Source organism: Chiloscyllium plagiosum, unplaced genomic scaffold (assembly GCF_037043375.1).
Source record: "Chiloscyllium plagiosum isolate Xiang-an unplaced genomic scaffold, Cpla_swu_hap1 HiC_scaffold_46, whole genome shotgun sequence".
NCBI classification, from domain to species: Eukaryota; Metazoa; Chordata; class Chondrichthyes; order Orectolobiformes; family Hemiscylliidae; genus Chiloscyllium; species Chiloscyllium plagiosum.
In genome coordinates this window covers 17,490,238-17,560,442 of record NW_028270184.1, presented here as the reverse complement: position 1 = coordinate 17,560,442, position 70,205 = coordinate 17,490,238, and the positions used below count along the sequence as shown (strand labels likewise).

General features: G+C 44.6%; 19 non-coding genes across 19 annotated transcripts; all 19 read left to right on the top strand.

Annotated features, from left to right (window-relative positions):
- The first annotated feature begins 51 nt into the window (after positions 1 to 51).
- Positions 52 to 133, top strand: trnal-uaa (transfer RNA leucine (anticodon UAA)). Its single transcript has one exon. It is a non-coding gene; the product is annotated as a tRNA-Leu (tRNA).
- Positions 134 to 3,358: 3,225 nt separating this feature from the next.
- trnal-uaa (transfer RNA leucine (anticodon UAA)) lies at positions 3,359 to 3,440 on the top strand. The gene has a single exon. It is a non-coding gene; the product is annotated as a tRNA-Leu (tRNA).
- Positions 3,441 to 6,671: 3,231 nt separating this feature from the next.
- On the top strand, positions 6,672 to 6,753 carry trnal-uaa (transfer RNA leucine (anticodon UAA)). Its single transcript has one exon. It is a non-coding gene; the product is annotated as a tRNA-Leu (tRNA).
- A 3,231-nt stretch (positions 6,754 to 9,984) lies between these two features.
- On the top strand, positions 9,985 to 10,066 carry trnal-uaa (transfer RNA leucine (anticodon UAA)). Its single transcript has one exon. It is a non-coding gene; the product is annotated as a tRNA-Leu (tRNA).
- A 3,230-nt stretch (positions 10,067 to 13,296) lies between these two features.
- trnal-uaa (transfer RNA leucine (anticodon UAA)) lies at positions 13,297 to 13,378 on the top strand. The gene has a single exon. It is a non-coding gene; the product is annotated as a tRNA-Leu (tRNA).
- Positions 13,379 to 16,591: 3,213 nt separating this feature from the next.
- trnal-uaa (transfer RNA leucine (anticodon UAA)) lies at positions 16,592 to 16,673 on the top strand. Its single transcript has one exon. It is a non-coding gene; the product is annotated as a tRNA-Leu (tRNA).
- A 3,227-nt stretch (positions 16,674 to 19,900) lies between these two features.
- Positions 19,901 to 19,982, top strand: trnal-uaa (transfer RNA leucine (anticodon UAA)). The gene has a single exon. It is a non-coding gene; the product is annotated as a tRNA-Leu (tRNA).
- Positions 19,983 to 23,212: 3,230 nt separating this feature from the next.
- On the top strand, positions 23,213 to 23,294 carry trnal-uaa (transfer RNA leucine (anticodon UAA)). The gene has a single exon. It is a non-coding gene; the product is annotated as a tRNA-Leu (tRNA).
- A 3,229-nt stretch (positions 23,295 to 26,523) lies between these two features.
- Positions 26,524 to 26,605, top strand: trnal-uaa (transfer RNA leucine (anticodon UAA)). The gene has a single exon. It is a non-coding gene; the product is annotated as a tRNA-Leu (tRNA).
- A 3,231-nt stretch (positions 26,606 to 29,836) lies between these two features.
- Positions 29,837 to 29,918, top strand: trnal-uaa (transfer RNA leucine (anticodon UAA)). The gene has a single exon. It is a non-coding gene; the product is annotated as a tRNA-Leu (tRNA).
- A 3,230-nt stretch (positions 29,919 to 33,148) lies between these two features.
- Positions 33,149 to 33,230, top strand: trnal-uaa (transfer RNA leucine (anticodon UAA)). Its single transcript has one exon. It is a non-coding gene; the product is annotated as a tRNA-Leu (tRNA).
- Positions 33,231 to 36,454: 3,224 nt separating this feature from the next.
- Positions 36,455 to 36,536, top strand: trnal-uaa (transfer RNA leucine (anticodon UAA)). The gene has a single exon. It is a non-coding gene; the product is annotated as a tRNA-Leu (tRNA).
- A 3,224-nt stretch (positions 36,537 to 39,760) lies between these two features.
- trnal-uaa (transfer RNA leucine (anticodon UAA)) lies at positions 39,761 to 39,842 on the top strand. Its single transcript has one exon. It is a non-coding gene; the product is annotated as a tRNA-Leu (tRNA).
- Positions 39,843 to 43,072: 3,230 nt separating this feature from the next.
- Positions 43,073 to 43,154, top strand: trnal-uaa (transfer RNA leucine (anticodon UAA)). The gene has a single exon. It is a non-coding gene; the product is annotated as a tRNA-Leu (tRNA).
- A 3,224-nt stretch (positions 43,155 to 46,378) lies between these two features.
- trnal-uaa (transfer RNA leucine (anticodon UAA)) lies at positions 46,379 to 46,460 on the top strand. The gene has a single exon. It is a non-coding gene; the product is annotated as a tRNA-Leu (tRNA).
- Positions 46,461 to 49,685: 3,225 nt separating this feature from the next.
- On the top strand, positions 49,686 to 49,767 carry trnal-uaa (transfer RNA leucine (anticodon UAA)). The gene has a single exon. It is a non-coding gene; the product is annotated as a tRNA-Leu (tRNA).
- Positions 49,768 to 52,989: 3,222 nt separating this feature from the next.
- trnal-uaa (transfer RNA leucine (anticodon UAA)) lies at positions 52,990 to 53,071 on the top strand. The gene has a single exon. It is a non-coding gene; the product is annotated as a tRNA-Leu (tRNA).
- Positions 53,072 to 56,269: 3,198 nt separating this feature from the next.
- On the top strand, positions 56,270 to 56,351 carry trnal-uaa (transfer RNA leucine (anticodon UAA)). The gene has a single exon. It is a non-coding gene; the product is annotated as a tRNA-Leu (tRNA).
- A 3,224-nt stretch (positions 56,352 to 59,575) lies between these two features.
- On the top strand, positions 59,576 to 59,657 carry trnal-uaa (transfer RNA leucine (anticodon UAA)). The gene has a single exon. It is a non-coding gene; the product is annotated as a tRNA-Leu (tRNA).
- The last annotated feature ends 10,548 nt before the right edge of the window (positions 59,658 to 70,205 follow it).

Here is a 70,205-nt window from a genome sequence, read left to right as displayed (position 1 = left end):
ATACGCAGGAGGACAATTGGAAATGTAAGAAAATGAGCGACGCCCTCCGGTGGTAGTGTGGCCGAGCGGTCGAAGGCGCTGGGTTTAAGCTCCAGTCTCGAACGAGGCGTGGGTTCGAATCCCACCACTGCCACTTCTGTCGGTACATTCGGTCGCTGCTGTTCCGCGTCATTTATGTTCAAAACAAAAAAAAAGAATTGTGTTTGCTTCCTGGAGAATTAACTGTGGTGTGGGAGACTGCAGAATTTCTCATAGGGGTATGTGGTGTCATAATCGTGTTCGCCTCCCGCACGGAAAATCCCAAGCAGCTCTCCTGCCGCTTTTTCTTCCAGGCAAGTTGAGCTGTTACTGGAACCGAATAGAGGCTGTTTTTTCATTGCTGTTGCGAGACAAAGTCCTGCGGTGACTCGATTCGTCTTTATTTGGTATCTGGCGAATGGGAAAATAATTCCAATAATTTTTTTTATGTCATATGTTCTTAAATTTCTCCCATTTCTTTCATTTCAGTCCTGGAGACATTGGAAGGGAAAGGTAATCTAATCGAGACTGTGATTGGTGAAATTCACTTTTTATGGCCCATTCTTATTATGTTCTTTCTTTCTCTCTGTTCAGCACTTTCTTCGAAGTGGTTGTGCACTAATGCTCCAGTATGTTTGAAACAGTCGTTTGGAATTGTTGTGAGATTAGTTTATGGCTCCTGCCCTCACATTCAGCATTCAGCTTTGCTGTGTCTGAAAATGCATTTGGTTTGCCAGTTTAGTTTGCGTTCCGTGTTAAATGGGTTCTGTTTTGCGATTCGCTCAATACCTTACGAATTAACAGGGTTTCTGAGGTAACTTCCAGCTGCAAAAATCCTCAACTGAGGATCTGGGAATATTTCACGGGCTATGTTGAGTCGGTGCAAAAGTAAGGAAGTCGTTCGTTTCTGCAGTGTTTCACAATATTACCTTTCCCGTGTGCAGTCCGACAGACTAAATAACCGTGCCACAGAAAGCGACGGCAAACTCCGTTAAAAGTATTCCTTTAAAGCCGGTGTAAACAGTACAACGTTATTAGGGTACACAGCGTGAAAACAGAGTCTTCGGTGTATCTCCTCCATGCTGACCACATACCCCAACTTAAACAAGTCCCATTTCCCAGCATTTCACCCCTATCCCGCTTAACCCTTCCTATACAGAAACTCATCCGGCTGCCTTTGCAATCTTCTGAGTGTAATAGCCTCCTCCACTTCCTTTTGTAGTTCATTCCATACACGCATAATGTGCCTCAGGTCCTTTTTCAATTTTATCCCTCTCACTTTAAAACTGTGCTCTCGAGTTTTCAACTCGCCCCAGTTTGGTCAAAAATAATACTCAGTTTACAACCCTTCCATAAGATCATGTCGCAGCCGTTACACTGCATGTAAAGTCGTCCCAGCCTATTCCTCCTCGCCCGACGTTCCAAACATTGGCGACATCCTCGTCTATATTTTGTCATCTACTTCACGTGTCTTTTTTTTTACTTTTGCAAGATGTGAATTACGCTGGACAACAACGAGCTATTGGAAACGGAAAGGTGAAGCGTAGAACGGCTGTAAATTTCAGTGCGGGACACCAGTCAGCCGCAGCCGCACCGGCCGCGACTTGGTCATGTAGTGCAGTGGTCTTCACGTTCGCCTTCCGTGCGAATCGTCCCCAGTTGGAAACTGGGCAGAAAATACTTAGTTGTCAAACGGCTGCCTTTTACATGGACGAGAACGGAGCTTTCTTGCTTGCTTTCCCATCTGCAAACCTGCCTTCGAATTTGCTCGAACAACTCTGCTCTCGTAGTGAAATGTAAAGCAATTCCATTTAATGACTGCGGAAAACATTGTTAAGTTTATCTCCAACCTGCTTCTGATCGTATGCCATTCTGTTCGAGAGTGTAGTTACCGCGTTCTGATCCTTCCACGAAAGCAGCAACGCATTTGCATTCCCTGCGCAGGCGGCCCGGTTCAAAGCCAAGGGAAAAAGCTGATGCGCTGGAGTCACAGTGCACGACGGATTCCTGAACTCGTCTGTCTGTCATATGTATCCCGAAGTCGTCTCTGAAAGGCCTCATTTGGAAGCTGTCTGTCGTTATTCAACGTGCGAGAATTGGCACCAGAGGTCCTGAATCACGTTGTGGAGCAGTTCGCACGTTAGTGACTCATTCAATCAGTAACAGCAATGAATGATTTTACACTCTCAGAGGAACCTCTGGATTTGTGCTTTCATAGCGTCAACTGGTATTAAGGTGCGCCCCGAGATCTAAGCCATGTTGGAACTGATACTGATGAATCGACAAAGAGGCTACAGAATGACATCGCATCCATTCGGTTTTCTTTAAATCACTGATGAGCAGGAAAATGTAAACGGGGAGTGCGAGTGGGGAAGTGAGGCAGCTGCAGCTCTGGTGAAACCCCTTCTTTGTGATTCACTCAGCAACAAGAGACGTGAAGGTGACTCAGGCGTGAAAGCTCTTCATATGAGAACAAAAAGCACTCAAGTGCAGTTAGCACCTCTTTGACACCTTGCGGAGTGGGGATAGGGTGGGGTAATTACCTTTTGACTTCTGTTATTATGTTCAGAGATTGTCTTTTAGACTGACGTGAACAGAAACTGCATTTCTACTAAGAAGCATGGAATTTAGCAAAATTCATTGAGTCGCTTCTCGTCGATACCCACACAGGTTTCCAACTAAGTTGGTATCCATGTGGCTCATGTCCAGGTGTGAACATCTGTGCAGCAAATTCCACGGTTCCGGTAAAAGACAAGGAAAGTGGCATCTCCAACTGGCCCCGAGGTCAGAGCATCCTCACAATGTGATCTGTCGTTCTCGGATTGTAATGCTACCTCCGCTTTCAGGATTAGAGAGCATTCTTTGGGACGCTTATTCTGCAAAACAGACGCAGTGATTGAAACTATGCTGCACCGTATGATGTGGACACGGCCTGCTCAGCTTTATGCATTTTCCCTGTAGTACGTTGTGTTTCGTGTTCCGTGTAAACCTGAAAGTTGTTCTGCTTCGGGCAACTGGTAAAATCATTGAGCAAAGCAAGATTCGAAATTTCAGACATGCCATGTTATTTTACCAAATTATAACCGAACAGAAATTCTGAGCACTGGCATATACATTAGTAGCTGAAAAGAGTCTGAGATTGATAGACGCGGCTTACCACTGATTTTTGTCTGGATTGATGGGCTATCATTATCTGCTGCGAAATTGATATTGTAGCCGGGCATACCCCAGCAGCTGTGCGACTCGGAGAGGGATCATGGAACCTTTACATGTGACTTTGCATGTGCAGATACGCAGGAGGACAATTGGAAATGTAAGAAAATGAGCGACGCCCTCCGGTGGTAGTGTGGCCGAGCGGTCGAAGGCGCTGGGTTTAAGCTCCAGTCTCGAACGAGGCGTGGGTTCGAATCCCACCACTGCCACTTCTGTCGGTACATTCGGTCGCTGCTGTTCCGCGTCATTTATGTTCAAAACAAAAAAAAAGAATTGTGTTTGCTTCCTGGAGAATTAACTGTGGTGTGGGAGACTGCAGAATTTCTCATAGGGGTATGTGGTGTCATAATCGTGTTCGCCTCCCGCACGGAAAATCGCAAGCAGCTCTCCTGCCGCTTTTTCTTCCAGGCAAGTTGAGCTGTTACTGGAACCGAATAGAGGCTGTTTTTTCATTGCTGTTGCGAGACAAAGTCCTGCGGTGACTCGATTCGTCTTTATTTGGTATCTGGCGAATGGGAAAATAATTCCAATAATTTTTTTTATGTCATATGTTCTTAAATTTCTCCCATTTCTTTCATTTCAGTCCTGGAGACATTGGAAGGGAAAGGTAATCTAATCGAGACTGTGATTGGTGAAATTCACTTTTTATGGCCCATTCTTATTATGTTCTTTCTTTCTCTCTGTTCAGCACTTTCTTCGAAGTGGTTGTGCACTAATGCTCCAGTATGTTTGAAACAGTCGTTTGGAATTGTTGTGAGATTAGTTTATGGCTCCTGCCCTCACATTCAGCATTCAGCTTTGCTGTGTCTGAAAATGCATTTGGTTTGCCAGTTTAGTTTGCGTTCCGTGTTAAATGGGTTCTGTTTTGCGATTCGCTCAATACCTTACGAATTAACAGGGTTTCTGAGGTAACTTCCAGCTGCAAAAATCCTCAACTGAGGATCTGGGAATATTTCACGGGCTATGTTGAGTCGGTGCAAAAGTAAGGAAGTCGTTCGTTTCTGCAGTGTTTCACAATATTACCTTTCCCGTGTGCAGTCCGACAGACTAAATAACCGTGCCACAGAAAGCGACGGCAAACTCCGTTAAAAGTATTCCTTTAAAGCCGGTGTAAACAGTACAACGTTATTAGGGTACACAGCGTGAAAACAGAGTCTTCGGTGTATCTCCTCCATGCTGACCACATACCCCAACTTAAACAAGTCCCATTTCCCAGCATTTCACCCCTATCCCGCTTAACCCTTCCTATACAGAAACTCATCCGGCTGCCTTTGCAATCTTCTGAGTGTAATAGCCTCCTCCACTTCCTTTTGTAGTTCATTCCATACACGCATAATGTGCCTCAGGTCCTTTTTCAATTTTATCCCTCTCACTTTAAAACTGTGCTCTCGAGTTTTCAACTCGCCCCAGTTTGGGCAAAAATAATACTCAGTTTACAACCCTTCCATAAGATCATGTCGCAGCCGTTACACTGCATGTAAAGTCGTCCCAGCGTATTCCTCCTCGCCCGACGTTCCAAACATTGGCGACATCCTCGTCTATATTTTGTCATCTACTTCACGTGTCTTTTTTTTTACTTTTGCAAGATGTGAATTACGCTGGACAACAACGAGCTATTGGAAACGGAAAGGTGAAGCGTAGAACGGCTGTAAATTTCAGTGCGGGACACCAGTCAGCCGCAGCCGCAGCCGCACCGGCAGCGACTTGGTCATGTAGTGTAGTGGTCTTCACGTTCGCCTTCCGTGCGAATCGTCCCCAGTTGGAAACTGGGCAGAAAATACTTAGTTCTCAAACGGCTGCCTTTTACATGGACGAGAACGGAGCTTTCTTGCTTGCTTTCCCATCTGCAAACCTGCCTTCGAATTTGCTCGAACAACTCTGCTCTCGTAGTGAAATGTAAAGCAATTCCATTTAATGACTGCGGAAAACATTGTTAAGTTTATCTCCAACCTGCTTCTGATCGTATGCCATTCTGTTCGAGAGTGTAGTTACCGCGTTCTGATCCTTCCACGAAAGCAGCAACGCATTTGCATTCCCTGCGCAGGCGGCCCGGTTCAAAGCCAAGGGAAAAAGCTGATGCGCTGGAGTCACAGTGCACGACGGATTCCTGAACTCGTCTGTCTGTCATATGTATCCCGAAGTCGGCTCCGAAAGGCCTCATTTGGAAGCTGTCTGTCGTTATTCAACGTGCGAGAATTGGCACCAGAGGTCCTGAATCACGTTGTGGAGCAGTTCGCACGTTAGTGACTCATTCAATCAGTAACAGCAATGAATGATTTTACACTCTCAGAGGAACCTCTGGATTTGTGCTTTCATCGCGTCATCTGGTATTAAGGTGCGCCCCGAGATCTAAGCCATGTTGGAACTGATACTGAGGAATCGACAAAAAGGCTACAGAATGACATCGCATCCATTCGGTTTTCTTTAAATCACTGATGAGCAGGAAAATGTAAACGGGGAGTGCGAGTGGGGAAGTGAGGCAGCTGCAGCTCTGGTGAAACCCCTTCTTTGTGATTCACTCAGCAACAAGAGACGTGAAGGTGACTCAGGCGTGAAAGCTCTTCATATGAGAACAAAAAGCACTCAAGTGCAGTTAGCACCTCTTTGACACCTTGCGGAGTGGGGATAGGGTGGGGTAATTACCTTTTGACTTCTGTTATTATGTTCAGAGATTGCCTTTTAGACTGACGTGAACAGAAACTGCATTTCTACTAAGAAGCATGGAATTTAGCAAAATTCATTGAGTCGCTTCTCGTCGATACCCACACAGGTTTCCAACTAAGTTGGTATCCATGTGGCTCATGTCCAGGTGTGAACATCTGTGCAGCAAATTCCACGGTTCCGGTAAAAGACAAGGAAAGTGGCATCTCCAACTGGCCCCGAGGTCAGAGCATCCTCACAATGTGATCTGTCGTTCTCGGATTGTAATGCTACCTCCGCTTTCAGGATTAGAGAGCATTCTTTGGGACGCTTATTCTGCAAAACAGACGCAGTGATTGAAACTATGCTGCACCGTATGATGTGGACACGGCCTGCTCAGCTTTATGCATTTTCCCTGTAGTACGTTGTGTTTCGTGTTCCGTGTAAACCTGAAAGTTGTTCTGCTTCGGGCAACTGGTAAAATCATTGAGCAAAGCAAGATTCGAAATTTCAGACATGCCATGTTATTTTACCAAATTATAACCGAACAGAAATTCTGAGCACTGGCATATACATTAGTAGCTGAAAAGAGTCTGAGATTGATAGACGCGGCTTACCACTGATTTTTGTCTGGATTGATGGGCTATCATTATCTGCTGCGAAATTGATATTGTAGCCGGGCATACCCCAGCAGCTGTGCGACTCGGAGAGGGATCATGGAACCTTTACATGTGACTTTGCATGTGCAGATACGCAGGAGGACAATTGGAAATGTAAGAAAATGAGCGATGCCCTCCGGTGGTAGTGTGGCCGAGCGGTCGAAGGCGCTGGGTTTAAGCTCCAGTCTCGAACGAGGCGTGGGTTCGAATCCCACCACTGCCACTTCTGTCGGTACATTCGGTCGCTGCTGTTCCGCGTCATTTATGTTCAAAACAAAAAAAAAGAATTGTGTTTGCTTCCTGGAGAATTAACTGTGGTGTGGGAGACTGCAGAATTTCTCATAGGGGTATGTGGTGTCATAATCGTGTTCGCCTCCCGCACGGAAAATCCCAAGCAGCTCTCCTGCCGCTTTTTCTTCCAGGCAAGTTGAGCTGTTACTGGAACCGAATAGAGGCTGTTTTTTCATTGCTGTTGCGAGACAAAGTCCTGCGGTGACTCGATTCGTCTTTATTTGGTATCTGGCGAATGGGAAAATAATTCCAATAATTTTTTTTATGTCATATGTTCTTAAATTTCTCCCATTTCTTTCATTTCAGTCCTGGAGACATTGGAAGGGAAAGGTAATCTAATCGAGACTGTGATTGGTGAAATTCACTTTTTATGGCCCATTCTTATTATGTTCTTTCTTTCTCTCTGTTCAGCACTTTCTTCGAAGTGGTTGTGCACTAATGCTCCAGTATGTTTGAAACAGTTGTTTGGAATTGTTGTGAGATTAGTTTATGGCTCCTGCCCTCACATTCAGCATTCAGCTTTGCTGTGTCTGAAAATGCATTTGGTTTGCCAGTTTAGTTTGCGTTCCGTGTTAAATGGGTTCTGTTTTGCGATTCGCTCAATACCTTACGAATTAACAGGGTTTCTGAGGTAACTTCCAGCTGCAAAAATCCTCAACTGAGGATCTGGGAATATTTCACGGGCTATGTTGAGTCGGTGCAAAAGTAAGGAAGTCGTTCGTTTCTGCAGTGTTTCACAATATTACCTTTCCCGTGTGCAGTCCGACAGACTAAATAACCGTGCCACAGAAAGCGACGGCAAACTCCGTTAAAAGTATTCCTTTAAAGCCGGTGTAAACAGTACAACGTTATTAGGGTACACAGCGTGAAAACAGAGTCTTCGGTGTATCTCCTCCATGCTGACCACATACCCCAACTTAAACAAGTCCCATTGCCCAGCATTTGACCCCTATCCCGCTTAACCCTTCCTATACAGAAACTCATCCGGCTGCCTTTGCAATCTTCTGAGTGTAATAGCCTCCTCCACTTCCTTTTGTAGTTCATTCCATACACGCATAATGTGCCTCAGGTCCTTTTTCAATTTTATCCCTCTCACTTTAAAACTATGCTCTCGAGTTTTCAACTCGCCCCAGTTTGGGCAAAAATAATACTCAGTTTACAACCCTTCCATAAGATCATGTCGCAGCCGTTACACTGCATGTAAAGTCGTCCCAGCCTATTCCTCCTCGCCCGACGTTCCAAACATTGGCGACATCCTCGTCTATATTTTGTCATCTACTTCACGTGTCTTTTTTTTTACTTTTGCAAGATGTGAATTACGCTGGACAACAACGAGCTATTGGAAACGGAAAGGTGAAGCGTAGAACGGCTGTAAATTTCAGTGCGGGACACCAGTCAGCCGCAGCCGCAGCCGCACCGGCCGCGACTTGGTCATGTAGTGTAGTGGTCTTCACGTTCGCCTTCCGTGCGAATCGTCCCCAGTTGGAAACTGGGCAGAAAATACTTAGTTCTCAAACGGCTGCCTTTTACATGGACGAGAACGGAGCTTTCTTGCTTGCTTTCCCATCTGCAAACCTGCCTTCGAATTTGCTCGAACAACTCTGCTCTCGTAGTGAAATGTAAAGCAATTCCATTTAATGACTGCGGAAAACATTGTTAAGTTTATCTCCAACCTGCTTCTGATCGTATGCCATTCTGTTCGAGAGTGTAGTTACCGCGTTCTGATCCTTCCACGAAAGCAGCAACGCATTTGCATTCCCTGCGCAGGCGGCCCGGTTCAAAGCCAAGGGAAAAAGCTGATGCGCTGGAGTCACAGTGCACGACGGATTCCTGAACTCGTCTGTCTGTCATATGTATCCCGAAGTCGTCTCTGAAAGGCCTCATTTGGAAGCTGTCTGTCGTTATTCAACGTGCGAGAATTGGCACCAGAGGTCCTGAATCACGTTGTGGAGCAGTTCGCACGTTAGTGACTCATTCAATCAGTAACAGCAATGAATGATTTTACACTCTCAGAGGAACCTCTGGATTTGTGCTTTCATAGCGTCAACTGGTATTAAGGTGCGCCCCGAGATCTAAGCCATGTTGGAACTGATACTGATGAATCGACAAAGAGGCTACAGAATGACATCGCATCCATTCGGTTTTCTTTAAATCACTGATGAGCAGGAAAATGTAAACGGGGAGTGCGAGTGGGGAAGTGAGGCAGCTGCAGCTCTGGTGAAACCCCTTCTTTGTGATTCACTCAGCAACAAGAGACGTGAAGGTGACTCAGGCGTGAAAGCTCTTCATATGAGAACAAAAAGCACTCAAGTGCAGTTAGCACCTCTTTGACACCTTGCGGAGTGGGGATAGGGTGGGGTAATTACCTTTTGACTTCTGTTATTATGTTCAGAGATTGTCTTTTAGACTGACGTGAACAGAAACTGCATTTCTACTAAGAAGCATGGAATTTAGCAAAATTCATTGAGTCGCTTCTCGTCGATACCCACACAGGTTTCCAACTAAGTTGGTATCCATGTGGCTCATGTCCAGGTGTGAACATCTGTGCAGCAAATTCCACGGTTCCGGTAAAAGACAAGGAAAGTGGCATCTCCAACTGGCCCCGAGGTCAGAGCATCCTCACAATGTGATCTGTCGTTCTCGGATTGTAATGCTACCTCCGCTTTCAGGATTAGAGAGCATTCTTTGGGACGCTTATTCTGCAAAACAGACGCAGTGATTGAAACTATGCTGCACCGTATGATGTGGACACGGCCTGCTCAGCTTTATGCATTTTCCCTGTAGTACGTTGTGTTTCGTGTTCCGTGTAAACCTGAAAGTTGTTCTGCTTCGGGCAACTGGTAAAATCATTGAGCAAAGCAAGATTCGAAATTTCAGACATGCCATGTTATTTTACCAAATTATAACCGAACAGAAATTCTGAGCACTGGCATATACATTAGTAGCTGAAAAGAGTCTGAGATTGATAGACGCGGCTTACCACTGATTTTTGTCTGGATTGATGGGCTATCATTATCTGCTGCGAAATTGATATTGTAGCCGGGCATACCCCAGCAGCTGTGCGACTCGGAGAGGGATCATGGAACCTTTACATGTGACTTTGCATGTGCAGATACGCAGGAGGACAATTGGAAATGTAAGAAAATGAGCGACGCCCTCCGGTGGTAGTGTGGCCGAGCGGTCGAAGGCGCTGGGTTTAAGCTCCAGTCTCGAACGAGGCGTGGGTTCGAATCCCACCACTGCCACTTCTGTCGGTACATTCGGTCGCTGCTGTTCCGCGTCATTTATGTTCAAAACAAAAAAAAAGAATTGTGTTTGCTTCCTGGAGAATTAACTGTGGTGTGGGAGACTGCAGAATTTCTCATAGGGGTATGTGGTGTCATAATCGTGTTCGCCTCCCGCACGGAAAATCCCAAGCAGCTCTCCTGCCGCTTTTTCTTCCAGGCAAGTTGAGCTGTTACTGGAACCGAATAGAGGCTGTTTTTTCATTGCTGTTGCGAGACAAAGTCCTGCGGTGACTCGATTCGTCTTTATTTGGTATCTGGCGAATGGGAAAATAATTCCAATAATTTTTTTTATGTCATATGTTCTTAAATTTCTCCCATTTCTTTCATTTCAGTCCTGGAGACATTGGAAGGGAAAGGTAATCTAATCGAGACTGTGATTGGTGAAATTCACTTTTTATGGCCCATTCTTATTATGTTCTTTCTTTCTCTCTGTTCAGCACTTTCTTCGAAGTGGTTGTGCACTAATGCTCCAGTATGTTTGAAACAGTCGTTTGGAATTGTTGTGAGATTAGTTTATGGCTCCTGCCCTCACATTCAGCATTCAGCTTTGCTGTGTCTGAAAATGCATTTGGTTTGCCAGTTTAGTTTGCGTTCCGTGTTAAATGGGTTCTGTTTTGCGATTCGCTCAATACCTTACGAATTAACAGGGTTTCTGAGGTAACTTCCAGCTGCAAAAATCCTCAACTGAGGATCTGGGAATATTTCACGGGCTATGTTGAGTCGGTGCAAAAGTAAGGAAGTCGTTCGTTTCTGCAGTGTTTCACAATATTACCTTTCCCGTGTGCAGTCCGACAGACTAAATAACCGTGCCACAGAAAGCGACGGCAAACTCCGTTAAAAGTATTCCTTTAAAGCCGGTGTAAACAGTACAACGTTATTAGGGTACACAGCGTGAAAACAGAGTCTTCGGTGTATCTCCTCCATGCTGACCACATACCCCAACTTAAACAAGTCCCATTGCCCAGCATTTGACCCCTATCCCGCTTAACCCTTCCTATACAGAAACTCATCCGGCTGCCTTTGCAATCTTCTGAGTGTAATAGCCTCCTCCACTTCCTTTTGTAGTTCATTCCATACACGCATAATGTGCCTCAGGTCCTTTTTCAATTTTATCCCTCTCACTTTAAAACTATGCTCTCGAGTTTTCAACTCGCCCCAGTTTGGGCAAAAATAATACTTAGTTTACAACCCTTCCATAAGATCATGTCGCAGCCGTTACACTGCATGTAAAGTCGTCCCAGCGTATTCCTCCTCGCCCGACGTTCCAAACATTGGCGACATCCTCGTCTATATTTTGTCATCTACTTCACGTGTCTTTTTTTTTACTTTTGCAAGATGTGAATTACGCTGGACAACAACGAGCTATTGGAAACGGAAAGGTGAAGCGTAGAACGGCTGTAAATTTCAGTGCGGGACACCAGTCAGCCGCAGCCGCAGCCGCACCGGCAGCGACTTGGTCATGTAGTGTAGTGGTCTTCACGTTCGCCTTCCGTGCGAATCGTCCCCAGTTGGAAACTGGGCAGAAAATACTTAGTTCTCAAACGGCTGCCTTTTACATGGACGAGAACGGAGCTTTCTTGCTTGCTTTCCCATCTGCAAACCTGCCTTCGAATTTGCTCGAACAACTCTGCTCTCGTAGTGAAATGTAAAGCAATTCCATTTAATGACTGCGGAAAACATTGTTAAGTTTATCTCCAACCTGCTTCTGATCGTATGCCATTCTGTTCGAGAGTGTAGTTACCGCGTTCTGATCCTTCCACGAAAGCAGCAACGCATTTGCATTCCCTGCGCAGGCGGCCCGGTTCAAAGCCAAGGGAAAAAGCTGATGCGCTGGAGTCACAGTGCACGACGGATTCCTGAACTCGTCTGTCTGTCATATGTATCCCGAAGTCGGCTCCGAAAGGCCTCATTTGGAAGCTGTCTGTCGTTATTCAACGTGCGAGAATTGGCACCAGAGGTCCTGAATCACGTTGTGGAGCAGTTCGCACGTTAGTGACTCATTCAATCAGTAACAGCAATGAATGATTTTACACTCTCAGAGGAACCTCTGGATTTGTGCTTTCATCGCGTCATCTGGTATTAAGGTGCGCCCCGAGATCTAAGCCATGTTGGAACTGATACTGAGGAATCGACAAAAAGGCTACAGAATGACATCGCATCCATTCGGTTTTCTTTAAATCACTGATGAGCAGGAAAATGTAAACGGGGAGTGCGAGTGGGGAAGTGAGGCAGCTGCAGCTCTGGTGAAACCCCTTCTTTGTGATTCACTCAGCAACAAGAGACGTGAAGGTGACTCAGGCGTGAAAGCTCTTCATATGAGAACAAAAAGCACTCAAGTGCAGTTAGCACCTCTTTGACACCTTGCGGAGTGGGGATAGGGTGGGGTAATTACCTTTTGACTTCTGTTATTATGTTCAGAGATTGCCTTTTAGACTGACGTGAACAGAAACTGCATTTCTACTAAGAAGCATGGAATTTAGCAAAATTCATTGAGTCGCTTCTCGTCGATACCCACACAGGTTTCCAACTAAGTTGGTATCCATGTGGCTCATGTCCAGGTGTGAACATCTGTGCAGCAAATTCCACGGTTCCGGTAAAAGACAAGGAAAGTGGCATCTCCAACTGGCCCCGAGGTCAGAGCATCCTCACAATATGATCTGTCGTTCTCGGATTGTAATGCTACCTCCGCTTTCAGGATTAGAGAGCATTCTTTGGGACGCTTATTCTGCAAAACAGACGCAGTGATTGAAACTATGCTGCACCGTATGATGTGGACACGGCCTGCTCAGCTTTATGCATTTTCCCTGTAGTACGTTGTGTTTCGTGTTCCGTGTAAACCTGAAAGTTGTTCTGCTTCGGGCAACTGGTAAAATCATTGAGCAAAGCAAGATTCGAAATTTCAGACATGCCATGTTATTTTACCAAATTATAACCGAACAGAAATTCTGAGCACTGGCATATACATTAGTAGCTGAAAAGAGTCTGAGATGATAGACGCGGCTTACCACTGATTTTTGTCTGGATTGATGGGCTTTCATTATGTGCTGCGAAATTGATATTGTAGCCGGGCATATCCCAGCAGGTGTGCGACTCGGAGAGGGATCATGGAACCTTTACATGTGACTTTGCATGTGCAGATACGCAGGAGGACAATTGGAAATGTAAGAAAATGAGCGATGCCCTCCGGTGGTAGTGTGGCCGAACGGTCGAAGGCGCTGGGTTTAAGCTCCAGTCTCGAACGAGGCGTGGGTTCAAATCCCACCACTGCCACTTCTGTCGGTACATTCGGTCGCTGCTGTTCCGCGTCATTTATGTTCAAAACAAAAAAAAAGAATTGTGTTTGCTTCCTGGAGAATTAACTGTGGTGTGGGAGACTGCAGAATTTCTCATAGGGGTATGTGGTGTCATAATCGTGTTCGCCTCCCGCACGGAAAATCCCAAGCAGCTCTCCTGCCGCTTTTTCTTCCAGGCAAGTTGAGCTGTTACTGGAACCGAACAGAGGCTGTTTTTTCATTGCTGTTGCGAGACAAAGTCCTGCGGTGACTCGATTCGTCTTTATTTGGTATCTGGCGAATGGGAAAATAATTCCAATAATTTTTTTTATGTCATATGTTCTTAAATTTCTCCCATTTCTTTCATTTCAGTCCTGGAGACATTGGAAGGGAAAGGTAATCTAATCGAGACTGTGATTGGTGAAATTCACTTTTTATGGCCCATTCTTATTATGTTCTTTCTTTCTCTCTGTTCAGCACTTTCTTCGAAGTGGTTGTGCACTAATGCTCCAGTATGTTTGAAACAGTCGTTTGGAATTGTTGTGAGATTAGTTTATGGCTCCTGCCCTCACATTCAGCATTCAGCTTTGCTGTGTCTGAAAATGCATTTGGTTTGCCAGTTTAGTTTGCGTTCCGTGTTAAATGGGTTCTGTTTTGCGATTCGCTCAATACCTTACGAATTAACAGGGTTTCTGAGGTAACTTCCAGCTGCAAAAATCCTCAACTGAGGATCTGGGAATATTTCACGGGCTATGTTGAGTCGGTGCAAAAGTAAGGAAGTCGTTCGTTTCTGCAGTGTTTCACAATATTACCTTTCCCGTGTGCAGTCCGACAGACTAAATAACCGTGCCACAGAAAGCGACGGCAAACTCCGTTAAAAGTATTCCTTTCAAGCCGGTGTAAACAGTACAACGTTATTAGGGTACACAGCGTGAAAACAGAGTCTTCGGTGTATCTCCTCCATGCTGACCACATACCCCAACTTAAACAAGTCCCATTGCCCAGCATTTGACCCCTATCCCGCTTAACCCTTCCTACTGCCTTTGCAATCTTCTGAGTGTAATAGCCTCCTCCACTTCCTTTTGTAGTTCATTCCATACACGCATAATGTGCCTCAGGTCCTTTTTCAATTTTATCCCTCTCACTTTAAAACTATGCTCTCGAGTTTTCAACTCGCCCCAGTTTGGGCAAAAATAATACTCAGTTTACAACCCTTCCATAAGATCATGTCGCAGCCGTTACACTGCATGTAAAGTCGTCCCAGCCTATTCCTCCTCGCCCGACGTTCCAAACATTGGCGACATCCTCGTCTATATTTTGTCATCTACTTCACGTGTCTTTTTTTTTACTTTTGCAAGATGTGAATTACGCTGGACAACAACGAGCTATTGGAAACGGAAAGGTGAAGCGTAGAACGGCTGTAAATTTCAGTGCGGGACACCAGTCAGCCGCAGCCGCAGCCGCACCGGCCGCGACTTGGTCATGTAGTGTAGTGGTCTTCACGTTCGCCTTCCGTGCGAATCGTCCCCAGTTGGAAACTGGGCAGAAAATACTTAGTTCTCAAACGGCTGCCTTTTACATGGACGAGAACGGAGCTTTCTTGCTTGCTTTCCCATCTGCAAACCTGCCTTCGAATTTGCTCGAACAACTCTGCTCTCGTAGTGAAATGTAAAGCAATTCCATTTAATGACTGCGGAAAACATTGTTAAGTTTATCTCCAACCTGCTTCTGATCGTATGCCATTCTGTTCGAGAGTGTAGTTACCGCGTTCTGATCCTTCCACGAAAGCAGCAACGCATTTGCATTCCCTGCGCAGGCGGCCCGGTTCAAAGCCAAGGGAAAAAGCTGATGCGCTGGAGTCACAGTGCACGACGGATTCCTGAACTCGTCTGTCTGTCATATGTATCCCGAAGTCGTCTCTGAAAGGCCTCATTTGGAAGCTGTCTGTCGTTATTCAACGTGCGAGAATTGGCACCAGAGGTCCTGAATCACGTTGTGGAGCAGTTCGCACGTTAGTGACTCATTCAATCAGTAACAGCAATGAATGATTTTACACTCTCAGAGGAACCTCTGGATTTGTGCTTTCATCGCGTCAACTGGTATTAAGGTGCGGCCCGAGATCTAAGCCATGTTGGAACTGATACTGAGGAATCGACAAAGAGGCTACAGAATGACATCGCATCCATTCGGTTTTCTTTAAATCACTGATGAGCAGGAAAATGTAAACGGGGAGTGCGAGTGGGGAAGTGAGGCAGCTGCAGCTCTGGTGAAACCCCTTCTTTGTGATTCACTCAGCAACAAGAGACGTGAAGGTGACTCAGGCGTGAAAGCTCTTCATATGAGAACAAAAAGCACTCAAGTGCAGTTAGCACCTCTTTGACACCTTGCGGAGTGGGGATAGGGTGGGGTAATTACCTTTTGACTTCTGTTATTATGTTCAGAGATTGTCTTTTAGACTGACGTGAACAGAAACTGCATTTCTACTAAGAAGCATGGAATTTAGCAAAATTCATTGAGTCGCTTCTCGTCGATACCCACACAGGTTTCCAACTAAGTTGGTATCCATGTGGCTCATGTCCAGGTGTGAACATCTGTGCAGCAAATTCCACGGTTCCGGTAAAAGACAAGGAAAGTGGCATCTCCAACTGGCCCCGAGGTCAGAGCATCCTCACAATGTGATCTGTCGTTCTCGGATTGTAATGCTACCTCCGCTTTCAGGATTAGAGAGCATTCTTTGGGACGCTTATTCTGCAAAACAGACGCAGTGATTGAAACTATGCTGCACCGTATGATGTGGACACGGCCTGCTCAGCTTTATGCATTTTCCCTGTAGTACGTTGTGTTTCGTGTTCCGTGTAAACCTGAAAGTTGTTCTGCTTCGGGCAACTGGTAAAATCATTGAGCAAAGCAAGATTCGAAATTTCAGACATGCCATGTTATTTTACCAAATTATAACCGAACAGAAATTCTGAGCACTGGCATATACATTAGTAGCTGTAAAGAGTCTGAGATGATAGACGCGGCTTACCACTGATTTTTGTCTGGATTGATGGGCTATCATTATCTGCTGCGAAATTGATATTGTAGCCGGGCATATCCCAGCAGCTGTGCGACTCGGAGAGGGATCATGGAACCTTTACATGTGACTTTGCATGTGTAGATACGCAGGAGGACAATTGGAAATGTAAGAAAATGAGCGACGCCCTCCGGTGGTAGTGTGGCCGAGCGGTCGAAGGCGCTGGGTTTAAGTTCCAGTCTCGAACGAGGCGTGGGTTCGAATCCCACCACTGCCACTTCTGTCGGTACATTCGGTCGCTGCTGTTCCGCGTCATTTATGTTCAAAACAAAAAAAAATTGTGTTTGCTTCCTGGAGAATTGACTGTGGTGTGGGAGACTGCAGAATTTCTCATAGGGGTATGTGGTGTCATAATCGTGTTCGCCTCCCGCACGGAAAATCCCAAGCAGCTCTCCTGCCGCTTTATCTTCCAGGCAAGTTGAGCTGTTACTGGAACCGAACAGAGGCTGTTATTTCATTGCTGTTGCGAGACAAAGTCCTGCGGTGACTCGATTCGTCTTTATTTGGTATCTGGCGAATGGGAAAATAATTCCAATAATTTTTTTTATGTCATATGTTCTTAAATTTCTCCCATTTCTTTCATTTCAGTCCTGGAGACATTGGAAGGGAAAGGTAATCTAATCGAGACTGTGATTGGTGAAATTCACTTTTTATGGCCCATTCTTATTATGTTCTTTCTTTCTCTCTGTTCAGCACTTTCTTCGAAGTAGTTGTGCACTAATGCTCCAGTATGTTTGAAACAGTCGTTTGGAATTGTTGTGAGATTAGTTTATGGCTCCTGCCCTCACATTCAGCATTCAGCTTTGCTGTGTCTGAAAATGCATTTGGTTTGCCAGTTTAGTTTGCGTTCCGTGTTAAATGGGTTCTGTTTTGCGATTCGCTCAATACCTTACGAATTAACAGGGTTTCTGAGGTAACTTCCAGCTGCAAAAATCCTCAACTGAGGATCTGGGAATATTTCACGGGCTATGTTGAGTCGGTGCAAAAGTAAGGAAGTCGTTCGTTTCTGCAGTGTTTCACAATATTACCTTTCCCGTGTGCAGTCCGACAGACTAAATAACCGTGCCACAGAAAGCGACGGCAAACTCCGTTAAAAGTATTCCTTTAAAGCCGGTGTAAACAGTACAACGTTATTAGGGTACACAGCGTGAAAACAGAGTCTTCGGTGTATCTCCTCCATGCTGACCACATACCCCAACTTAAACAAGTCCCATTTCCCAGCATTTGACCCCTATCCCGCTTAACCCTTCCTATACAGAAACTCATCCGGCTGCCTTTGCAATCTTCTGAGTGTAATAGCCTCCTCCACTTCCTTTTGTAGTTCATTCCATACACGCATAATGTGCCTCAGGTCCTTTTTCAATTTTATCCCTCTCACTTTAAAACTGTGCTCTCGAGTTTTCAACTCGCCCCAGTTTGGGCAAAAATAATACTCAGTTTACAACCCTTCCATAAGATCATGTCGCAGCCGTTACACTGCATGTAAAGTCGTCCCAGCCTATTCCTCCTCGCCCGACGTTCCAAACATTGGCGACATCCTCGTCTATATTTTGTCATCTACTTCACGTGTCTTTTTTTTTACTTTTGCAAGATGTGAATTACGCTGGACAACAACGAGCTATTGGAAACGGAAAGGTGAAGCGTAGAACGGCTGTAAATTTCAGTGCGGGACACCAGTCAGCCGCAGCCGCAGCCGCACCGGCCGCGACTTGGTCATGTAGTGTAGTGGTCTTCACGTTCGCCTTCCGTGCGAATCGTCCCCAGTTGGAAACTGGGCAGAAAATACTTAGTTCTCAAACGGCTGCCTTTTACATGGACGAGAACGGAGCTTTCTTGCTTGCTTTCCCATCTGCAAACCTGCCTTCGAATTTGCTCGAACAACTCTGCTCTCGTAGTGAAATGTAAAGCAATTCCATTTAATGACTGCGGAAAACATTGTTAAGTTTATCTCCAACCTGCTTCTGATCGTATGCCATTCTGTTCGAGAGTGTAGTTACCGCGTTCTGATCCTTCCACGAAAGCAGCAACGCATTTGCATTCCCTGCGCAGGCGGCCCGGTTCAAAGCCAAGGGAAAAAGCTGATGCGCTGGAGTCACAGTGCACGACGGATTCCTGAACTCGTCTGTCTGTCATATGTATCCCGAAGTCGTCTCTGAAAGGCCTCATTTGGAAGCTGTCTGTCGTTATTCAACGTGCGAGAATTAGCACCAGAGGTCCTGAATCACGTTGTGGAGCAGTTCGCACGTTAGTGACTCATTCAATCAGTAACAGCAATGAATGATTTTACACTCTCAGAGGAACCTCTGGATTTGTGCTTTCATCGCGTCAACTGGTATTAAGGTGCGGCCCGAGATCTAAGCCATGTTGGAACTGATACTGAGGAATCGACAAAGAGGCTACAGAATGACATCGCATCCATTCGGTTTTCTTTAAATCACTGATGAGCAGGAAAATGTAAACGGGGAGTGCGAGTGGGGAAGTGAGGCAGCTGCAGCTCTGGTGAAACCCCTTCTTTGTGATTCACTCAGCAACAAGAGACGTGAAGGTGACTCAGGCGTGAAAGCTCTTCATATGAGAACAAAAAGCACTCAAGTGCAGTTAGCACCTCTTTGACACCTTGCGGAGTGGGGATAGGGTGGGGTAATTACCTTTTGACTTCTGTTATTATGTTCAGAGATTGCCTTTTAGACTGACGTGAACAGAAACTGCATTTCTACTAAGAAGCATGGAATTTAGCAAAATTCATTGAGTCGCTTCTCGTCGGTACCCACACAGGTTTCCAACTAAGTTGGTATCCATGTGGCTCATGTCCAGGTGTGAACATCTGTGCAGCAAATTCCACGGTTCCGGTAAAAGACAAGGAAAGTGGCATCTCCAACTGGCCCCGAGGTCAGAGCATCCTCACAATGTGATCTGTCGTTCTCGGATTGTAATGCTACCTCCGCTTTCAGGATTAGAGAGCATTCTTTGGGACGCTTATTCTGCAAAACAGACGCAGTGATTGAAACTATGCTGCACCGTATGATGTGGACACGGCCTGCTCAGCTTTATGCATTTTCCCTGTAGTACGTTGTGTTTCGTGTTCCGTGTAAACCTGAAAGTTGTTCTGCTTCGGGCAACTGGTAAAATCATTGAGCAAAGCAAGATTCGAAATTTCAGACATGCCATGTTATTTTACCAAATTATAACCGAACAGAAATTCTGAGCACTGGCATATACATTAGTAGCTGTAAAGAGTCTGAGATGATAGACGCGGCTTACCACTGATTTTTGTCTGGATTGATGGGCTATCATTATCTGCTGCGAAATTGATATTGTAGCCGGGCATATCCCAGCAGCTGTGCGACTCGGAGAGGGATCATGGAACCTTTACATGTGACTTTGCATGTGTAGATACGCAGGAGGATAATTGGAAATGTAAGAAAATGAGCGACGCCCTCCGGTGGTAGTGTGGCCGAACGGTCGAAGGCGCTGGGTTTAAGCTCCAGTCTCGAACGAGGCGTGGGTTCGAATCCCACCACTGCCACTTCTGTCGGTACATTCGGTCGCTGCTGTTCCGCGTCATTTATGTTCAAAACAAAAAAAAAGAATTGTGTTTGCTTCCTGGAGAATTAACTGTGGTGTGGGAGACTGCAGAATTTCTCATAGGGGTATGTGGTGTCATAATCGTGTTCGCCTCCCGCACGGAAAATCCCAAGCAGCTCTCCTGCCGCTTTTTCTTCCAGGCAAGTTGAGCTGTTACTGGAAACGAATAGAGGCTGTTATTTCATTGCTGTTGCGAGACAAAGTCCTGCGGTGACTCGATTCGTCTTTATTTGGTATCTGGCGAATGGGAAAATAATTCCAATAATTTTTTTTATGTCATATGTTCTTAAATTTCTCCCATTTCTTTCATTTCAGTCCTGGAGACATTGGAAGGGAAAGGTAATCTAATCGAGACTGTGATTGGTGAAATTCACTTTTTATGGCCCATTCTTATTATGTTCTTTCTTTCTCTCTGTTCAGCACTTTCTTCGAAGTGGTTGTGCACTAATGCTCCAGTATGTTTGAAACAGTCGTTTGGAATTGTTGTGAGATTAGTTTATGGCTCCTGCCCTCACATTCAGCATTCAGCTTTGCTGTGTCTGAAAATGCATTTGGTTTGCCAGTTTAGTTTGCGTTCCGTGTTAAATGGGTTCTGTTTTGCGATTCGCTCAATACCTTACGAATTAACAGGGTTTCTGAGGTAACTTCCAGCTGCAAAAATCCTCAACTGAGGATCTGGGAATATTTCACGGGCTATGTTGAGTCGGTGCAAAAGTAAGGAAGTCGTTCGTTTCTGCAGTGTTTCACAATATTACCTTTCCCGTGTGCAGTCCGACAGACTAAATAACCGTGCCACAGAAAGCGACGGCAAACTCCGTTAAAAGTATTCCTTTAAAGCCGGTGTAAACAGTACAACGTTATTAGGGTACACAGCGTGAAAACAGAGTCTTCGGTGTATCTCCTCCATGCTGACCACATACCCCAACTTAAACAAGTCCCATTTCCCAGCATTTGACCCCTATCCCGCTTAACCCTTCCTATACAGAAACTCATCCGGCTGCCTTTGCAATCTTCTGAGTGTAATAGCCTCCTCCACTTCCTTTTGTAGTTCATTCCATACACGCATAATGTGCCTCAGGTCCTTTTTCAATTTTATCCCTCTCACTTTAAAACTGTGCTCTCGAGTTTTCAACTCGCCCCAGTTTGGGCAAAAATAATACTCAGTTTACAACCCTTCCATAAGATCATGTCGCAGCCGTTACACTGCATGTAAAGTCGTCCCAGCCTATTCCTCCTCGCCCGACGTTCCAAACATTGGCGACATCCTCGTCTATATTTTGTCATCTACTTCACGTGTCTTTTTTTTTACTTTTGCAAGATGTGAATTACGCTGGACAACAACGAGCTATTGGAAACGGAAAGGTGAAGCGTAGAACGGCTGTAAATTTCAGTGCGGGACACCAGTCAGCCGCAGCCGCAGCCGCACCGGCCGCGACTTGGTCATGTAGTGTAGTGGTCTTCACGTTCGCCTTCCGTGCGAATCGTCCCCAGTTGGAAACTGGGCAGAAAATACTTAGTTCTCAAACGGCTGCCTTTTACATGGACGAGAACGGAGCTTTCTTGCTTGCTTTCCCATCTGCAAACCTGCCTTCGAATTTGCTCGAACAACTCTGCTCTCGTAGTGAAATGTAAAGCAATTCCATTTAATGACTGCGGAAAACATTGTTAAGTTTATCTCCAACCTGCTTCTGATCGTATGCCATTCTGTTCGAGAGTGTAGTTACCGCGTTCTGATCCTTCCACGAAAGCAGCAACGCATTTGCATTCCCTGCGCAGGCGGCCCGGTTCAAAGCCAAGGGAAAAAGCTGATGCGCTGGAGTCACAGTGCACGACGGATTCCTGAACTCGTCTGTCTGTCATATGTATCCCGAAGTCGTCTCTGAAAGGCCTCATTTGGAAGCTGTCTGTCGTTATTCAACGTGCGAGAATTGGCACCAGAGGTCCTGAATCACGTTGTGGAGCAGTTCGCACGTTAGTGACTCATTCAATCAGTAACAGCAATGAATGATTTTACACTCTCAGAGGAACCTCTGGATTTGTGCTTTCATAGCGTCAACTGGTATTAAGGTGCGCCCCGAGATCTAAGCCATGTTGGAACTGATACTGAGGAATCGACAAAGAGGCTACAGAATGACATCGCATCCATTCGGTTTTCTTTAAATCACTGATGAGCAGGAAAATGTAAACGGGGAGTGCGAGTGGGGAAGTGAGGCAGCTGCAGCTCTGGTGAAACCCCTTCTTTGTGATTCACTCAGCAACAAGAGACGTGAAGGTGACTCAGGCGTGAAAGCTCTTCATATGAGAACAAAAAGCACTCAAGTGCAGTTAGCACCTCTTTGACACCTTGCGGAGTGGGGATAGGGTGGGGTAATTACCTTTTGACTTCTGTTATTATGTTCAGAGATTGCCTTTTAGACTGACGTGAACAGAAACTGCATTTCTACTAAGAAGCATGGAATTTAGCAAAATTCATTGAGTCGCTTCTCGTCGATACCCACACAGGTTTCCAACTAAGTTGGTATCCATGTGGCTCATGTCCAGGTGTGAACATCTCTGCAGCAAATTCCACGGTTCCGGTAAAAGACAAGGAAAGTGGCATCTCCAACTGGCCCCGAGGTCAGAGCATCCTCACAATGTGATCTGTCGTTCTCGGATTGTAATGCTACCTCCGCTTTCAGGATTAGAGAGCATTCTTTGGGACGCTTATTCTGCAAAACAGATGCAGTGATTGAAACTATGCTGCACCGTATGATGTGGACACGGCCTGCTCAGCTTTATGCATTTTCCCTGTAGTACGTTGTGTTTCGTGTTCCGTGTAAACCTGAGAGTTGTTCTGCTTCGGGCAACTGGTAAAATCATTGAGCAAAGCAAGATTCGAAATTTCAGACATGCCATGTTATTTTACCAAATTATAACCGAACAGAAATTCTGAGCACTGGCATATACATTAGTAACTGAAAAGAGTCTGAGATGATAGACGCGGCTTACCACTGATTTTTGTCTGGATTGATGGGCTTTCATTATGTGCTGCGAAATTGATATTGTAGCCGGGCATATCCCAGCAGGTGTGCGACTCGGAGAGGGATCATGGAACCTTTACATGTGACTTTGCATGTGCAGATACGCAGGAGGACAATTGGAAATGTAAGAAAATGAGCGACGCCCTCCGGTGATAGTGTGGCCGAACGGTCGAAGGCGCTGGGTTTAAGCTCCAGTCTCGAACGAGGCGTGGGTTCGAATCCCACCACTGCCACTTCTGTCGGTACATTCGGTCGCTGCTGTTCCGCGTCATTTATGTTCAAAACAAAAAAAAAGAATTGTGTTTGCTTCCTGGAGAATTAACTGTGGTGTGGGAGACTGCAGAATTTCTCATAGGGGTATGTGGTGTCATAATCGTGTTCGCCTCCCGCACGGAAAATCCCAAGCAGCTCTCCTGCCGCTTTTTCTTCCAGGCAAGTTGAGCTGTTACTGGAAACGAATAGAGGCTGTTATTTCATTGCTGTTGCGAGACAAAGTCCTGCGGTGACTCGATTCGTCTTTATTTGGTATCTGGCGAATGGGAAAATAATTCCAATAATTTTTTTTATGTCATATGTTCTTAAATTTCTCCCATTTCTTTCATTTCAGTCCTGGAGACATTGGAAGGGAAAGGTAATCTAATCGAGACTGTGATTGGTGAAATTCACTTTTTATGGCCCATTCTTATTATGTTCTTTCTTTCTCTCTGTTCAGCACTTTCTTCGAAGTGGTTGTGCACTAATGCTCCAGTATGTTTGAAACAGTCGTTTGGAATTGTTGTGAGATTAGTTTATGGCTCCTGCCCTCACATTCAGCATTCAGCTTTGCTGTGTCTGAAAATGCATTTGGTTTGCCAGTTTAGTTTGCGTTCCGTGTTAAATGGGTTCTGTTTTGCGATTCGCTCAATACCTTACGAATTAACAGGGTTTCTGAGGTAACTTCCAGCTGCAAAAATCCTCAACTGAGGATCTGGGAATATTTCACGGGCTATGTTGAGTCGGTGCAAAAGTAAGGAAGTCGTTCGTTTCTGCAGTGTTTCACAATATTACCTTTCCCGTGTGCAGTCCGACAGACTAAATAACCGTGCCACAGAAAGCGACGGCAAACTCCGTTAAAAGTATTCCTTTAAAGCCGGTGTAAACAGTACAACGTTATTAGGGTACACAGCGTGAAAACAGAGTCTTCGGTGTATCTCCTCCATGCTGACCACATACCCCAACTTAAACAAGTCCCATTTCCCAGCATTTGACCCCTATCCCGCTTAACCCTTCCTATACAGAAACTCATCCGGCTGCCTTTGCAATCTTCTGAGTGTAATAGCCTCCTCCACTTCCTTTTGTAGTTCATTCCATACACGCATAATGTGCCTCAGGTCCTTTTTCAATTTTATCCCTCTCACTTTAAAACTGTGCTCTCGAGTTTTCAACTCGCCCCAGTTTGGGCAAAAGTAATACTCAGTTTACAACCCTTCCATAAGATCATGTCGCAGCCGTTACACTGCATGTAAAGTCGTCCCAGCCTATTCCTCCTCGCCCGACGTTCCAAACATTGGCGACATCCTCGTCTATATTTTGTCATCTACTTCACGTGTCTTTTTTTTACTTTTGCAAGATGTGAATTACGCTGGACAACAACGAGCTATTGGAAACGGAAAGGTGAAGCGTAGAACGGCTGTAAATTTCAGTGCGGGACACCAGTCAGCCGCAGCCGCAGCCGCACCGGCCGCGACTTGGTCATGTAGTGTAGTGGTCTTCACGTTCGCCTTCCGTGCGAATCGTCCCCAGTTGGAAACTGGGCAGAAAATACTTAGTTCTCAAACGGCTGCCTTTTACATGGACGAGAACGGAGCTTTCTTGCTTGCTTTCCCATCTGCAAACCTGCCTTCGAATTTGCTCGAACAACTCTGCTCTCGTAGTGAAATGTAAAGCAATTCCATTTAATGACTGCGGAAAACATTGTTAAGTTTATCTCCAACCTGCTTCTGATCGTATGCCATTCTGTTCGAGAGTGTAGTTACCGCGTTCTGATCCTTCCACGAAAGCAGCAACGCATTTGCATTCCCTGCGCAGGCGGCCCGGTTCAAAGCCAAGGGAAAAAGCTGATGCGCTGGAGTCACAGTGCACGACGGATTCCTGAACTCGTCTGTCTGTCATATGTATCCCGAAGTCGTCTCTGAAAGGCCTCATTTGGAAGCTGTCTGTCGTTATTCAACGTGCGAGAATTGGCACCAGAGGTCCTGAATCACGTTGTGGAGCAGTTCGCACGTTAGTGACTCATTCAATCAGTAACAGCAATGAATGATTTTACACTCTCAGAGGAACCTCTGGATTTGTGCTTTCATCGCGTCAACTGGTAGTAAGGTGCGCCCCGAGATCTAAGCCATGTTGGAACTGATACTGAGGAATCGACAAAGAGGCTACAGAATGACATCGCATCCATTCGGTTTTCTTTAAATCACTGATGAGCAGGAAAATGTAAACGGGGAGTGCGAGTGGGGAAGTGAGGCAGCTGCAGCTCTGGTGAAACCCCTTCTTTGTGATTCACTCAGCAACAAGAGACGTGAAGGTGACTCAGGCGTGAAAGCTCTTCATATGAGAACAAAAAGCACTCAAGTGCAGTTAGCACCTCTTTGACACCTTGCGGAGTGGGGATAGGGTGGGGTAATTACCTTTTGACTTCTGTTATTATGTTCAGAGATTGCCTTTTAGACTGACGTGAACAGAAACTGCATTTCTACTAAGAAGCATGGAATTTAGCAAAATTCATTGAGTCGCTTCTCGTCGATACCCACACAGGTTTCCAACTAAGTTGGTATCCATGTGGCTCATGTCCAGGTGTGAACATCTCTGCAGCAAATTCCACGGTTCCGGTAAAAGACAAGGAAAGTGGCATCTCCAACTGGCCCCGAGGTCAGAGCATCCTCACAATGTGATCTGTCGTTCTCGGATTGTAATGCTACCTCCGCTTTCAGGATTAGAGAGCATTCTTTGGGACGCTTATTCTGCAAAACAGACGCAGTGATTGAAACTATGCTGCACCGTATGATGTGGACACGGCCTGCTCAGCTTTATGCATTTTCCCTGTAGTACGTTGTGTTTCGTGTTCCGTGTAAACCTGAAAGTTGTTCTGCTTCGGGCAACTGGTAAAATCATTGAGCAAAGCAAGATTCGAAATTTCAGACATGCCATGTTATTTTACCAAATTATAACCGAACAGAAATTCTGAGCACTGGCATATACATTAGTAACTGAAAAGAGTCTGAGATGATAGACGCGGCTTACCACTGATTTTTGTCTGGATTGATGGGCTTTCATTATGTGCTGCGAAATTGATATTGTAGCCGGGCATATCCCAGCAGGTGTGCGACTCGGAGAGGGATCATGGAACCTTTACATGTGACTTTGCATGTGCAGATACGCAGGAGGACAATTGGAAATGTAAGAAAATGAGCGACGCCCTCCGGTGGTAGTGTGGCCGAACGGTCGAAGGCGCTGGGTTTAAGCTCCAGTCTCGAACGAGGCGTGGGTTCGAGTCCCACCACTGCCACTTCTGTCGGTACATTCGGTCGCTGCTGTTCCGCGTCATTTATGTTCAAAACAAAAAAAAAGAATTGTGTTTGCTTCCTGGAGAATTAACTGTGGTGTGGGAGACTGCAGAATTTCTCATAGGGGTATGTGGTGTCATAATCGTGTTCGCCTCCCGCACGGAAAATCCCAAGCAGCTCTCCTGCCGCTTTTTCTTCCAGGCAAGTTGAGCTGTTACTGGAACCGAATAGAGGCTGGTATTTCATTGCTGTTGCGAGACAAAGTCCTGCGGTGACTCGATTCGTCTTTATTTGGTATCTGGCGAATGGGAAAATAATTCCAATAATTTTTTTTATGTCATATGTTCTTAAATTTCTCCCATTTCTTTCATTTCAGTCCTGGAGACATTGGAAGGGAAAGGTAATCTAATCGAGACTGTGATTGGTGAAATTCACTTTTTATGGCCCATTCTTATTATGTTCTTTCTTTCTCTCTGTTCAGCACTTTCTTCGAAGTGGTTGTGCACTAATGCTCCAGTATGTTTGAAACAGTCGTTTGGAATTGTTGTGAGATTAGTTTATGGCTCCTGCCCTCACATTCAGCATTCAGCTTTGCTGTGTCTGAAAATGCATTTGGTTTGCCAGTTTAGTTTGCGTTCCGTGTTAAATGGGTTCTGTTTTGCGATTCGCTCAATACCTTACGAATTAACAGGGTTTCTGAGGTAACTTCCAGCTGCAAAAATCCTCAACTGAGGATCTGGGAATATTTCACGGGCTATGTTGAGTCGGTGCAAAAGTAAGGAAGTCGTTCGTTTCTGCAGTGTTTCACAATATTACCTTTCCCGTGTGCAGTCCGACAGACTAAATAACCGTGCCACAGAAAGCGACGGCAAACTCCGTTAAAAGTATTCCTTTAAAGCCGGTGTAAACAGTACAACGTTATTAGGGTACACAGCGTGAAAACAGAGTCTTCGGTGTATCTCCTCCATGCTGACCACATACCCCAACTTAAACAAGTCCCATTTCCCAGCATTTCACCCCTATCCCGCTTAACCCTTCCTATACAGAAACTCATCCGGCTGCCTTTGCAATCTTCTGAGTGTAATAGCCTCCTCCACTTCTTTTTGTAGTTCATTCCATACACGCATAATGTGCCTCAGGTCCTTTTTCAATTTTATCCCTCTCACTTTAAAACTATGCTCTCGAGTTTTCAACTCGCCCCAGTTTGGGCAAAAATAATACTCAGTTTACAACCCTTCCATAAGATCATGTCGCAGCCGTTACACTGCATGTAAAGTCGTCCCAGCCTATTCCTCCTCGCCCGACGTTCCAAACATTGGCGACATCCTCGTCTATATTTTGTCATCTACTTCACGTGTCTTTTTTTTTACTTTTGCAAGATGTGAATTACGCTGGACAACAACGAGCTATTGGAAACGGAAAGGTGAAGCGTAGAACGGCTGTAAATTTCAGTGCGGGACACCAGTCAGCCGCAGCCGCAGCCGCACCGGCAGCGACTTGGTCATGTAGTGTAGTGGTCTTCACGTTCGCCTTCCGTGCGAATCGTCCCCAGTTGGAAACTGGGCAGAAAATACTTAGTTCTCAAACGGCTGCCTTTTACATGGACGAGAACGGAGCTTTCTTGCTTGCTTTCCCATCTGCAAACCTGCCTTCGAATTTGCTCGAACAACTCTGCTCTCGTAGTGAAATGTAAAGCAATTCCATTTAATGACTGCGGAAAACATTGTTAAGTTTATCTCCAACCTGCTTCTGATCGTATGCCATTCTGTTCGAGAGTGTAGTTACCGCGTTCTGATCCTTCCACGAAAGCAGCAACGCATTTGCATTCCCTGCGCAGGCGGCCCGGTTTTAAGCCAAGGGAAAAAGCTGATGCGCTGGAGTCACAGTGCACGACGGATTCCTGAACTCGTCTGTCTGTCATATGTATCCCGAAGTCGTCTCTGAAAGGCCTCATTTGGAAGCTGTCTGTCGTTATTCAACGTGCGAGAATTGGCACCAGAGGTCCTGAATCACGTTGTGGAGCAGTTCGCACGTTAGTGACTCATTCAATCAGTAACAGCAATGAATGATTTTACACTCTCAGAGGAACCTCTGGATTTGTGCTTTCATAGCGTCAACTGGTATTAAGGTGCGCCCCGAGATCTAAGCCATGTTGGAACTGATACTGAGGAATCGACAAAGAGGCTACAGAATGACATCGCATCCATTCGGTTTTCTTTAAATCACTGATGAGCAGGAAAATGTAAACGGGGAGTGCGAGTGGGGAAGTGAGGCAGCTGCAGCTCTGGTGAAACCCCTTCTTTGTGATTCACTCAGCAACAAGAGACGTGAAGGTGACTCAGGCGTGAAAGCTCTTCATATGAGAACAAAAAGCACTCAAGTGCAGTTAGCACCTCTTTGACACCTTGCGGAGTGGGGATAGGGTGGGGTAATTACCTTTTGACTTCTGTTATTATGTTCAGAGATTGTCTTTTAGACTGACGTGAACAGAAACTGCATTTCTACGAAGAAGCATGGAATTTAGCAAAATTCATTGAGTCGCTTCTCGTCGATACCCACACAGGTTTCCAACTAAGTTGGTATCCATGTGGCTCATGTCCAGGTGTGAACATCTGTGCAGCAAATTCCACGGTTCCGGTAAAAGACAAGGAAAGTGGCATCTCCAACTGGCCCCGAGGTCAGAGCATCCTCACAATGTGATCTGTCGTTCTCGGATTGTAATGCTACCTCCGCTTTCAGGATTAGAGAGCATTCTTTGGGACGCTTATTCTGCAAAACAGACGCAGTGATTGAAACTATGCTGCACCGTATGATGTGGACACGGCCTGCTCAGCTTTATGCATTTTCCCTGTAGTACGTTGTGTTTCGTGTTCCGTGTAAACCTGAAAGTTGTTCTGCTTCGGGCAACTGGTAAAATCATTGAGCAAAGCAAGATTCGAAATTTCAGACATGCCATGTTATTTTACCAAATTATAACCGAACAGAAATTCTGAGCACTGGCATATACATTAGTAGCTGAAAAGAGTCTGAGATTGATAGACGCGGCTTACCACTGATTTTTGTCTGGATTGATGGGCTATCATTATCTGCTGCGAAATTGATATTGTAGCCGGGCATATCCCAGCAGCTGTGCGACTCGGAGAGGGATCATGGAACCTTTACATGTGACTTTGCATGTGCAGATACGCAGGAGGACAATTGGAAATGTAAGAAAATGAGCGACGCCCTCCGGTGGTAGTGTGGCCGAGCGGTCGAAGGCGCTGGGTTTAAGCTCCAGTCTCGAACGAGGCGTGGGTTCGAATCCCACCACTGCCACTTCTGTCGGTACATTCGGTCGCTGCTGTTCCGCGTCATTTATGTTCAAAACAAAAAAAAAGAATTGTGTTTGCTTCCTGGAGAATTAACTGTGGTGTGGGAGACTGCAGAATTTCTCATAGGGGTTTGTGGTGTCATAATCGTGTTCGCCTCCCGCACGGAAAATCCCAAGCAGCTCTCCTGCCGCTTTTTCTTCCAGGCAAATTGAGCTGTTACTGGAACCGATTAGAGGCTGTTTTTTCATTGCTGTTGCGAGACAAAGTCCTGCGGTGACTCGATTCGTCTTTATTTGGTATCTGGCGAATGGGAAAATAATTCCAATAATTTTTTTTATGTCATATGTTCTTAAATTTCTCCCATTTCTTTCATTTCAGTCCTGGATACATTGGAAGGGAAAGGTAATCTAATCGAGACTGTGATTGGTGAAATTCACTTTTTATGGCCCATTCTTATTATGTTCTTTCTTTCTCTCTGTTCAGCACTTTCTTCGAAGTGGTTGTGCACTAATGCTCCAGTATGTTTGAAACAGTCGTTTGGAATTGTTGTGAGATTAGTTTATGGCTCCTGCCCTCACATTCAGCATTCAGCTTTGCTGTGTCTGAAAATGCATTTGGTTTGCCAGTTTAGTTTGCGTTCCGTGTTAAATGGGTTCTGTTTTGCGATTCGCTCAATACCTTACGAATTAACAGGGTTTCTGAGGTAACTTCCAGCTGCAAAAATCCTCAACTGAGGATCTGGGAATATTTCACGGGCTATGTTGAGTCGGTGCAAAAGTAAGGAAGTCGTTCGTTTCTGCAGTGTTTCACAATATTACCTTTCCCGTGTGCAGTCCGACAGACTAAATAACCGTGCCACAGAAAGCGACGACAAACTCCGTTAAAAGTATTCCTTTCAAGCCGGTGTAAACAGTACAACGTTATTAGGGTACACAGCGTGAAAACAGAGTCTTCGGTGTATCTCCTCCATGCTGACCACATACCCCAACTTAAACAAGTCCCATTGCCCAGCATTTGACCCCTATCCCGCTTAACCCTTCCTATACAGAAACTCATCCGGCTGCCTTTGCAATCTTCTGAGTGTAATAGCCTCCTCCACTTCCTTTTGTAGTTCATTCCATACACGCATAATGTGCCTCAGGTCCTTTTTCAATTTTATCCCTCTCACTTTAAAACTATGCTCTCGAGTTTTCAACTCGCCCCAGTTTGGGCAAAAATAATACTCAGTTTACAACCCTTCCATAAGATCATGTCGCAGCCGTTACACTGCATGTAAAGTCGTCCCAGCCTATTCCTCCTCGCCCGACGTTCCAAACATTGGCGACATCCTCGTCTATATTTTGTCATCTACTTCACGTGTCTTTTTTTTTACTTTTGCAAGATGTGAATTACGCTGGACAACAACGAGCTATTGGAAACGGAAAGGTGAAGCGTAGAACGGCTGTAAATTTCAGTGCGGGACACCAGTCAGCCGCAGCCGCAGCCGCACCGGCCGCGACCTGGTCATGTAGTGTAGTGGTCTTCACGTTCGCCTTCCGTGCGAATCGTCCCCAGTTGGAAACTGGGCAGAAAATACTTAGTTCTCAAACGGCTGCCTTTTACATGGACGAGAACGGAGCTTTCTTGCTTGCTTTCCCATCTGCAAACCTGCCTTCGAATTTGCTCGAACAACTCTGCTCTCGTAGTGAAATGTAAAGCAATTCCATTTAATGACTGCGGAAAACATTGTTAAGTTTATCTCCAACCTGCTTCTGATCGTATGCCATTCTGTTCGAGAGTGTAGTTACCGCGTTCTGATCCTTCCACGAAAGCAGCAACGCATTTGCATTCCCTGCGCAGGCGGCCCGGTTCAAAGCCAAGGGAAAAAGCTGATGCGCTGGAGTCACAGTGCACGACGGATTCCTGAACTCGTCTGTCTGTCATATGTATCCCGAAGTCGTCTCTGAAAGGCCTCATTTGGAAGCTGTCTGTCGTTATTCAACGTGCGAGAATTGGCACCAGAGGTCCTGAATCACGTTGTGGAGCAGTTCGCACGTTAGTGACTCATTCAATCAGTAACAGCAATGAATGATTTTACACTCTCAGAGGAACCTCTGGATTTGTGCTTTCATCGCGTCATCTGGTATTAAGGTGCGCCCCGAGATCTAAGCCATGTTGGAACTGATACTGAGGAATCGACAAAAAGGCTACAGAATGACATCGCATCCATTCGGTTTTCTTTAAATCACTGATGAGCAGGAAAATGTAAACGGGGAGTGCGAGTGGGGAAGTGAGGCAGCTGCAGCTCTGGTGAAACCCCTTCTTTGTGATTCACTCAGCAACAAGAGACGTGAAGGTGACTCAGGCGTGAAAGCTCTTCATATGAGAACAAAAAGCACTCAAGTGCAGTTAGCACCTCTTTGACACCTTGCGGAGTGGGGATAGGGTGGGGTAATTACCTTTTGACTTCTGTTATTATGTTCAGAGATTGCCTTTTAGACTGACGTGAACAGAAACTGCATTTCTACTAAGAAGCATGGAATTTAGCAAAATTCATTGAGTCGCTTCTCGTCGATACCCACACAGGTTTCCAACTAAGTTGGTATCCATGTGGCTCATGTCCAGGTGTGAACATCTGTGCAGCAAATTCCACGGTTCCGGTAAAAGACAAGGAAAGTGGCATCTCCAACTGGCCCCGAGGTCAGAGCATCCTCACAATGTGATCTGTCGTTCTCGGATTGTAATGCTACCTCCGCTTTCAGGATTAGAGAGCATTCTTTGGGACGCTTATTCTGCAAAACAGACGCAGTGATTGAAACTATGCTGCACCGTATGATGTGGACACGGCCTGCTCAGCTTTATGCATTTTCCCTGTAGTACGTTGTGTTTCGTGTTCCGTGTAAACCTGAAAGTTGTTCTGCTTCGGGCAACTGGTAAAATCATTGAGCAAAGCAAGATTCGAAATTTCAGACATGCCATGTTATTTTACCAAATTATAACCGAACAGAAATTCTGAGCACTGGCATATACATTAGTAGCTGAAAAGAGTCTGAGATGATAGACGCGGCTTACCACTGATTTTTGTCTGGATTGATGGGCTTTCATTATGTGCTGCGAAATTGATATTGTAGCCGGGCATATCCCAGCAGGTGTGCGACTCGGAGAGGGATCATGGAACCTTTACATGTGACTTTGCATGTGCAGATACGCAGGAGGACAATTGGAAATGTAAGAAAATGAGCGACGCCCTCCGGTGGTAGTGTGGCCGAACGGTCGAAGGCGCTGGGTTTAAGCTCCAGTCTCGAACGAGGCGTGGGTTCGAATCCCACCACTGCCACTTCTGTCGGTACATTCGGTCGCTGCTGTTCCGCGTCATTTATGTTCAAAACAAAAAAAAAGAATTGTGTTTGCTTCCTGGAGAATTAACTGTGGTGTGGGAGACTGCAGAATTTCTCATAGGGGTATGTGGTGTCATAATCGTGTTCGCCTCCCGCACGGAAAATCCCAAGCAGCTCTCCTGCCGCTTTTTCTTCCAGGCAAGTTGAGCTGTTACTGGAACCGAATAGAGGCTGTTATTTCATTGCTGTTGCGAGACAAAGTCCTGCGGTGACTCGATTCGTCTTTATTTGGTATCTGGCGAATGGGAAAATAATTCCAATAATTTTTTTTATGTCATATGTTCTTAAATTTCTCCCATTTCTTTCATTTCAGTCCTGGAGACATTGGAAGGGAAAGGTAATCTAATCGAGACTGTGATTGGTGAAATTCACTTTTTATGGCCCATTCCTATTATGTTCTTTCTTTCTCTCTGTTCAGCACTTTCTTCGAAGTGGTTGTGCACTAATGCTCCAGTATGTTTGAAACAGTCGTTTGGAATTGTTGTGAGATTAGTTTATGGCTCCTGCCCTCACATTCAGCATTCAGCTTTGCTGTGTCTGAAAATGCATTTGGTTTGCCAGTTTAGTTTGCGTTCCGTGTTAAATGGGTTCTGTTTTGCGATTCGCTCAATACCTTACGAATTAACAGGGTTTCTGAGGTAACTTCCAGCTGCAAAAATCCTCAACTGAGGATCTGGGAATATTTCACGGGCTATGTTGAGTCGGTGCAAAAGTAAGGAAGTCGTTCGTTTCTGCAGTGTTTCACAATATTACCTTTCCCGTGTGCAGTCCGACAGACTAAATAACCGTGCCACAGAAAGCGACGGCAAACTCCGTTAAAAGTATTCCTTTAAAGCCGGTGTAAACAGTACAACGTTATTAGGGTACACAGCGTGAAAACAGAGTCTTCGGTGTATCTCCTCCATGCTGACCACATACCCCAACTTAAACAAGTCCCATTTCCCAGCATTTGACCCCTATCCCGCTTAACCCTTCCTATACAGAAACTCATCCGGCTGCCTTTGCAATCTTCTGAGTGTAATAGCCTCCTCCACTTCCTTTTGTAGTTCATTCCATACACGCATAATGTGCCTCAGGTCCTTTTTCAATTTTATCCCTCTCACTTTAAAACTGTGCTCTCGAGTTTTCAACTCGCCCCAGTTTGGGCAAAAATAATACTCAGTTTACAACCCTTCCATAAGATCATGTCGCAGCCGTTACACTGCATGTAAAGTCGTCCCAGCCTATTCCTCCTCGCCCGACGTTCCAAACATTGGCGACATCCTCGTCTATATTTTGTCATCTACTTCACGTGTCTTTTTTTTTACTTTTGCAAGATGTGAATTACGCTGGACAACAACGAGCTATTGGAAACGGAAAGGTGAAGCGTAGAACGGCTGTAAATTTCAGTGCGGGACACCAGTCAGCCGCAGCCGCACCGGCCGCGACTTGGTCATGTAGTGTAGTGGTCTTCACGTTCGCCTTCCGTGCGAATCGTCCCCAGTTGGAAACTGGGCAGAAAATACTTAGTTCTCAAACGGCTGCCTTTTACATGGACGAGAACGGAGCTTTCTTGCTTGCTTTCCCATCTGCAAACCTGCCTTCGAATTTGCTCGAACAACTCTGCTCTCGTAGTGAAATGTAAAGCAATTTCATTTAATGACTGCGGAAAACATTGTTAAGTTTATCTCCAACCTGCTTCTGATCGTATGCCATTCTGTTCGAGAGTGTAGTTACCGCGTTCTGATCCTTCCACGAAAGCAGCAACGCATTTGCATTCCCTGCGCAGGCGGCCCGGTTCAAAGCCAAGGGAAAAAGCTGATGCGCTGGAGTCACAGTGCACGACGGATTCCGGAACTCGTCTGTCTGTCATATGTATCCCGAAGTCGTCTCTGAAAGGCCTCATTTGGAAGCTGTCTGTCGTTATTCAACGTGCGAGAATTGGCACCAGAGGTCCTGAATCGCGTTGTGGAGCAGTTCGCACGTTAGTGACTCATTCAATCAGTAACAGCAATGAATGATTTTACACTCTCAGAGGAACCTCTGGATTTGTGCTTTCATCGCGTCAACTGGTATTAAGGTGCGCCCCGAGATCTAAGCCATGTTGGAACTGATACTGAGGAATCGACAAAGAGGCTACAGAATGACATCGCATCCATTCGGTTTTCTTTAAATCACTGATGAGCAGGAAAATGTAAACGGGGAGTGCGAGTGGGGAAGTGAGGCAGCTGCAGCTCTGGTGAAACCCCTTCTTTGTGATTCACTCAGCAACAAGAGACGTGAAGGTGACTCAGGCGTGAAAGCTCTTCATATGAGAACAAAAAGCACTCAAGTGCAGTTAGCACCTCTTTGACACCTTGCGGAGTGGGGATAGGGTGGGGTAATTACCTTTTGACTTCTGTTATTATGTTCAGAGATTGCCTTTTAGACTGACGTGAACAGAAACTGCATTTCTACTAAGAAGCATGGAATTTAGCAAAATTCATTGAGTCGCTTCTCGTCGATACCCACACAGGTTTCCAACTAAGTTGGTATCCATGTGGCTCATGTCCAGGTGTGAACATCTGTGCAGCAAATTCCACGGTTCCGGTAAAAGACAAGGAAAGTGGCATCTCCAACTGGCCCCGAGGTCAGAGCATCCTCACAATGTGATCTGTCGTTCTCGGATTGTAATGCTACCTCCGCTTTCAGGATTAGAGAGCATTCTTTGGGACGCTTATTCTGCAAAACAGACGCAGTGATTGAAACTATGCTGCACCGTATGATGTGGACACGGCCTGCTCAGCTTTATGCATTTTCCCTGTAGTACGTTGTGTTTCGTGTTCCGTGTAAACCTGAAAGTTGTTCTGCTTCGGGCAACTGGTAAAATCATTGAGCAAAGCAAGATTCGAAATTTCAGACATGCCATGTTATTTTACCAAATTATAACCGAACAGAAATTCTGAGCACTGGCATATACATTAGTAGCTGAAAAGAGTCTGAGATGATAGACGCGGCTTACCACTGATTTTTGTCTGGATTGATGGGCTTTCATTATGTGCTGCGAAATTGATATTGTAGCCGGGCATATCCCAGCAGGTGTGCGACTCGGAGAGGGATCATGGAACCTTTACATGTGACTTTGCATGTGCAGATACGCAGGAGGACAATTGGAAATGTAAGAAAATGAGCGACGCCCTCCGGTGGTAGTGTGGCCGAACGGTCGAAGGCGCTGGGTTTAAGCTCCAGTCTCGAACGAGGCGTGGGTTCGAATCCCACCACTGCCACTTCTGTCGGTACATTCGGTCGCTGCTGTTCCGCGTCATTTATGTTCAAAACAAAAAAAAAGAATTGTGTTTGCTTCCTGGAGAATTAACTGTGGTGTGGGAGACTGCAGAATTTCTCATAGGGGTATGTGGTGTCATAATCGTGTTCGCCTCCCGCACGGAAAATCCCAAGCAGCTCTCCTGCCGCTTTTTCTTCCAGGCAAGTTGAGCTGTTACTGGAACCGAATAGAGGCTGTTATTTCATTGCTGTTGCGAGACAAAGTCCTGCGGTGACTCGATTCGTCTTTATTTGGTATCTGGCGAATGGGAAAATAATTCCAATAATTTTTTTTATGTCATATGTTCTTAAATTTCTCCCATTTCTTTCATTTCAGTCCTGGAGACATTGGAAGGGAAAGGTAATCTAATCGAGACTGTGATTGGTGAAATTCACTTTTTATGGCCCATTCCTATTATGTTCTTTCTTTCTCTCTGTTCAGCACTTTCTTCGAAGTGGTTGTGCACTAATGCTCCAGTATGTTTGAAACAGTCGTTTGGAATTGTTGTGAGATTAGTTTATGGCTCCTGCCCTCACATTCAGCATTCAGCTTTGCTGTGTCTGAAAATGCATTTGGTTTGCCAGTTTAGTTTGCGTTCCGTGTTAAATGGGTTCTGTTTTGCGATTCGCTCAATACCTTACGAATTAACAGGGTTTCTGAGGTAACTTCCAGCTGCAAAAATCCTCAACTGAGGATCTGGGAATATTTCACGGGCTATGTTGAGTCGGTGCAAAAGTAAGGAAGTCGTTCGTTTCTGCAGTGTTTCACAATATTACCTTTCCCGTGTGCAGTCCGACAGACTAAATAACCGTGCCACAGAAAGCGACGGCAAACTCCGTTAAAAGTATTCCTTTAAAGCCGGTGTAAACAGTACAACGTTATTAGGGTACACAGCGTGAAAACAGAGTCTTCGGTGTATCTCCTCCATGCTGACCACATACCCCAACTTAAACAAGTCCCATTTCCCATCATTTCACCCCTATCCCGCTTAACCCTTCCTATACAGAAACTCATCCGGCTGCCTTTGCAATCTTCTGAGTGTAATAGCCTCCTCCACTTCCTTTTGTAGTTCATTCCATACACGCATAATGTGCCTCAGGTCCTTTTTCAATTTTATCCCTCTCACTTTAAAACTGTGCTCTCGAGTTTTCAACTCGCCCCAGTTTGGGCAAAAATAATACTCAGTTTACAACCCTTCCATAAGATCATGTCGCAGCCGTTACACTGCATGTAAAGTCGTCCCAGCCTATTCCTCCTCGCCCGACGTTCCAAACATTGGCGACATCCTCGTCTATATTTTGTCATCTACTTCACGTGTCTTTTTTTTTACTTTTGCAAGATGTGAATTACGCTGGACAACAACGAGCTATTGGAAACGGAAAGGTGAAGCGTAGAACGGCTGTAAATTTCAGTGCGGGACACCAGTCAGCCGCAGCCGCACCGGCCGCGACTTGGTCATGTAGTGTAGTGGTCTTCACGTTCGCCTTCCGTGCGAATCGTCCCCAGTTGGAAACTGGGCAGAAAATACTTAGTTCTCAAACGGCTGCCTTTTACATGGACGAGAACGGAGCTTTCTTGCTTGCTTTCCCATCTGCAAACCTGCCTTCGAATTTGCTCGAACAACTCTGCTCTCGTAGTGAAATGTAAAGCAATTCCATTTAATGACTGCGGAAAACATTGTTAAGTTTATCTCCAACCTGCTTCTGATCGTATGCCATTCTGTTCGAGAGTGTAGTTACCGCGTTCTGATCCTTCCACGAAAGCAGCAACGCATTTGCATTCCCTGCGCAGGCGGCCCGGTTCAAAGCCAAGGGAAAAAGCTGATGCGCTGGAGTCACAGTGCACGACGGATTCCGGAACTCGTCTGTCTGTCATATGTATCCCGAAGTCGTCTCTGAAAGGCCTCATTTGGAAGCTGTCTGTCGTTATTCAACGTGCGAGAATTGGCACCAGAGGTCCTGAATCGCGTTGTGGAGCAGTTCGCACGTTAGTGACTCATTCAATCAGTAACAGCAATGAATGATTTTACACTCTCAGAGGAACCTCTGGATTTGTGCTTTCATCGCGTCAACTGGTATTAAGGTGCGCCCCGAGATCTAAGCCATGTTGGAACTGATACTGAGGAATCGACAAAGGGGCTACAGAATGACATCGCATCCATTCGGTTTTCTTTAAATCACTGATGAGCAGGAAAATGTAAACGGGGAGTGCGAGTGGGGAAGTGAGGCAGCTGCAGCTCTGGTGAAACCCCTTCTTTGTGATTCACTCAGCAACAAGAGACGTGAAGGTGACTCAGGCGTGAAAGCTCTTCATATGAGAACAAAAAGCACTCAAGTGCAGTTAGCACCTCTTTGACACCTTGCGGAGTGGGGATAGGGTGGGGTAATTACCTTTTGACTTCTGTTATTATGTTCAGAGATTGCCTTTTAGACTGACGTGAACAGAAACTGCATTTCTACTAAGAAGCATGGAATTTAGCAAAATTCATTGAGTCGCTTCTCGTCGATACCCACACAGGTTTCCAACTAAGTTGGTATCCATGTGGCTCATGTCCAGGTGTGAACATCTGTGCAGCAAATTCCACGGTTCCGGTAAAAGACAAGGAAAGTGGCATCTCCAACTGGCCCCGAGGTCAGAGCATCCTCACAATGTGATCTGTCGTTCTCGGATTGTAATGCTACCTCCGCTTTCAGGATTAGAGAGCATTCTTTGGGACGCTTATTCTGCAAAACAGACGCAGTGATTGAAACTATGCTGCACCGTATGATGTGGACACGGCCTGCTCAGCTTTATGCATTTTCCCTGTAGTACGTTGTGTTTCGTGTTCCGTGTAAACCTGAAAGTTGTTCTGCTTCGGGCAACTGGTAAAATCATTGAGCAAAGCAAGATTCGAAATTTCAGACATGCCATGTTATTTTACCAAATTATAACCGAACAGAAATTCTGAGCACTGGCATATACATTAGTAGCTGAAAAGAGTCTGAGATGATAGACGCGGCTTACCACTGATTTTTGTCTGGATTGATGGGCTTTCATTATGTGCTGCGAAATTGATATTGTAGCCGGGCATATCCCAGCAGGTGTGCGACTCGGAGAGGGATCATGGAACCTTTACATGTGACTTTGCATGTGCAGATACGCAGGAGGACAATTGGAAATGTAAGAAAATGAGCGACGCCCTCCGGTGGTAGTGCGGCCGAACGGTCGAAGGCGCTGGGTTTAAGCTCCAGTCTCGAACGAGGCGTGGGTTCGAATCCCACCACTGCCACTTCTGTCGGTACATTCGGTCGCTGCTGTTCCGCGTCATTTATGTTCAAAACAAAAAAAAAGAATTGTGTTTGCTTCCTGGAGAATTAACTGTGGTGTGGGAGACTGCAGAATTTCTCATAGGGGTATGTGGTGTCATAATCGTGTTCGCCTCCCGCACGGAAAATCCCAAGCAGCTCTCCTGCCGCTTTTTCTTCCAGGCAAGTTGAGCTGTTACTGGAACCGAATAGAGGCTGTTATTTCATTGCTGTTGCGAGACAAAGTCCTGCGGTGACTCGATTCGTCTTTATTTGGTATCTGGCGAATGGGAAAATAATTCCAATAATTTTTTTTATGTCATATGTTCTTAAATTTCTCCCATTTCTTTCATTTCAGTCCTGGAGACATTGGAAGGGAAAGGTAATCTAATCGAGACTGTGATTGGTGAAATTCACTTTTTATGGCCCATTCTTATTATGTTCTTTCTTTCTCTCTGTTCAGCACTTTCTTCGAAGTGGTTGTGCACTAATGCTCCAGTATGTTTGAAACAGTCGTTTGGAATTGTTGTGAGATTAGTTTATGGCTCCTGCCCTCACATTCAGCATTCAGCTTTGCTGTGTCTGAAAATGCATTTGGTTTGCCAGTTTAGTTTGCGTTCCGTGTTAAATGGGTTCTGTTTTGCGATTCGCTCAATACCTTACGAATTAACAGGGTTTCTGAGGTAACTTCCAGCTGCAAAAATCCTCAACTGAGGATCTGGGAATATTTCACGGGCTATGTTGAGTCGATGCAAAAGTAAGGAAGTCGTTCGTTTCTGCAGTGTTTCACAATATTACCTTTCCCGTGTGCAGTCCGACAGACTAAATAACCGTGCCACAGAAAGCGACGGCAAACTCCGTTAAAAGTATTCCTTTAAAGCCGGTGTAAACAGTACAACGTTATTAGGGTACACAGCGTGAAAACAGAGTCTTCGGTGTATCTCCTCCATGCTGACCACATACCCCAACTTAAACAAGTCCCATTTCCCAGCATTTCACCCCTATCCCGCTTAACCCTTCCTATACAGAAACTCATCCAGCTGCCTTTGCAATCTTCTGAGTGTAATAGCCTCCTCCACTTCCTTTTGTAGTTCATTCCATACACGCATAATGTGCCTCAGGTCCTTTTTCAATTTTATCCCTCTCACTTTAAAACTGTGCTCTCGAGTTTTCAACTCGCCCCAGTTTGGGCAAAAATAATACTCAGTTTACAACCCTTCCATAAGATCATGTCGCAGCCGTTACACTGCATGTAAAGTCGTCCCAGCCTATTCCTCCTCGCCCGACGTTCCAAACATTGGCGACATCCTCGTCTATATTTTGTCATCTACTTCACGTGTCTTTTTTTTTACTTTTGCAAGATGTGAATTACGCTGGACAACAACGAGCTATTGGAAACGGAAAGGTGAAGCGTAGAACGGCTGTAAATTTCAGTGCGGGACACCAGTCAGCCGCAGCCGCAGCCGCACCGGCCGCGACTTGGTCATGTAGTGTAGTGGTCTTCACGTTCGCCTTCCGTGCGAATCGTCCCCAGTTGGAAACTGGGCAGAAAATACTTAGTTCTCAAACGGCTGCCTTTTACATGGACGAGAACGGAGCTTTCTTGCTTGCTTTCCCATCTGCAAACCTGCCTTCGAATTTGCTCGAACAACTCTGCTCTCGTAGTGAAATGTAAAGCAATTCCATTTAATGACTGCGGAAAACATTGTTAAGTTTATCTCCAACCTGCTTCTGATCGTATGCCATTCTGTTCGAGAGTGTAGTTACCGCGTTCTGATCCTTCCACGAAAGCAGCAACGCATTTGCATTCCCTGCGCAGGCGGCCCGGTTCAAAGCCAAGGGAAAAAGCTGATGCGCTGGAGTCACAGTGCACGACGGATTCCTGAACTCGTCTGTCTGTCATATGTATCCCGAAGTCGTCTCTGAAAGGCCTCATTTGGAAGCTGTCTGTCGTTATTCAACGTGCGAGAATTGGCACCAGAGGTCCTGAATCACGTTGTGGAGCAGTTCGCACGTTAGTGACTCATTCAATCAGCAACAGCAATGAATGATTTTACACTCTCAGAGGAACCTCTGGATTTGTGCTTTCATAGCGTCAACTGGTATTAAGGTGCGCCCCGAGATCTAAGCCATGTTGGAACTGATACTGAGGAATCGACAAAGAGGCTACAGAATGACATCGCATCCATTCGGTTTTCTTTAAATCACTGATGAGCAGGAAAATGTAAACGGGGAGTGCGAGTGGGGAAGTGAGGCAGCTGCAGCTCTGGTGAAACCCCTTCTTTGTGATTCACTCAGCAACAAGAGACGTGAAGGTGACTCAGGCGTGAAAGCTCTTCATATGAGAACAAAAAGCACTCAAGTGCAGTTAGCACCTCTTTAACACCTTGCGGAGTGGGGATAGGGTGGGGTAATTACCTTTTGACTTCTGTTATTATGTTCAGAGATTGCCTTTTAGACTGACGTGAACAGAAACTGCATTTCTACTAAGAAGCATGGAATTTAGCAAAATTCATTGAGTCGCTTCTCGTCGATACCCACACAGGTTTCCAACTAAGTTGGTATCCATGTGGCTCATGTCCAGGTGTGAACATCTGTGCAGCAAATTCCACGGTTCCGGTAAAAGACAAGGAAAGTGGCATCTCCAACTGGCCCCGAGGTCAGAGCATCCTCACAATGTGATCTGTCGTTCTCGGATTGTAATGCTACCTCCGCTTTCAGGATTAGAGAGCATTCTTTGGGACGCTTATTCTGCAAAACAGACGCAGTGATTGAAACTATGCTGCACCGTATGATGTGGACACGGCCTGCTCAGCTTTATGCATTTTCCCTGTAGTACGTTGTGTTTCGTGTTCCGTGTAAACCTGAAAGTTGTTCTGCTTCGGGCAACTGGTAAAATCATTGAGCAAAGCAAGATTCGAAATTTCAGACATGCCATGTTATTTTACCAAATTATAACCGAACAGAAATTCTGAGCACTGGCATATACATTAGTAGCTGAAAAGAGTCTGAGATGATAGACGCGGCTTACCACTGATTTTTGTCTGGATTGATGGGCTTTCATTATGTGCTGCGAAATTGATATTGTAGCCGGGCATATCCCAGCAGGTGTGCGACTCGGAGAGGGATCATGGAACCTTTACATGTGACTTTGCATGTGCAGATACGCAGGAGGACAATTGGAAATGTAAGAAAATGAGCGACGCCCTCCGGTGGTAGTGTGGCCGAACGGTCGAAGGCGCTGGGTTTAAGCTCCAGTCTCGAACGAGACGTGGGTTCGAATCCCACCACTGCCACTTCTGTCGGTACATTCGGTCGCTGCTGTTCCGCGTCATTTATGTTCAAAACAAAAAAAAAGAATTGTGTTTGCTTCCTGGAGAATTAACTGTGGTGTGGGAGACTGCAGAATTTCTCATAGGGGTATGTGGTGTCATAATCCTGTTCGCCCCCCGCACGGAAAATCCCAAGCAGCTCTCCTGCCGCTTTTTCTTCCAGGCAAGTTGAGCTGTTACTGGAACCGAATAGAGGCTGTTATTTCATTGCTGTTGCGAGACAAAGTCCTGCGGTGACTCGATTCGTCTTTATTTGGTATCTGGCGAATGGGAAAATAATTCCAATAATTTTTTTTATGTCATATGTTCTTAAATTTCTCCCATTTCTTTCATTTCAGTCCTGGAGACATTGGAAGGGAAAGGTAATCTAATCGAGACTGTGATTGGTGAAATTCACTTTTTATGGCCCATTCTTATTATGTTCTTTCTTTCTCTCTGTTCAGCACTTTCTTCGAAGTGGTTGTGCACTAATGCTCCAGTATGTTTGAAACAGTCGTTTGGAATTGTTGTGAGATTAGTTTATGGCTCCTGCCCTCACATTCAGCATTCAGCTTTGCTGTGTCTGAAAATGCATTTGGTTTGCCAGTTTAGTTTGCGTTCCGTGTTAAATGGGTTCTGTTTTGCGATTCGCTCAATACCTTACGAATTAACAGGGTTTCTGAGGTAACTTCCAGCTGCAAAAATCCTCAACTGAGGATCTGGGAATATTTCACGGGCTATGTTGAGTCGGTGCAAAAGTAAGGAAGTCGTTCGTTTCTGCAGTGTTTCACAATATTACCTTTCCCGTGTGCAGTCCGACAGACTAAATAACCGTGCCACAGAAAGCGACGGCAAACTCCGTTAAAAGTATTCCTTTAAAGCCGGTGTAAACAGTACAACGTTATTAGGGTACACAGCGTGAAAACAGAGTCTTCGGTGTATCTCCTCCATGCTGACCACATACCCCAACTTAAACAAGTCCCATTTCCCAGCATTTGACCCCTATCCCGCTTAACCCTTCCTATACAGAAACTCATCCGGCTGCCTTTGCAATCTTCTGAGTGTAATAGCCTCCTCCACTTCCTTTTGTAGTTCATTCCATACACGCATAATGTGCCTCAGGTCCTTTTTCAATTTTATCCCTCTCACTTTAAAACTGTGCTCTCGAGTTTTCAACTCGCCCCAGTTTGGGCAAAAATAATACTCAGTTTACAACCCTTCCATAAGATCATGTCGCAGCCGTTACACTGCATGTAAAGTCGTCCCAGCCTATTCCTCCTCGCCCGACGTTCCAAACTTTGGTGACATCCTCGTCTATATTTTGTCATCTACTTCACGTGTCTTTTTTTTAACTTTTGCAAGATGTGAATTACGCTGGACAACAACGAGCTATTGGAAACGGAAAGGTGAAGCGTAGAACGGCTGTAAATTTCAGTGCGGGACACCAGTCAGCCGCAGCCGCACCGGCCGCGACTTGGTCATGTAGTGTAGTGGTCTTCACGTTCGCCTTCCGTGCGAATCGTCCCCAGTTGGAAACTGGGCAGAAAATACTTAGTTCTCAAACGGCTGCCTTTTACATGGACGAGAACGGAGCTTTCTTGCTTGCTTTCCCATCTGCAAACCTGCCTTCGAATTTGCTCGAACAACTCTGCTCTCGTAGTGAAATGTAAAGCAATTCCATTTAATGACTGCGGAAAACATTGTTAAGTTTATCTCCAACCTGCTTCTGATCGTATGCCATTCTGTTCGAGAGTGTAGTTACCGCGTTCTGAGCCTTCCACGAAAGCAGCAACGCATTTGCATTCCCTGCGCAGGCGGCCCGGTTCAAAGCCAAGGGAAAAAGCTGATGCGCTGGAGTCACAGTGCACGACGGATTCCTGAACTCGTCTGTCTGTCATATGTATCCCGAAGTCGTCTCTGAAAGGCCTCATTTGGAAGCTGTCTGTCGTTATTCAACGTGCGAGAATTGGCACCAGAGGTCCTGAATCACGTTGTGGAGCAGTTCGCACGTTAGTGACTCATTCAATCAGTAACAGCAATGAATGATTTTACACTCTCAGAGGAACCTCTGGATTTGTGCTTTCATAGCGTCAACTGGTATTAAGGTGCGCCCCGAGATCTAAGCCATGTTGGAACTGATACTGAGGAATCGACAAAGAGGCTACAGAATGACATCGCATCCATTCGGTTTTCTTTAAATCACTGATGAGCAGGAAAATGTAAACGGGGAGTGCGAGTGGGGAAGTGAGGCAGCTGCAGCTCTGGTGAAACCCCTTCTTTGTGATTCACTCAGCAACAAGAGACGTGAAGGTGACTCAGGCGTGAAAGCTCTTCATATGAGAACAAAAAGCACTCAAGTGCAGTTAGCACCTCTTTGACACCTTGCGGAGTGGGGATAGGGTGGGGTAATTACCTTTTGACTTCTGTTATTATGTTCAGAGATTGCCTTTTAGACTGACGTGAACAGAAACTGCATTTCTACTAAGAAGCATGGAATTTAGCAAAATTCATTGAGTCGCTTCTCGTCGATACCCACACAGGTTTCCAACTAAGTTGGTATCCATGTGGCTCATGTCCAGGTGTGAACATCTGTGCAGCAAATTCCACGGTTCCGGTAAAAGACAAGGAAAGTGGCATCTCCAACTGGCCCCGAGGTCAGAGCATCCTCACAATGTGATCTGTCGTTCTCGGATTGTAATGCTACCTCCGCTTTCAGGATTAGAGAGCATTCTTTGGGACGCTTATTCTGCAAAACAGACGCAGTGATTGAAACTATGCTGCACCGTATGATGTGGACACGGCCTGCTCAGCTTTATGCATTTTCCCTGTAGTACGTTGTGTTTCGTGTTCCGTGTAAACCTGAAAGTTGTTCTGCTTCGGGCAACTGGTAAAATCATTGAGCAAAGCAAGATTCGAAATTTCAGACATGCCATGTTATTTTACCAAATTATAACCGAACAGAAATTCTGAGCACTGGCATATACATTAGTAGCTGAAAAGAGTCTGAGATGATAGACGCGGCTTACCACTGATTTTTGTCTGGATTGATGGGCTTTCATTATGTGCTGCGAAATTGATATTGTAGCCGGGCATATCCCAGCAGGTGTGCGACTCGGAGAGGGATCATGGAACCTTTACATGGGACTTTGCATGTGCAGATACGCAGGAGGACAATTGGAAATGTAAGAAAATGAGCGACGCCCTCCGGTGGTAGTGTGGCCGAACGGTCGAAGGCGCTGGGTTTAAGCTCCAGTCTCGAACGAGACGTGGGTTCGAATCCCACCACTGCCACTTCTGTCGGTACATTCGGTCGCTGCTGTTCCGCGTCATTTATGTTCAAAACAAAAAAAAAGAATTGTGTTTGCTTCCTGGAGAACTAACTGTGGTGTGGGAGACTGCAGAATTTCTCATAGGGGTATGTGGTGTCATAATCGTGTTCGCCCCCCGCACGGAAAATCCCAAGCAGCTCTCCTGCCGCTTTTTCTTCCAGGCAAGTTGAGCTGTTACTGGAACCGAATAGAGGCTGTTATTTCATTGCTGTTGCGAGACAAAGTCCTGCGGTGACTCGATTCGTCTTTATTTGGTATCTGGCGAATGGGAAAATAATTCCAATAATTTTTTTTATGTCATATGTTCTTAAATTTCTCCCATTTCTTTCATTTCAGTCCTGGAGACATTGGAAGGGAAAGGTAATCTAATCGAGACTGTGATTGGTGAAATTCACTTTTTATGGCCCATTCTTATTATGTTCTTTCTTTCTCTCTGTTCAGCACTTTCTTCGAAGTGGTTGTGCACTAATGCTCCAGTATGTTTGAAACAGTCGTTTGGAATTGTTGTGAGATTAGTTTATGGCTCCTGCCCTCACATTCAGCATTCAGCTTTGCTGTGTCTGAAAATGCATTTGGTTTGCCAGTTTAGTTTGCGTTCCGTGTTAAATGGGTTCTGTTTTGCGATTCGCTCAATACCTTACGAATTAACAGGGTTTCTGAGGTAACTTCCAGCTGCAAAAATCCTCAACTGAGGATCTGGGAATATTTCACGGGCTATGTTGAGTCGGTGCAAAAGTAAGGAAGTCGTTCGTTTCTGCAGTGTTTCACAATATTACCTTTCCCGTGTGCAGTCCGACAGACTAAATAACCGTGCCACAGAAAGCGACGGCAAACTCCGTTAAAAGTATTCCTTTAAAGCCGGTGTAAACAGTACAACGTTATTAGGGTACACAGCGTGAAAACAGAGTCTTCGGTGTATCTCCTCCATGCTGACCACATACCCCAACTTAAACAAGTCCCATTTCCCAGCATTTGACCCCTATCCCGCTTAACCCTTCCTATACAGAAACTCATCCGGCTGCCTTTGCAATCTTCTGAGTGTAATAGCCTCCTCCACTTCCTTTTGTAGTTCATTCCATACACGCATAATGTGCCTCAGGTCCTTTTTCAATTTTATCCCTCTCACTTTAAAACTGTGCTCTCGAGTTTTCAACTCGCCCCAGTTTGGGCAAAAATAATACTCAGTTTACAACCCTTCCATAAGATCATGTCGCAGCCGTTACACTGCATGTAAAGTCGTCCCAGCCTATTCCTCCTCGCCCGACGTTCCAAACATTGGCGACATCCTCGTCTATATTTTGTCATCTACTTCACGTGTCTTTTTTTTTACTTTTGCAAGATGTGAATTACGCTGGACAACAACGAGCTATTGGAAACGGAAAGGTGAAGCGTAGAACGGCTGTAAATTTCAGTGCGGGACACCAGTCAGCCGCAGCCGCACCGGCCGCGACTTGGTCATGTAGTGTAGTGGTCTTCACGTTCGCCTTCCGTGCGAATCGTCCCCAGTTGGAAACTGGGCAGAAAATACTTAGTTCTCAAACGGCTGCCTTTTACATGGACGAGAACGGAGCTTTCTTGCTTGCTTTCCCATCTGCAAACCTGCCTTCGAATTTGCTCGAACAACTCTGCTCTCGTAGTGAAATGTAAAGCAATTCCATTTAATGACTGCGGAAAACATTGTTAAGTTTATCTCCAACCTGCTTCTGATCGTATGCCATTCTGTTCGAGAGTGTTAGTTACCGCGTTCTGATCCTTCCACGAAAGCAGCAACGCATTTGCATTCCCTGCGCAGGCGGCCCGGTTCAAAGCCAAGGGAAAAAGCTGATGCGCTGGAGTCACAGTGCACGACGGATTCCTGAACTCGTCTGTCTGTCATATGTATCCCGAAGTCGTCTCTGAAAGGCCTCATTTGGAAGCTGTCTGTCGTTATTCAACGTGCGAGAATTGGCACCAGAGGTCCTGAATCACGTTGTGGAGCAGTTCGCACGTTAGTGACTCATTCAATCAGTAACAGCAATGAATGATTTTACACTCTCAGAGGAACCTCTGGATTTGTGCTTTCATCGCGTCAACTGGTATTAAGGTGCGCCCCGAGATCTAAGCCATGTTGGAACTGATACTGAGGAATCGACAAAGAGGCTACAGAATGACATCGCATCCATTCGGTTTTCTTTAAATCACTGATGAGAAGGAAAATGTAAACGGGGAGTGCGAGTGGGGAAGTGAGGCAGCTGCAGCTCTGGTGAAACCCCTTCTTTGTGATTCACTCAGCAACAAGAGACGTGAAGGTGACTCAGGCGTGAAAGCTCTTCATATGAGAACAAAAAGCACTCAAGTGCAGTTAGCACCTCTTTGACACCTTGCGGAGTGGGGATAGGGTGGGGTAATTACCTTTTGACTTCTGTTATTATGTTCAGAGATTGCCTTTTAGACTGACGTGAACAGAAACTGCATTTCTACTAAGAAGCATGGAATTTAGCAAAATTCATTGAGTCGCTTCTCGTCGATACCCACACAGGTTTCCAACTAAGTTGGTATCCATGTGGCTCATGTCCAGGTGTGAACATCTGTGCAGCAAATTCCACGGTTCCGGTAAAAGACAAGGAAAGTGGCATCTCCAACTGGCCCCGAGGTCAGAGCATCCTCACAATGTGATCTGTCGTTCTCGGATTGTAATGCTACCTCCGCTTTCAGGATTAGAGAGCATTCTTTGGGACGCTTATTCTGCAAAACAGACGCAGTGATTGAAACTATGCTGCACCGTATGATGTGGACACGGCCTGCTCAGCTTTATGCATTTTCCCTGTAGTACGTTGTGTTTCGTGTTCCGTGTAAACCTGAAAGTTGTTCTGCTTCGGGCAACTGGTAAAATCATTGAGCAAAGCAAGATTCGAAATTTCAGACATGCCATGTTATTTTACCAAATTATAACCGAACAGAAATTCTGAGCACTGGCATATACATTAGTAGCTGAAAAGAGTCTGAGATGATAGACGCGGCTTACCACTGATTTTTGTCTGGATTGATGGGCTATCATTATCTGCTGCGAAATTGATATTGTAGCCGGGCATATCCCAGCAGGTGTGCGACTCGGAGAGGGATCATGGAACCTTTACATGTGACTTTGCATGTGTAGATACGCAGGAGGACAATTGGAAATGTAAGAAAATGAGCGACGCCCTTCGGTGGTAGTGTGGCCGAGCGGTCGAAGGCGCTGGGTTTAAGCTCCAGTCTCGAACGAGGCGTGGGTTCGAATCCCACCACTGCCACTTCTGTCGGTACATTCAGACGCTGCTGTTCCGCGTCATTTATGTTCAAAACAAAAAAAAAATTGTGTTTGCTTCCTGGAGAATTAACTGTGGTGTGGGAGACTGCAGAATTTCTCATAGGGGTATGTGGTGTCATAATCGTGTTCGCCTCCCGCACGGAAAATCCCAAGCAGCTCTCCTGCCGCTTTATCTTCCAGGCAAGTTGAGCTATTACTGGAACCGAATAGAGGCTGTTATTTCATTGCTGTTGCGAGACAAAGTCCTGCGGTGACTCGATTCGTCTTTATTTGGTATCTGGCGAATGGGAAAATAATTCCAATAATTTTTTTTATGTCATATGTTCTTAAATTTCTCCCATTTCTTTCATTTCAGTCCTGGAGACATTGGAAGGGAAAGGTAATCTAATCGAGACTGTGATTGGTGAAATTCACTTTTTATGGCCCATTCTTATTATGTTCTTTCTTTCTCTCTGTTCAGCACTTTCTTCGAAGTGGTTGTGCACTAATGCTCCAGTATGTTTGAAACAGTCGTTTGGAATTGTTGTGAGATTAGTTTATGGCTCCTGCCCTCACATTCAGCATTCAGCTTTGCTGTGTCTGAAAATGCATTTGGTTTGCCAGTTTAGTTTGCGTTCCGTGTTAAATGGGTTCTGTTTTGCGATTCGCTCAATACCTTACGAATTAACAGGGTTTCTGAGGTAACGTCCAGCTGCAAAAATCCTCAACTGAGGATCTGGGAATATTTCACGGGCTATGTTGAGTCGGTGCAAAAGTAAGGAAGTCGTTCGTTTCTGCAGTGTTTCACAATATTACCTTTCCCGTGTGCAGTCCGACAGACTAAATAACCGTGCCACAGAAAGCGACGGCAAACTCCGTTAAAAGTATTCCTTTAAAGCCGGTGTAAACAGTACAACGTTATTAGGGTACACAGCGTGAAAACAGAGTCTTCGGTGTATCTCCTCCATGCTGACCACATACCCCAACTTAAACAAGTCCCATTTCCCAGCATTTGACCCCTATCCCGCTTAACCCTTCCTATACAGAAACTCATCCGGCTGCCTTTGCAATCTTCTGAGTGTAATAGCCTCCTCCACTTCCTTTTGTAGTTCATTCCATACACGCATAATGTGCCTCAGGTCCTTTTTCAATTTTATCCCTCTCACTTTAAAACTGTGCTCTCGAGTTTTCAACTCGCCCCAGTTTGGGCAAAAATAATACTCAGTTTACAACCCTTCCATAAGATCATGTCGCAGCCGTTACACTGCATGTAAAGTCGTCCCAGCCTATTCCTCCTCGCCCGACGTTCCAAACTTTGGCGACATCCTCGTCTATATTTTGTCATCTACTTCACGTGTCTTTTTTTTTACTTTTGCAAGATGTGAATTACGCTGGACAACAACGAGCTATTGGAAACGGAAAGGTGAAGCGTAGAACGGCTGTAAATTTCAGTGCGGGACACCAGTCAGCCGCAGCCGCACCGGCCGCGACTTGGTCATGTAGTGTAGTGGTCTTCACGTTCGCTTTCCGTGCGAATCGTCCCCAGTTGGAAACTGGGCAGAAAATACTTAGTTCTCAAACGGCTGCCTTTTACATGGACGAGAACGGAGCTTTCTTGCTTGCTTTCCCATCTGCAAACCTGCCTTCGAATTTGCTCGAACAACTCTGCTCTCGTAGTGAAATGTAAAGCAATTCCATTTAATGACTGCGGAAAACATTGTTAAGTTTATCTCCAACCTGCTTCTGATCGTATGCCATTCTGTTCGAGAGTGTAGTTACCGCGTTCTGATCCTTCCACGAAAGCAGCAACGCATTTGCATTCCCTGCGCAGGCGGCCCGGTTCAAAGCCAAGGGAAAAAGCTGATGCGCTGGAGTCACAGTGCACGACGGATTCCTGAACTCGTCTGTCTGTCATATGTATCCCGAAGTCGTCTCTGAAAGGCCTCATTTGGAAGCTGTCTGTCGTTATTCAACGTGCGAGAATTGGCACCAGAGGTCCTGAATCACGTTGTGGAGCAGTTCGCACGTTAGTGACTCATTCAATCAGTAACAGCAATGAATGATTTTACACTCTCAGAGGAACCTCTGGATTTGTGCTTTCATAGCGTCAACTGGTATTAAGGTGCGCCCCGAGATCTAAGCCATGTTGGAACTGATACTGAGGAATCGACAAAGAGGCTACAGAATGACATCGCATCCATTCGGTTTTCTTTAAATCACTGATGAGCAGGAAAATGTAAACGGGGAGTGCGAGTGGGGAAGTGAGGCAGCTGCAGCTCTGGTGAAACCCCTTCTTTGTGATTCACTCAGCAACAAGAGACGTGAAGGTGACTCAGGCGTGAAAGCTCTTCATATGAGAACAAAAAGCACTCAAGTGCAGTTAGCACCTCTTTGACACCTTGCGGAGTGGGGATAGGGTGGGGTAATTACCTTTTGACTTCTGTTATTATGTTCAGAGATTGCCTTTTAGACTGACGTGAACAGAAACTGCATTTCTACTAAGAAGCATGGAATTTAGCAAAATTCATTGAGTCGCTTCTCGTCGATACCCACACAGGTTTCCAACTAAGTTGGTATCCATGTGGCTCATGTCCAGGTGTGAACATCTGTGCAGCAAATTCCACGGTTCCGGTAAAAGACAAGGAAAGTGGCATCTCCAACTGGCCCCGAGGTCAGAGCATCCTCACAATGTGATCTGTCGTTCTCGGATTGTAATGCTACCTCCGCTTTCAGGATTAGAGAGCATTCTTTGGGACGCTTATTCTGCAAAACAGACGCAGTGATTGAAACTATGCTGCACCGTATGATGTGGACACGGCCTGCTCAGCTTTATGCATTTTCCCTGTAGTACGTTGTGTTTCGTGTTCCGTGTAAACCTGAAAGTTGTTCTGCTTCGGGCAACTGGTAAAATCATTGAGCAAAGCAAGATTCGAAATTTCAGACATGCCATGTTATTTTACCAAATTATAACCGAACAGAAATTCTGAGCACTGGCATATACATTAGTAGCTGAAAAGAGTCTGAGATGATAGACGCGGCTTACCACTGATTTTTGTCTGGATTGATGGGCTTTCATTATGTGCTGCGAAATTGATATTGTAGCCGGGCATATCCCAGCAGGTGTGCGACTCGGAGAGGGATCATGGAACCTTTACATGTGACTTTGCATGTGCAGATACGCAGGAGGACAATTGGAAATGTAAGAAAATGAGCGACGCCCTCCGGTGGTAGTGTGGCCGAACGGTCGAAGGCGCTGGGTTTAAGCTCCAGTCTCGAACGAGGCGTGGGTTCGAATCCCACCACTGCCACTTCTGTCGGTACATTCGGTCGCTGCTGTTCCGCGTCATTGTGTTTGCTTCCTGGAGAATTAACTGTGGTGTGGGAGAATGCAGAATTTCTCATAGGGGTATGTGGTGTCATAATCGTGTTCGCCTCCCGCACGGAAAATCCCAAGCAGCTCTCCTGCCGCTTTTTCTTCCAGGCAAGTTGAGCTGTTACTGGAACCGAATAGAGGCTGTTATTTCATTGCTGTTGCGAGACAAAGTCCTGCGGTGACTCGATTCGTCTTTATTTGGTATCTGGCGAATGGGAAAATAATTCCAATAATTTTTTTTATGTCATATGTTCTTAAATTTCTCCCATTTATTTCATTTCAGTCCTGGAGACATTGGAAGGGAAAGGTAATCTAATCGAGACTGTGATTGGTGAAATTCACTTTTTATGGCCCATTCCTATTATGTTCTTTCTTTCTCTCTGTTCAGCACTTTCTTCGAAGTGGTTGTGCACTAATGCTCCAGTATGTTTGAAACAGTCGTTTGGAATTGTTGTGAGATTAGTTTATGGCTCCTGCCCTCACATTCAGCATTCAGCTTTGCTGTGTCTGAAAATGCATTTGGTTTGCCAGTTTAGTTTGCGTTCCGTGTTAAATGGGTTCTGTTTTGCGATTCGCTCAATACCTTACGAATTAACAGGGTTTCTGAGGTAACTTCCAGCTGCAAAAATCCTCAACTGAGGATCTGGGAATATTTCACGGGCTATGTTGAGTCGGTGCAAAAGTAAGGAAGTCGTTCGTTTCTGCAGTGTTTCACAATATTACCTTTCCCGTGTGCAGTCCGACAGACTAAATAACCGTGCCACAGAAAGCGACGGCAAACTCCGTTAAAAGTATTCCTTTAAAGCCGGTGTAAACAGTACAACGTTATTAGGGTACACAGCGTGAAAACAGAGTCTTCGGTGTATCTCCTCCATGCTGACGACATACCCCAACTTAAACAAGTCCCATTTCCCAGCATTTGACCCCTATCCCGCTTAACCCTTCCTATACAGAAACTCATCCGGCTGCCTTTGCAATCTTCTGAGTGTAATAGCCTCCTCCACTTCCTTTTGTAGTTCATTCCATACACGCATAATGTGCCTCAGGTCCTTTTTCAATTTTATCCCTCTCACTTTAAAACTGTGCTCTCGAGTTTTCAACTCGCCCCAGTTTGGGCAAAAATAATACTCAGTTTACAACCCTTCCATAAGATCATGTCGCAGCCGTTACACTGCATGTAAAGTCGTCCCAGCCTATTCCTCCTCGCCCGACGTTCCAAACTTTGGCGACATCCTCGTCTATATTTTGTCATCTATTTCACGTGTCTTTTTTTTTACTTTTGCAAGATGTGAATTACGCTGGACAACAACGAGCTATTGGAAACGGAAAGGTGAAGCGTAGAACGGCTGTAAATTTCAGTGCGGGACACCAGTCAGCCGCAGCCGCACCGGCCGCGACTTGGTCATGTAGTGTAGTGGTCTTCACGTTCGCCTTCCGTGCGAATCGTCCCCAGTTGGAAACTGGGCAGAAAATACTTAGTTCTCAAACGGCTGCCTTTTACATGGACGAGAACGGAGCTTTCTTGCTTGCTTTCCCATCTGCAAACCTGCCTTCGAATTTGCTCGAACAACTCTGCTCTCGTAGTGAAATGTAAAGCAATTCCATTTAATGACTGCGGAAAACATTGTTAAGTTTATCTCCAACCTGCTTCTGATCGTATGCCATTCTGTTCGAGAGTGTAGTTACCGCGTTCTGATCCTTCCACGAAAGCAGCAACGCATTTGCATTCCCTGCGCAGGCGGCCCGGTTCAAAGCCAAGGGAAAAAGCTGATGCGCTGGAGTCACAGTGCACGACGGATTCCTGAACTCGTCTGTCTGTCATATGTATCCCGAAGTCGTCTCTGAAAGGCCTCATTTGGAAGCTGTCTGTCGTTATTCAACGTGCGAGAATTGGCACCAGAGGTCCTGAATCACGTTGTGGAGCAGTTCGCACGTTAGTGACTCATTCAATCAGTAACAGCAATGAATGATTTTACACTCTCAGAGGAACCTCTGGATTTGTGCTTTCATCGCGTCAACTGGTATTAAGGTGCGCCCCGAGATCTAAGCCATGTTGGAACTGATACTGAGGAATCGACAAAGAGGCTACAGAATGACATCGCATCCATTCGGTTTTCTTTAAATCACTGATGAGCAGGAAAATGTAAACGGGGAGTGCGAGTGGGGAAGTGAGGCAGCTGCAGCTCTGGTCAAACCCCTTCTTTGTGATTCACTCAGCAACAAGAGACGTGAAGGTGACTCAGGCGTGAAAGCTCTTCATATGAGAACAAAAAGCACTCAAGTGCAGTTAGCACCTCTTTGACACCTTGCGGAGTGGGGATAGGGTGGGGTAATTACCTTTTGACTTCTGTTATTATGTTCAGAGATTGCCTTTTAGACTGACGTGAACAGAAACTGCATTTCTACTAAGAAGCATGGAATTTAGCAAAATTCATTGAGTCGCTTCTCGTCGATACCCACACAGGTTTCCAACTAAGTTGGTATCCATGTGGCTCATGTCCAGGTGTGAACATCTGTGCAGCAAATTCCACGGTTCCGGTAAAAGACAAGGAAAGTGGCATCTCCAACTGGCCCCGAGGTCAGAGCATCCTCACAATGTGATCTGTCGTTCTCGGATTGTAATGCTACCTCCGCTTTCAGGATTAGAGAGCATTCTTTGGGACGCTTATTCTGCAAAACAGACGCAGTGATTGAAACTATGCTGCACCGTATGATGTGGACACGGCCTGCTCAGCTTTATGCATTTTCCCTGTAGTACGTTGTGTTTCGTGTTCCGTGTAAACCTGAAAGTTGTTCTGCTTCGGGCAACTGGTAAAATCATTGAGCAAAGCAAGATTCGAAATTTCAGACATGCCATGTTATTTTACCAAATTATAACCGAACAGAAATTCTGAGCACTGGCATATACATTAGTAGCTGAAAAGAGTCTGAGATGATAGACGCGGCTTACCACTGATTTTTGTCTGGATTGATGGGCTTTCATTATGTGCTGCGAAATTGATATTGTAGCCGGGCATATCCCAGCAGGTGTGCGACTCGGAGAGGGATCATGGAACCTTTACATGTGACTTTGCATGTGCAGATACGCAGGAGGACAATTGGAAATGTAAGAAAATGAGCGACGCCCTCCGGTGGTAGTGTGGCCGAACGGTCGAAGGCGCTGGGTTTAAGCTCCAGTCTCGAACGAGGCGTGGGTTCGAATCCCACCACTGCCACTTCTGTCGGTACATTCGGTCGCTGCTGTTCCGCGTCATTTATGTTCAAAACAAAAAAAAAGAATTGTGTTTGCTTCCTGGAGAATTAACTGTGGTGTGGGAGACTGCAGAATTTCTCATAGGGGTATGTGGTGTCATAATCGTGTTCGCCTCCCGCGCGGAAAATCCCAAGCAGCTCTCCTGCCGCTTTTTCTTCCAGGCAAGTTGAGCTGTTACTGGAACCGAATAGAGGCTGTTATTTCATTGCTGTTGCGAGACAAAGTCCTGCGGTGACTCGATTCGTCTTTATTTGGTATCTGGCGAATGGGAAAATAATTCCAATAATTTTTTTTATGTCATATGTTCTTAAATTTCTCCCATTTATTTCATTTCAGTCCTGGAGACATTGGAAGGGAAAGGTAATCTAATCGAGACTGTGATTGGTGAAATTCACTTTTTATGGCCCATTCCTATTATGTTCTTTCTTTCTCTCTGTTCAGCACTTTCTTCGAAGTGGTTGTGCACTAATGCTCCAGTATGTTTGAAACAGTCGTTTGGAATTGTTGTGAGATTAGTTTATGGCTCCTGCCCTCACATTCAGCATTCAGCTTTGCTGTGTCTGAAAATGCATTTGGTTTGCCAGTTTAGTTTGCGTTCCGTGTTAAATGGGTTCTGTTTTGCGATTCGCTCAATACCTTACGAATTAACAGGGTTTCTGAGGTAACTTCCAGCTGCAAAAATCCTCAACTGAGGATCTGGGAATATTTCACGGGCTATGTTGAGTCGGTGCAAAAGTAAGGAAGTCGTTCGTTTCTGCAGTGTTTCACAATATTACCTTTCCCGTGTGCAGTCCGACAGACTAAATAACCGTGCCACAGAAAGCGACGGCAAACTCCGTTAAAAGTATTCCTTTAAAGCCGGTGTAAACAGTACAACGTTATTAGGGTACACAGCGTGAAAACAGAGTCTTCGGTGTATCTCCTCCATGCTGACCACATACCCCAACTTAAACAAGTCCCATTTCCCAGCATTTGACCCCTATCCCGCTTAACCCTTCCTATACAGAAACTCATCCGGCTGCCTTTGCAATCTTCTGAGTGTAATAGCCTCCTCCACTTCCTTTTGTAGTTCATTCCATACACGCATAATGTGCCTCAGGTCCTTTTTCAATTTTATCCCTCTCACTTTAAAACTGTGCTCTCGAGTTTTCAACTCGCCCCAGTTTGGGCAAAAATAATACTCAGTTTACAACCCTTCCATAAGATCATGTCGCAGCCGTTACACTGCATGTAAAGTCGTCCCAGCCTATTCCTCCTCGCCCGACGTTCCAAACATTGGCGACATCCTCGTCTATATTTTGTCATCTACTTCACGTGTCTTTTTTTTTACTTTTGCAAGATGTGAATTACGCTGGACAACAACGAGCTATTGGAAACGGAAAGGTGAAGCGTAGAACGGCTGTAAATTTCAGTGCGGGACACCAGTCAGCCGCAGCCGCACCGGCCGCGACTTGGTCATGTAGTGTAGTGGTCTTCACGTTCGCCTTCCGTGCGAATCGTCCCCAGTTGGAAACTGGGCAGAAAATACTTAGTTCTCAAACGGCTGCCTTTTACATGGACGAGAACGGAGCTTTCTTGCTTGCTTTCCCATCTGCAAACCTGCCTTCGAATTTGCTCGAACAACTCTGCTCTCGTAGTGAAATGTAAAGCAATTCCATTTAATGACTGCGGAAAACATTGTTAAGTTTATCTCCAACCTGCTTCTGATCGTATGCCATTCTGTTCGAGAGTGTAGTTACCGCGTTCTGATCCTTCCACGAAAGCAGCAACGCATTTGCATTCCCTGCGCAGGCGGCCCGGTTCAAAGCCAAGGGAAAAAGCTGATGCGCTGGAGTCACAGTGCACGACGGATTCCTGAACTCGTCTGTCTGTCATATGTATCCCGAAGTCGTCTCTGAAAGGCCTCATTTGGAAGCTGTCTGTCGTTATTCAACGTGCGAGAATTGGCACCAGAGGTCCTGAATCACGTTGTGGAGCAGTTCGCACGTTAGTGACTCATTCAATCAGTAACAGCAATGAATGATTTTACACTCTCAGAGGAACCTCTGGATTTGTGCTTTCATCGCGTCAACTGGTATTAAGGTGCGCCCCGAGATCTAAACCATGTTGGAACTGATACTGAGGAATCGACAAAGAGGCTACAGAATGACATCGCATCCATTCGGTTTTCTTTAAATCACTGATGAGCAGGAAAATGTAAACGGGGAGTGCGAGTGGGGAAGTGAGGCAGCTGCAGCTCTGGTGAAACCCCTTCTTTGTGATTCACTCAGCAACAAGAGACGTGAAGGTGACTCAGGCGTGAAAGCTCTTCATATGAGAACAAAAAGCACTCAAGTGCAGTTAGCACCTCTTTGACACCTTGCGGAGTGGGGATAGGGTGGGGTAATTACCTTTTGACTTCTGTTATTATGTTCAGAGATTGCCTTTTAGACTGACGTGAACAGAAACTGCATTTCTACTAAGAAGCATGGAATTTAGCAAAATTCATTGAGTCGCTTCTCGTCGATACCCACACAGGTTTCCAACTAAGTTGGTATCCATGTGGCTCATGTCCAGGTGTGAACATCTGTGCAGCAAATTCCACGGTTCCGGTAAAAGACAAGGAAAGTGGCATCTCCAACTGGCCCCGAGGTCAGAGCATCCTCACAATGTGATCTGTCGTTCTCGGATTGTAATGCTACCTCCGCTTTCAGGATTAGAGAGCATTCTTTGGGACGCTTATTCTGCAAAACAGACGCAGTGATTGAAACTATGCTGCACCGTATGATGTGGACACGGCCTGCTCAGCTTTATGCATTTTCCCTGTAGTACGTTGTGTTTCGTGTTCCGTGTAAACCTGAAAGTTGTTCTGCTTCGGGCAACTGGTAAAATCATTGAGCAAAGCAAGATTCGAAATTTCAGACATGCCATGTTATTTTACCAAATTATAACCGAACAGAAATTCTGAGCACTGGCATATACATTAGTAGCTGAAAAGAGTCTGAGATGATAGACGCGGCTTACCACTGATTTTTGTCTGGATTGATGGGCTTTCATTATGTGCTGCGAAATTGATATTGTAGCCGGGCATATCCCAGCAGGTGTGCGACTCGGAGAGGGATCATGGAACCTTTACATGTGACTTTGCATGTGTAGATACGCAGGAGGACAATTGGAAATGTAAGTAAATGAGCGACGCGCTGCGGTGGTAGTGTGGCCGAGCGGTCGAAGGCGCTGGGTTTAAGCTCCAGTCTCGAACGAGGCGTGGGTTCGAATTCCACCACTGCCACTTCTGTCGGTACATTCGGTCGCTGCTGTTCCGCGTCATTTATGTTCAAAACAAAAAAAAAGAATTGTGTTTGCTTCCTGGAGAATTAACTGTGGTGTGGGAGACTGCAGAATTTCTCATAGGGGTATGTGGTGTCATAATCGTGTTCGCCTCCCGCACGGAAAATCCCAAGCAGCTCTCCTGCCGCTTTATCTTCCAGGCAAGTTATGCTGTTACTGGAACCGAATAGAGGCTGTTATTTCATTGCTGTTGCGAGACAAAGTCCTGCGGTGACTCGATTCGTCTTTATTTGGTGTTCTGGCGAATGTGAAAATAATTCCAATATTTTTTTTTATGTCATATGTTCTTAAATTTCTCCCATTTCTTTCATTTCAGTCCTGGAGACATTGGAAGGGAGAGGTAATCTAATCGAGACTGTGATTGGTGAAATTCACTTTTTATGGCCCATTCTTATTATGTTCTTTCTTTCTCTCTTTTCAGCACTTTCTTCGAAGTGGTTGTGCACGAATGCTCCAGTATGTTTGAAACAGTCGTTTGGAATTGTTGTGAGATTAGTTTATGGCTCCTGCCCTCACATTCAGCATTCAGCTTTGCTGAGTCTGAAAATGCATTTGGTTTGCCAGTTTAGTTTGCGTTCCGTGTTAAATGGGTTCTGTTTTGCGATTCGCTCAATACATTACGAATTAACAGGGTTTCTGAGGTAACTTCCAGCTGCAAAAATCGTCAACTGAGGATCTGGGAATATTTCACGGGCTATGTTGAGTCGGGGCAAAAGTAAGGAAGTCGTTCGTTTCTGCAGTGTTTCACAATACTACCTTTCCCGTGTGCAGTCCGACAGACTAAATAACCGTGCCACAGAAAGCGACGGCAAACTCCGTTAAAAGTATTCCTTTAAAGCCGGTGTAAACAGTACAACGTTATTAGGGTACACAGCGTGAAAACAGAGTCTTCGGTGTATCTCCTCCATGCTGACCACATACCCCAACTTAAACAAGTCCCATTTCCCAGCATTTGACCCCTATCCCGCTTAACCCTTCCTATACAGAAACTCATCCGGCTGCCTTTGCAATCTTCTGAGTGTAATAGCCTCCTCCACTTCCTTTTGTAGTTCATTCCATACACGCATAATGTGCCTCAGGTCCTTTTTCAATTTTATCCCTCTCACCTTAAAACTATGCTCTCGAGTTTTCAACTCGCCCCAGTTTGGGCAAAAATAATACTCAGTTTACAACCCTTCCATAAGATCATGTCGCAGCCGTTACACTGCATGTAAAGTCGTCCCAGCCTATTCCTCCTCGCCCGACGTTCCAAACATTGACGACATCCTTGTCTATATTTTGTCATCTACTTCACGTGTGTATTTTTTTACTTTTGCAAGATGTGAATTACACTGGACAACAACGAGCTATTGGAAACGGAAAGGTGAAGCGTAGAACGGCTGTAAATTTCTGTGCGGGACACCAGTCAGCCGCAGCCGCACCGGCCGCGACTTGGTCATGTCGTGTAGTGGTCTTCACGTTCGCCTTCCGTGCGAAACGTCCCCAGTTGGAAACTGGGCAGAAAATACTTAGTTCTCAAACGGCTGCCTTTTACATGGACGAGAACGGAGCTTTCTTGCTTGCTTTCCCATCTACAAACCTGCCTTCGAATTTGCTCGAACAACTCTGCTGTCGTAGTGAAATGTAAAGCAATTCCATTTAATGACTGTGCAAAACATTGTTAAGTTTATCTCCAACCTGCTTCTGATCGTATGCCATTCTGTTCGAGAGTGTAGTTACCGCGTTCTGATCCTTCCACGAAAGCAGCAACGCATTTGCATTCCCTGCGCAGGCGGCCCGGTTCAAAGCCAAGGGAAAAAGCTGATGCGCTGAAGTCACAGTGCACGACGGATTCCTGAACTAGTCTGTCTGTCATATGTATCCCGAATTCGTCTCTGAAAGGCCTCATTTGGAAGCTGTCTGTCGTTATTCAACGTGCGAGAATTGGCACCAGAGGTCCTGAATCACGTTGTGGAGCAGTTCGCACGTTAGTGACTCATTCAATCAGTAACAGCAATGAATGATTTTACACTCTCAGAGGAACCTCTGGATTTGTGCTTTCATAGCGTCAACTGGTATTAAGGTGCGCCCCGAGATCTAAGCCATGTTGGAACTGATACTGAGGAATCGACAAAGAGGCTACAGAATGACATCGCATCCATTCGGTTTTCTTTAAATCACTGATGAGCAGGAAAATGTAAACGGGGAGTGCGAGTGGGGAAGTGAGGCAGCTGCAGCTCTGGTGAAACCCCTTCTTTGTGATTCACTCAGCAACAAGAGACGTGAAGGTGACTCAGGCGTGAAAGCTCTTCATATGAGAACAAAAAGCACTCAAGTGCAGTTAGCACCTCTTTGACACCTTGCGGAGTGGGGATAGAGTGGGGTAATTACCTTTTGACTTCTGTTATTATGTTCAGAGATTGCCTTTTAGACTGACGTGAACAGAAACTGCATTTCTACTAAGAAGCATGGAATTTAGCAAAATTCATTGAGTCGCTTCTCGTCGATACCCACACAGGTTTCCAACTAAGTTGGTATCCATGTGGCTCATGTCCAGGTGTGAACATCTCTGCCGCAAATTCCACGGTTCCGGTAAAAGACAAGGAAAGTGGCATCTCCAACTGGCCCCGAGGTCAGAGCATCCTCACAATGTGATCTGTCGTTCTCGGATTGTAATGCTACCTCCGCTTTCAGGATTAGAGAGCATTCTTTGGGACGCTTATTCTGCAAAACAGACGCAGTGATTGAAACTATGCTGCACCGTATGATGTGGACACGGCCTGCTCAGCTTTATGCATTTTCCCTGTAGTACGTTGTGTTTCGTGTTCCGTGTAAACGTGAAAGTTGTTCTGCTTCGGGCAACTGGTAAAATCATTGAGCAAAGCAAGATTCGAAATTTCAGACATGCCATGTTATTTTACCAAATTATAACCGAACAGAAATTCTGAGCACTGGCATATACATTAGTAGCTGAAAAGAGTCTGAGATGATAGACGCGGCTTACCACTGATTTTTGTCTGGATTGATGGGCTATCATTACCTGCTGCGAAATTGATATTGTAGCCGGGCATATCCCAGCAGCTGTGCGACTCGGAGAGGGATCATGGAACCTTTACATGTGACTTTGCATGTGCAGATACGCAGGAGGACAATTGGAAATGTAAGAAAATGAGCGACGCCCTCCCGTGGTAGTGTGGCCGAGCGGTCGAAGGCGCTGGGTTTTAAGCTCCAGTCTCGAACGAGGCGTGGGTTCAAATCCCACCACTGCCACTTCTGTCGGTACGTTCCGTCGCTGCTGTTCCGCGTCATTTATGTTCAAAACAAAAAAAAAAGAATTGTGTTTGCTTCCTGGAGAATTAACTGTGGTGTGGGAGACTGCAGAATTTCTCACAGGGGTATGTGGTGTCATAATCGTGTTCGCCTCCCGCACGGAAAATCCCAAGCAGCTCTCCTGCCGCTTTATCATCCAGGCAAGTTGAGCTGTTACTGGAACCGAATAGAGGCTGTTATTCCATTGCTGTTGCGAGACAAAGTCCTGCGGTGACTCGATTCGTCTTTATTTGGTATCTGGCGAATCGGAAAATAATTCCAATAATTTTTTTTAATGTCATATGTTCTTAAATTTCTCCCATTTCTTTCATTTCAGTCCTGGAGACATTGGAAGGGAAAGGTAATCTAATCGAGACTGTGATTGGTGAAATTCACTTTTTATGGCCCATTCTTATTATGTTCTTTCTTTCTCTCTGTTCAGCACTTTCTTCGAAGTGGTTGTGCACGAATGCTCCAGTATGTTTGAAACAGTCGTTTGGAATTGTTGTGAGATTAGTTTATGGCTCCTGCCCTCACAGTCAGCATTCAGCTTTGCTGTGTCTGAAAATGCATTTGGTTTGCCAGTTTAGTTTGCGATCCGTGTTAAATGGGTTCTGTTTTGCGATTCGCTCAATACCTTACGAATTAACAGGGTTTCTGAGGTAACTTCCAGCTGCAAAAATCCTCAACTGAGGATCTGGGAATATTTCACGGGCTATGTTGAGTCGGTGCAAAAGTAAGGAAGTCGTTCGTTTCTGCAGTGTTTCACAATATTACCTTTCCCGTGTGCAGTCCGACAGACTAAATAACCGTGCCACAGAAAGCGACGGCAAACTCCGTTTAAAGTATTCCTTTAAAGCCGGTGTAAACAGTACAACGTTATTAGGGTACACAGCGTGAAAACAGAGTCTTCGGTGTATCTCCTCCATGCTGACCACATACCCCAACTTAAACAAGTCCCATTTCCCAGCATTTGACCCCTATCCCGCTTAACCCTTCCTATACAGAAACTCATCCGGCTGCCTTTGCAATCTTCTGAGTGTAATAGCCTCCTCCACTTCCTTTTGTAGTTCATTCCATACACGCATAATGTGCCTCAGGTCCTTTTACAATTTTATCCCTCTCACTTTAAAACTATGCTCTCGAGTTTTCAACTCGCCCCAGTTTGGGCAAAAATAATACTCAGTTTACAACCCTTCCATAAGATCATGTCGCAGCCGTTACACTGCATGTAAAGTCGTCCCAGCCTATTCCTCCTCGCCCGACGTTCCAAACATTGGCGACATCCTCGTCTATATTTTGTCATCTACTTCACGTGTCTTTTTTTTTTACTTTTGCAAGATGTGAATTACGCTGGACAACAACGAGCTATTGGAAACGGAAAGGTGAAGCGTAGAACGGCTGTAAATTTCAGTGCGGGACACCAGTCAGCCGCAGCCGCACCGGCCGCGACTTGGTCATGTAGTGTCGTGGTCTTCACGTTCGCCTTCCGTGCGAAACGTCCCCAGTTGGAAACTGGGCAGAAAATCTTGTCGCAGCCGTTACACTGCATGTAAAGTTGTCCCAGCCTATTCCTCCTCGCCCTACGCTCCAAACGTTGACAACATCCTTGTGTATATTTTGTCATTTTCACGTGTCTTCATTGATTGAACGAGTGCAATTTGATACATGAAAGAATGAATGCAGTTGGTTTTACTAATAAATGAGTTAAGATTTTTTCTTTGAATCTATGAATAACGTTTGATTCATTGAATAAATGGTTGAAGTTTGATACGATGATTGAATGAATGCACATTATTTCATTGAATGTAAGCGGTATGCTCGGGACACTGAATTAACATGTGCAGTCTGTTTCATTCAATGAATGCATGCAGTTTGTTTCTTGGAATGAATACGTTCAATGTGGTTCATCAAATGAATAGGAAAAGTTCTACTCGTTGGATTAGCACGTGTAGTGTGTTACATTGAATGAATGTGTGCACTTTGATTAATTGAAGAAATGAATACAGTTGGAATCACTAAAAATCTGCATTAACTTTATCTGATTCCATGAATGTATAACGTTTGATTCATTGAATCAATTATTGAATGTTGGTTCAATGATTGAATGAATATGATCATTGTTTCATTGAATTAAAGTGTTAAGCTTGGGACTCTGAATAAATGAGAGAAACACAACTCATTGAAATAACACGTGCAGTCTGTTTCATTCAATGAATGCATGCAGTTTGTTTCTTTGAATGAATGCGTTCAATGTGGTTCATTAAATGAACAGGAAAAGCTCTATTCGTTGGATTAGCACGTGTAGTGTGTTACATTGAATGAATGTGTGCAGTTTGATTCTTTGAAGGACTTAACACAGTTGGAATCACGAAAAAACTGCGTTAACCTTATATGATTGCATGAATGTATAACGTTTGATTCATTGAATCAATGATTGAAGGTTGATTCAATGATTGAATGAATATGCTCATTGTTTCATTGAATTAAAGTGTTAAGCTCGGGACTCTGAATAAATGAGAGAAGCACTACTCATTGAAATGACACATGCAATCTGTTTCAATTAAATTAAATCATGCAGTTTGTGTCGTGGAATAAAAGCGTTCAATGTGGTTCTTTAAATGAATAGCCAAAGCTCTATTCAGTGGATTAGTACGTGCAGTGTGTTACATTGAAAGAATGTGTGCAGTTTGATTCATTGAATGAATTGCAAAAGTTCTACTCATTGGATGAGCACGTGCAGTGTATTTCATTGAATGAATGAGTGCAGTTTATTTCACTAAATAAATGAGCTAAGTTTGTTTCATTGAAACAATGATTGATCTTTGACGTCAATGATTAAACGAATGCCGTTTGTTTCATTTAATGCCAGCGTTATGCCCGGGACATGGAAAAACGAGAGAAGCTCCTATCATTTAATTAACATGTGCAGTCTGTTTCAATAAATGAATGCGTGCAGTTCGTTTCGTTGAATCAATTCGTTGAACTCATGGCACTGAACGAATGAGAGAAACGCCACTCCTTGAATGAACAAATCCAGTTTTGTTTCATTGAATGAATGTGTGAAGTTTGTTTCAATGAATCAAGACGTGCAAATGATGGCATTGAATGAATGAGAGAAGCGTGAATGAGAGAATTAAAGCGTGCAGTCTGTTTTGTTGAATGATTGTGTGCAGTTTGTTACTTTGAATTAATGCGTGAAGTTTGTTTCAGTGCATGAATGGCAAAAGCTCTTCTCATTGGAATATCAAATGCAGTTTGTTTCATTGAATGATTGCATGCAGTGGAATTTAATGAGTAAATAGATGAGTTAAATTTGTTTCTTCGAATCAATGAGTAACGTTTGGACCATTGAATCAATTATTGAAGTCTGATTCAATGATTGAATGAATGCAGTTTGTTTTATTGAATGAAAGTGTTAAGCTCGAGACATTGAATAAATGAGAGAAGCTCCGATCATTGAATTAACATGTGCGGTCTGTTTCATTGAATGCACTTTGTTTCATTGAATCAATGCGTGAAACTGATACCACAGACTGAATGAGGGAAGCTCTACTCTTTTAATAATAAGTGCAGATTGGTTCATTGAATGTATGAGTTAAGCTTGAAACATTGAATGAATGAGAGAAGCTATACTCATCGAATTAACACATTTAGTGTGTTTCATTGAATGAATGAGTGCAGTTTGATTCATTGAACGAATGAGTGCAGCCGGTTTCACTAATTAAATGAGTTAAGTTATTTTCATTGAATCTATGAATAGCGTTTGATTCAATGAATCAATGATTGAAGTTTGCTTCAATGATTGAACGAATGCGTGTTGTCTCATTGAATGTAAGCGGTATGCTCGAGACATTGAATTGACATGTGCAGTCTGTTTCATCCAATGAATGCATGCAGTTTGTTTGTTTTTTTAATGAATGCGTTCAATGTGGTTCATTAAATGAATAGGAAAAGCTCTACTCGTTGGATTAGCACGTGTAGTGGGTTAGACTCATTGAGTCAATGATTGAATGTTGATTCCATGATTGAATGAATATGCTCATTGTTTCATTGAATTAAAATGTTAAGCTCAGGACTCTGAATAAACAAAAGAAACACTACTCTGAAATAACACGTGCAGTCTGTTTCACTGAATGAATGCAGGTAGTTTGTTTCTTTGAATGAATGAGTTCAATGTGGTGCATTGAATGGATAGCAAAAGCTCTAATCATTGGATTAGCACTTGTAGTGAATTACATTGATAGAATGTGTGCTGTTTGATTCATTGAATGAATGAATGCAGTTTGCTCACTAATTAAATGAATTAAGTTTGTTTCATTGAATGAATGTATAACATTTGATTCATTGAATGAATACGTGCAGTGTATTTAATGGAATGAATGAGTGTAGTTTGATTGATTGAATGAATGAACGCAGTTTGTTTCACTAAATAAATGAGTTAAGTTTGTTTCGTTGAATCAATGTTTGAAGTTTGATTTCAGTGATTAAATGAATGCAGTTAGTTTCATTTAATGAAAGAGTTATGCTCGGGACATTGAATTAACATGTGCAGTCTATTTCAAACAATGAATGCATGCAGTTTGTTTCTTGAATGAGTGCGTTCAATGTGGTTCATTAAATGAATAGCTAAAGCTCTACTCATTGGACTAGCACGTGTAGTGTGTAAGATTGTATGAATGTGTGCAGTTCGATAGAAGGACTGAGTACAGTTGGATTTACTAAACAGATGCATTAAGTTTATATCATTGAATGAATGTATAACTTTTGATTCATTGAATAAATGATTGAAGAATGATTGAATAAATATGCTCATTGTTTCAATGAATGGAAGTGTTAAGCTCGGGACTCTGAATAAATGAGAGAAGCACTACTCATTGAAATAACACGTGCAGTCTGTATCACGGAATAAATGCGTGTAGTTTGTATCATTGATCGAATGTCAAAAGCTCTACTCATTGGATTAGGACGTCCAGAATATTTCATTGAAAGTACGAATGCCAAAGCTGTACTCATTGGATTAGCGCATGCAGTGTGTTACATTGAATGATTGTGTGCAATTTGATTAATTGAATGAATGAGTGCTATTGGATTCATAACCATTTTCTAACAGTTTATTGAATTGAATCCCTTTGATTCACTAATTCAAAGACTGAAGTCTGATTCAATGATTGAATGAATGCAGTTTGTTTCATTGAATGAAAGCGTTAAGCTCGTGACATTGAATAAATGAGAGAAGCTCCGATCATTGAATTACCATGTGCGGTCTGTCTCATTGAATGCACTTGGTTCCTTGAATCAATGCGTGAAACTGAAGCCACTGACTGAATGAAGGAAGTTCTACCTACTTAATTATTAATTGCAGTTTGGTCCATTGAATGAATGCGTTAAACTTGAAACATTGAATGAATGAGAGGAACTATACTCATGGAATTAACACGTGCAGTGTGTTTCATTGAATGAATGAGTGCAATTTGATTCATTGAAGAAATGAATGCAGTTGGTTTCACTAAATAAATGAGTTAAGTTTTTTTCATTGAAACTATGAATAACGTTTGATTCATTGAATAAATGATTGAAGTTTGATTCAATGATTGAATGAATGCACGTTGTTTCATTGAATGCAAGCGTTATGCTCGGGACATTGAAATACCATGTGCAGTCTGTTTCATTCAATGAATACATGCAGTTTGTTTCTTTGAATGAATGTGTTCAATGAGGTTCACATTGAATGAATGTGTGCAGTTTCATTCTTTGAAGGAATGAACACAGTTGGAATCACGAAAAAACTGCGTTAACTTTATATGATTGCATGAATGTACAACGTTTGATTCATTGAATCAATGATTGAAGGTTGATTCAATGATTGAATGAATATACGCATTGTTTCATTGAATTAAAGTGTTAAGCTCGGGACTCTGAATAAATGAGAGAAGCACGACACATTGAAATGACACATGCAATCTGTTTCATTCAATCAATGCATGCAGTTTGTTCGTTGAATGAATGCGTTCAATATGGTTCATTGAATGAAGAGCCAAAGCTCTACTCATTGGATTAGCACGTGCAGTGTGTTACATTGAAATAATATGTGCAGTTTGATTCATTGAATGGATTGCAAAAGTTCTACTCATTGGATGAGCACGTGCAGTGTATTTCATTGAATGAATGCGTGCAGTTTGTTTCACTAAATAAATGAGCGAAGTTTGTTTCATTGAATCAATGATTGAACTTTGATGTCAATGATTAAACGAATGCAGTTTGTTTCATTTAATGCCAGCGTTACGCTCGCGACGTTGAAAAACGAGAGAAGCTCCTATCATTGAATTAACATGTGCAGTCTGTTTCAATAAATGAATGCGTGCAGTTCGTTTCATTGAATCAATTCGTTAAACTCATGGCACTGAACGAATAAGAGAAACGCTACTCATTGAATTAACAAATCTAGTTTTGTTTCATCGAATGAATATGTGCAGTTTGTTTCAATGAATCAATGCGTGGAAGTGATGGCATTGAATGAATGAGAGAAGCATGAATGAGAGAATTAAAGCGTGCAGTCTGTTTTGTTGAATGAATATGTGCAGTTTGTTACTTTGAATGAATGCGTGAAGTTTGTTTCAGTGCATGAATGGCAAAAGCTCAACTCATTGGAATAGCAAATGCAGTTTGTTTCATTGAATGATTGCATGCACTTGAATTTAATGAGTAAATAGATGAGTTAAATTTGTTTCATCGAATCAATCAGTAACGTTTGGACCTTTGAATCAATGATTGAATGAATGCAGTTTGTTTCATTGAATGAAAACATTAAGCTCGAGACATTGAATAAATGAGAGAAGCTCCTATCATTGAATTGACATGTGTGGTCTGTCTCATTGAATGCACTTTGTTTCATTGAATCAATGCCTGAAACTGATGCCATAGACTGAATGAAGGAAGCTCTGCTCATTTAATAATAAGTGCAGATTGGCTCATTGAATGAATGAATTAAGCTTGAAACATTGCATGAAGGAGAGAGCTATACTCATGGAATTAACACGTGCAGTCTGTTTCACTGAATGAATGAGTGCAGTTTGATTCATTGAACGAACGAATGCAGTTGGTTTCACTAAATAAATGAGTTAAGATTTTTTCATTGAATCGATGAATAACGTTTAATTCATTGAATCAATGATTGAAGTTTGGTTCAATGATTGAATGA